General features: G+C 39.7%; 4 protein-coding genes and 1 long non-coding RNA gene across 7 annotated transcripts; 1 reads left to right on the forward strand and 4 right to left on the reverse strand.

The window, feature by feature from the left end:
- Positions 1-9350: 9350 nt before the first annotated feature.
- Positions 9351-9839, reverse strand: LOC131224225 (serine/arginine-rich splicing factor SC35-like). Its single transcript, XM_058219761.1, has one exon. The coding sequence runs from the start codon at positions 9837-9839 to the stop codon at positions 9351-9353; it is 489 nt and encodes a 162-aa protein (XP_058075744.1).
- Positions 9840-9961: 122 nt separating this feature from the next.
- Positions 9962-33566, forward strand: LOC131223549 (uncharacterized). Its single transcript, XM_058218990.1, has 2 exons — positions 9962-10177; positions 33007-33566. The coding sequence occupies exons 1-2, from the start codon at positions 10108-10110 to the stop codon at positions 33450-33452; spliced, it is 516 nt and encodes a 171-aa protein (XP_058074973.1). The 5' UTR covers positions 9962-10107; the 3' UTR covers positions 33453-33566.
- Positions 11796-34338, reverse strand: LOC131223550 (dihydrodipicolinate reductase-like protein CRR1, chloroplastic). 3 transcript variants are annotated; one of them, XM_058218991.1, is made up of 8 exons: positions 33946-34338; positions 23475-23602; positions 23315-23389; positions 23060-23125; positions 22670-22765; positions 20655-22537; positions 20306-20505; positions 18492-19489 (listed from the first exon to the last, which is right to left on the reverse strand). In XM_058218991.1, exons 2-6 carry the CDS (start codon positions 23526-23528, stop codon positions 22412-22414), a joined length of 417 nt encoding a protein of 138 aa, XP_058074974.1. In that variant the 5' UTR covers positions 23529-23602; positions 33946-34338; the 3' UTR covers positions 18492-19489; positions 20306-20505; positions 20655-22411. The 3 variants fall into 3 exon arrangements, with proteins under 3 accessions (XP_058074976.1, XP_058074974.1, XP_058074975.1); XM_058218993.1 differs by lacking the exons at positions 20306-20505; positions 20655-22537; positions 22670-22765; ... (2 more) ...; positions 23475-23602; positions 33946-34338 and adding exons at positions 11796-11854; positions 19642-20232 and having other exon boundaries at positions 19052-19212; positions 19391-19489; XM_058218992.1 differs by lacking the exons at positions 20306-20505; positions 20655-22537; positions 22670-22765; ... (2 more) ...; positions 23475-23602; positions 33946-34338 and adding an exon at positions 19642-20217 and having other exon boundaries at positions 18492-19212; positions 19391-19489.
- Positions 18038-37090, reverse strand: LOC131223552 (uncharacterized). The gene is made up of 4 exons (XR_009160527.1): positions 36824-37090; positions 36437-36537; positions 36109-36296; positions 18038-18334 (listed from the first exon to the last, which is right to left on the reverse strand). It is a non-coding gene; the product is annotated as an uncharacterized LOC131223552 (long non-coding RNA).
- A 5597-nt stretch (positions 37091-42687) lies between these two features.
- On the reverse strand, positions 42688-43747 carry LOC131223553 (uncharacterized). Its single transcript, XM_058218994.1, has 2 exons — positions 43334-43747; positions 42688-42975 (listed from the first exon to the last, which is right to left on the reverse strand). Exons 1-2 carry the CDS (start codon positions 43496-43498, stop codon positions 42865-42867), a joined length of 276 nt encoding a protein of 91 aa, XP_058074977.1. The 5' UTR covers positions 43499-43747; the 3' UTR covers positions 42688-42864.
- Positions 43748-72089: the final 28342 nt, after the last annotated feature.

The following is a 72089-nucleotide window of genomic DNA, read 5'->3' on the forward strand; positions in this document are numbered from 1 at the left end:
GGAGTCAGAGGGCATGTTGGTTTAAGCCAATTTCATTTTGGGATAGTGACTTGGTTACAGTGGATTCCACAATGCAGTTGGTTTAATTTGAGTTGATATATGCCATGCATGCAATTTTCATGTTTCTATATATCAGGATTCATACTTTTCCGAGTATCAAATGACTCTCCATTGCTATTAGTTTAACAAGGGCTCTTAACTGGCCTGAGTTGAGTATGTTGTGGTTGAATCTGCCAGTGTTATACTTCAATTTATTATTATTATTTTTTTAAATTTAACCCTTTACCTTTTTATCTTGTGGTGCAGGTCTGAGTGTCCAGGATTTATGAGAATGGGTTGGACCAGAACTTGAAAAGCGTGTTGGTGGGAACTTTTTGTTTTAGTATTGTAGTTGGTTTTCGTATGGATTTTATATTTTGATGCTTGGTGAAACAGCCCTTCTAAGCTCATTTCATTGGACTTTTGTTGGAAGACTCTTCTTGTCAATCGGGCTTCTCTTTTGCTGACCATCTATTTTTCAGTTGGTTTGCAGTGGATCATGTTCAGGCCCGTCTGATGAAATCTCTCCCATATTGTCATTGTGGGCAACATTCATAGGTCTTTACATGGCCAATTATGTGGTGGAGCGATCTACAGGGTATGTGGTAACATTTATGGGTCTTCACAATGCCATGTGTTGTGGCACACATGTAGCTTGAATTTTGTACTCATATGTTCATTATGATCTAATTGTTGGTGTTCTGCATTGGAATTGGGTTATGCAATGAAACAATTAGCATCCTTGGAGTTTGCTAAACCCAAGAGTGACCTTGTTATGATTGTCTCTAAGTTAAAGCCTGGATTGGGTCTCTAAATGGCTCAGTGGTAGATTCACAAGAGTTTCAACACTGAGGTCATGAGTTCGAGTACCCATTGTGGTGTGTGTGGGTGTGAGGGTAAAAAAAAAAAAAGAAGAAAAAGAGAAAAAGAAAAAAGAAGAAGTTAAAATCTGGAGTCTTTTTATTCTTTTTCTTTGGTAGGTTAGCTAGGCTCAACTGCAAGACCTTAATGTTGAAGCAAAGACTGCCTACCAAAATGTAGAGTTATTATCATCCTTATTTTCACCCTTCTTATTTGTTGATTGTTGACATGTCAGGTACTATCCCATCCACCATTGTAAAACACCAATTATTGTTGCGCCCTGTTTTCACCTCTGAATGGGCCAAGTAAGGGACCACTAAGAAACAAATTAAAACTAATGTTCATTTCTTTCTTTCTTACTCTTAATCCCTCTTGCATTAGCAGGTGGTTAGAAGAACAGAAGGGAATGGCTAATGTCTCACCCAAGGCTCCAGTGTAAGTGTGATGCTCTGACCTTTGTGGACACTTTTTTTTTTTTTTTTTTCCAAAAAGAATCTCAAATTTTCATTGACATGGAGAAAAGAGCTTACAAAAACACTGAGCAGAGGCTCATGCCAAAATAAAAGCAAAGACCCCCTGCTGAACAGGAAAACACATTCGGGAGGCCCAACCCAAAGGCCCTCCTATCATATAACAGAGAAAAAAATCAGGAAAAGATAAGAGATGTGCACTGTTTTCTCTTATTCCAGTTCTTGCCATGCATGTAGATGTTGCACTCTCTCTCTCTCTCTCTCTCTCTCTCTCTCTCTCTCTCTCTCTGTCTGTCTCTCTCTCTCTCTCTCTCTCTCTCTCTCTCTCTCTCTCTCTCTCTCTCTCTCTCTCTCTCTCTCTCTCTCTCTCTCTCTCTCTCTTTCTGTTTCTCTCTCTCTCACTTGGCAAATAAGTGGATGTGCACTGTGTTCTCTTATTCCAATTCATGCCATGCATGTGGCTACTGCTCTCTCTCTCTCTCTCTCTCTCTCTCTCTCTCTCTCTCTCTCTCTCAGATTGTTTGAAGAGTTTAATTAATTTTTATGTTAATTATATCTGCAAATGTGGAAGTGTGGAATGGATGTTTTAGTTTCATCTGTGGTTGATGTATGTATTACGTAACAGTATCAGCTAGCATAACAGTTTGTAATAGCAGTATCAACGCCATAGCGGTGCCAACACAAGCCGATACATCCCATTTTTTCATAGCGAACTGATATGCCCCCCTATTGTATAACGATGGTGACCATTTACTTTCTATAGCTGCTGATACAGCTATGAAGTAACCATTTTTCAATACCATTGTGGGATGCCTTTAAACTGGTATTTGATTTCATACATGCACTGTCCAGTTGATGAATGGATCTGCTTGGTTTTGGCCTGGGGCATCTAAGTAAGGTGCCCACCTGATGGATGGCCTGGATCTCATTCGCATCTAAGATACACTACTTATTTTGACTTGTCCCTCTAGATTGAGATGTTTCTTAGATACTCCATTATACATGGATTGGAGTTTCCTTTCTTACCATCCTTCATAACAATCATCTGTTCTGTTAGATCATCCACACAACCCGTCATAGGATCTGTCATACTATTCATAACACCTATCTATTCTGTTACCACTTGCATCTGCTGCATCTTCCTCCAAATCTTGTTTTGATCTTCCCCTTCCATCCTAGGACTAAAAGATGTCCAGCTATGTGTGTGCATTTAATTTTGGAACTAGATGGGGGCAAAGATTTGACTGGAATATGGACAAATTTTAGAATTTTGGTGGATTGTTATTGGGTTGCAATTGGACAGAGCCATTTTAAATTCAAAAGGTGATGGTAATTTCTCTGCAGGTTATGGGTTGGAAGTTGGCTAATTTAAGAATTGATTGAGGGTCTGTTTGGGACAGGTTTTGAGCTTGGATGTGTAATAGGGTCGAAGTTGGGGAAGGAATGGGGCTGTAGTTTGTTCTGTGGACAAAGATGGGTGTTTAAGGTTCTTTCGGAGTGTGCAGATTCTGAAGGCTGTTTTTGACAGGTATTGTGCATAGTTGGGTGGTTCTTAGGTTGAGAACTAGGACGAGCTCTAGGGCTGGGTCCTGTTTGGAAAGTATGATTGCAACTGTTCATGGGAGCCTATTTTCTCCTTTTCCTTTCGGAATGACATACCCATATGGATGCATTATCATACCTTAACATGGATGTGGATATGGAGACTGCACAATTTTAAAAATAGTAGCATGTGGCTATAGCCATACCCATGCCATATCTTGTATTCCTACCCATACTGTATAGTTTGGGTACAACTACTCTAGATCTGTACAAGTGTCTAGGTATCATAGCGGTTGCATGCTACATGCATTCTTGTGACATCATTCACCTACTTGATTTTTATTTTAATTTATTTTTTACAAAGGTCTTCTAATTTCTGATGCAGATGGAGATGCAGTTTTTTTCTTTTTTTCTTATTATTATTTAAAGAGAACCAGCAAAATCCATATATGGGGATCAAAAAGATCACAACTTTATAGAGATATTCAGGATGGCCAGAACAAAAAGCAACTGGGCCAACCTATCATGTGGAGAGGAAATTGCACAAGCAAAACCACCGATTTCTTAGTGACCCTAGCGCAACCTTGTCCAAGAAAATTAGACCTTTAGTGTGAGGAGTAAGGTCCGCCAGAGTGCAGGAGAAGAAGGACGTTTGGGTACTGCTACCCAGCCTGACCAAGGCGTCCGCGGGGCCGTTACCTTCCCTCAGGGAGTGGGAGAAGGTCACCGTAGCAGAGGCGGCCAGGTCTTTGATCCTGGCAATCCAGTAGAGCCATTTCCACCCTGGGGTAGCCGTACTCGAGAGGAATTTACAGATTAATTTCGAATCCGATTCAATAATGATCTGATGGTACCCCTTAAAGAGACCCATGCGCAATCCATCATGGATGGCTCTGAGTTCCGCATGGGTGTTGGATGCCGTCCCATAACCTTCCGCAAAGGCAAAGAGGAAACCACCCGAATTGTCCCTGCAAAGACCCCCTCCTCCTGATGGGCCGGGGTTCTGAAGAGATGACCCATTGACATTGATTTTGACCCACCCAATAGGGGGCCATTGCCATCTGACGATGTAGCTGGAGGTGTTGGGCTGCGCGTGGGAGGAGAGAGGATGATACCCTGGATAGGGCGACCAGCACAGGCAGGGGGTAGGATCATGGTTCAATCCAGACTTCTCCTTGAAGCAGTTAAGCTACCATTTGATACAGGCCCGCAGCACCTGAATGGAGGGCATGGAGTCCGAGAATCTGGCTACATTGCGCGCCTTCCAAACCTCCTAGAGCATGATGCAAGGGCCAACTTGTGGGACAACGAGGCATGGCGGCCCTCAGCGAGTGCAGCCCACCATTGGCTCAGTCTCTGCTTTACTGTAGAGGCACGCCGAGTGTCAATGTCGAAGAAGGATCCAATAAAATGCCATCCTGCGTTAGCCAGGCCACCTTCCAGGAAAAGGTGGGAGATGGATTCACAATTAGTGCCAGGTCTGTCAGAATTGCTCATCGAAACATTGGGAAAACAACAAACACATTTTGATGCCAATTAGAAGCCTTTTTCTTGCACTCTACCATCTACCGGGACTACCCTACTTAGAATTCCCCACACCAAAATTGAAATATTCAGGGGAAGGGAGGGGTGCTAGATCCATCTGGCCCACTGCTTACGTGTTTGTCGGGCTCTACACTGGTTCCATGCCGAAGCAATTGAGAACTCGCCCGAGGGGGTGAACGACCAAATTAAAAGGAATATCTGGGCCAGAAGAAGTGCAGAAACCTACTTGAAAGATGAAATCCAACAGCACTTGGGGTAGAAAAGTCAACACCGAACACGGGGGGAGAAGGCCAGCTTTTTCGAGAAATTGTTGAATCTTAAGATGTCGCTAGGAGTGGGGGATATGGATCCCATCGAGCTCCTGGAGAGGGCCGAGGCCGGTCCAATTCGAGCTCCAAAGGTTGCTATCTCCCTTGCCTATCTGAAGCTGCACAGCAGACTCCATAGCGGGGAGAAGACGTTGGACTTGTTTCCAAAGAGGGGAGGCAAAAGTAGGGGGTTGCCTTTGATCATTAGAGTTGAGGTTTGGCCCATATTTAACTAGCATGAAGCTCCTCCAAAGACTGTGATTAGGCTTGAATTGATAGGACCGGGCCATTTTCTGCTTGAGAGCCTGCATGATATCAATCAGCCTCCTAAATCCGAGGCCCCCTTCAACCTTTGGAAGGGTTAATAAGCTCCAACTGCACCAATGGAGCTTGCTTTTTCTGTCCAACCATCCCCAAGAAAATCTGCCATCCGCCTTTCCAAGGACTGCAGCACCTGCAAGGCAGTGAACTGGGATGCTACTGAGCACGTTCTGGATCAGAACTGATCTGCCTGCGAGAGAGAGTAATCTGGCCTGCCAACCCGATATCTTGGCCTTGATTTTCTGAATTAGTGGTTGAAAAAAAAAACCGCCTTGGACCTATTAGCGACCACAGGAACTCCAAGGTAATTGAAATGGGTGGGGGAGTTAGAGATACTGCGAGCACGTTCCACTGCTCTGATTCTTGCTAGGGAGATGGAGTTACCACAAACAAATACGCTTTTGTTGAAGTTTATAGTTTGACCGGAGACTGCCTAATAATCTTCAAAAAACTTCCTCGTAGCCCAGATGGAGGAGAGACTGCCATTGAGAAAAAGAAGTGTGTCGTCGGCGTAGAGAAGGTGGGAGATGGACTGACAGCCCCTTCTGAGCTTGAACGGAAGGATGGAGCGATGGGCATTTTGGGCCTTCAATCCATGACACAGCACTTCTGTAGAGAGAATGAACGAAGCCGGGGATAGGGAGTCTCCCTGCCGGAGACCTCTCGAAGATTTGAAGAAGCCCGATGCCTCACTGTTAAGAAGACCGAAAACCAAACACTACCCCAGTAATTCTCTACCAATCTAATCCACGTCTGGCTAAAGCCGAATCGGGCCAACACTTTTTTGAGGAAACCCCAGTCGATCTTATCGTATGCCTTTTCCATGTCCACTTTCATTACAATGTTTCCGCCCCAGTTCTTCTTGTTAATATCTTTAAAAATTTCCTACACAAGCACAATTTGCTCAGCAATGGGCCTACCCTGGATGAACGCACCTTACTCCGGGGAGATGAGGATGGGAAGAATGGAGCTCAACCTGATTGCAATGATTTTGGCGATGATCTTATATAGGCAATTGCACAAGCTAATCGGTCTGAAATTGGCGAAGGTAGTTGGGGAGTTGGACTTGGGAATGAGACAAATGAGAGAAGCGTTTATAGCATGAGGGATCGCCCCTCCCTGGAAAACATAGGCAATGGCTTGTGAATATCTGGGGCTATAATGTTCCAGCAGCCTAAGTAGAATGCTCCAGATAAGCCGTCCAGGCCGGAGGCACCATCAGAAGGGATGGAAGAGGCGGCCTGGTGGACCTCGAGCAGGGATGGGATGGCTAAAAGGTCATCATTGTGCTGTTGAGAAACCAGATGTGGGATGAAATCTAGCAGCTCTGTGTGATCATCGTAGGAAATCGCCGAGAACTGCTGTTGGAAATGGGCAATAACCAACCTATTGATTTCTGTTGGGTCGGAGATAGTATCACCTAATGGACCCCCGATTGCTCTGATTGCCGCTCTTCACTACTTTTTCGACGCAATAACGTGAATGAAACGGGTGTTACGGTCACCCACTTCTAGCCAGGAGACTCTAGATTTCTGTTTCCAATACACTTCATCCAAGATTTCAAGTCGGTTCAGCTGCGAATGCGATTCTCTGATTTTCGTGTGGATGTCTGCCTGCCGCAGGCTATCCACTGATTGACCCTGTAAACTACATTCTAGCTTAGAAAGCTCCTTCTCTGCCTTAACGATTTGCTTTGCGATGTCCCCGAACACTTCCTTATTCCATATTTTTAGAGCCTGCTTCACACTCTTGAGCTTAATGAGGACGTTGTGCACCGGATGCACATTGTCCTCCCGATTCCAAGCCGAATGCACGACCTGCTGGAAAGTTTCATGGCGCAGCCACCTGTTCTGGAAGCGGAACGACTTCGGGGTTGAATGGGGCCTAGGAGGGAATGTTAGAAGTAGAGGAGCATGGTCGGAGTTCACACATGGAAGATGGTTAACTTGAAAGGTTGGGAGAGTTGCGAACCATTCTACATTGACTAGAACCCTGTCAAGTCGGGCCCAGACATGCGCAAGACCCCCTTGGTTGTTTGTCCAACTGTAAGGATTTCCTGAAAAACCCACATCAATTAGGCCCGTAGTGTTAATTGCATCAGAGAAGTATCTCATGCTAACGGCATCCCCAGGTCTACGACTTCATCTTTCCTCCAGTGAGATCATAGCATTAAAATCGTCGCAAGTCGTCCAAGGACCATTGACAGAGTTTGAGATTGAGGCCAGGTCATTCCATAAAATTCTTCTCTGTATCCTGTCACAGCTTGCATAGACAATAGTGAAGAGAAGACTCTGCTGGTAATTTGGAATGGTTGCTGCAAAAGAGATAAATTGGTTAGAAAAACTAGAAATGGAGAGGGAGATCAGGCTCTTGTGGAAGACCCAGATTTTCCCTCCTGCTTTGGCATTGGAGAAGGAGTTGTGGAATTTGAGCATGAGGCCCGTTCCCACTCTTCGGTCGTTGTTGATCATGGGTTTGAGAATGGCAACGAAGTGAGGGTTGTGGATCTTGATGAATCTCTTCAATGACCGGATAGTGCGAGCATTGCCTATCCCACAAGCATTCCACACAAGAAGCTTATCCATCAGTCACACATCCAATGTTACGACCCTCCTTTTCAGTCATTTAATCTGGATTCCTAAGAACCTTTTGTGTATAGAATTCTGAGCCTATGTCTTCTCGATTGGAAGAAGTCCTTGGGGGATGCTGGTAGACCCTGGGATTGGGGTCGCTCTCCATCAGGGATGTCATTTTCCTGCTCTACTCTGGGAGAATTGCCATATGTGAGGGGAGATCTTGGTTGGTAGAACTGGTTGTTTGGGCATTGGGCGGTCTATCAGTCGCGGAGAAGTATGGGGATAGGTCCACTTCTAGGCATCACTCACCATGAGTGGAGCTTGGGGAGCCTAGGACCTTTGACTCCGGGGTTGCAGGTGGGCTTTTATCCTGCTGTGGATGGGGTGCTGGATGGGGAAATAACATTGTATCTTGAGAGGATAAGATAGAATGAATTTGGTATGAAATTAGATGGTCTGGAGATGGATCCTGGTGTAAGAGGTTTGAGTCCTGATGGATGGGAGAATTTCCAGCGGACTTGGAGGACGAGTGTGGCAAACACTATTTTTGATGGATTGTGGCCGCTTGAGGATGGCTTTGCATTGAGTAATTATTGCAATTCCCCTTGATTGTATCAATTGGGGGGGCCTTGGTCATACTTGAGAGCAGAGATCGGGAGGATCATCTGAGGGGATCGGGAGGGATGAGACCGTAATGACTCACTGCTCCGATGGTTTAGGATAGTAGATTGTTGCAAGGGGTTTGCTGGGTGAAGCTGCATTGGGACAGAATGTGGCATGGGATTAGGTAAGGTGGGGGTGGAAGTATGATGGGGTGTCGATGTGGGTTCCTGGTACATGTCTCTTGGAGGAAGCAGGGAGTCCTCTGAAGTGCGATGCTGGTGAGTGTTAGGGGAGGAAGGTTTTGAGAGTACTATTGGTGAATGTTGTTGCAGGGCTAGGCATTGACCACTGGCTAGACATGTCTGTTTTGAGCTGGGGTCACGGTCATGGCAAGGTTAGGCTGGATGATACTGAGTGGGAAGCTTGTGGTGCCGTTTTGCACGGAATTTTATCGAACATCTGGGGTGCTAAAGGGCTCACCTGAGATTTTAAAGGGAAAACTTCTGTTAACCCAATCACGGGTGCTTTCGCCTGGCTTCTTCGGGTTATTGAGTTTGGGGATAGAGATCTAGATCTGTTCGAGCACCATAGCAATAGGGTAGATTTCATTACCAACAACCAGTTTTAGGGTCTGAGGCAGGTTGGCCCCTGGTTTCAGACATATTTTGATCCTGGCAAACATCTAAAATAATCCGAATCTGGTGTTGGTATCGATCCCAGTGACGTGGCCGTAAAGGCTGGCGAGATCAAGCAACACTGATTTAATCCAGGCATGTGCAGGAATTCTGAAGAGGCGAATCCAGAAGCCATTTGAACCCAGCGTGGAAGAGGGCGACCATGGGGTGATGTCACATATCCCCAACTTATCATGGAGCAAGTGGTCAGACATGAAGTGCAGCAGGACCTCCTTGGATTTGAAGGTGATGAGAAAGTGGGAGGGGGAGGTTCGAACAATGTCCATTGTTGAGGCTTGCAGTTGGGTTTGACGCAGATGTTCTGTTAGTTGAGTAACGGAGGTGGAAGGATTTGTTGCTCGAGCCGTTACTGCTAGCTTGAGTTGGGATAGCCTAGTCGTAACGGCGTTCTTATCCACTGTAGAAATGAAATCCTCTGTTCCGGGGGTTTGGAAGTGGGGCAGAGGATCCAGAGGCTTTCTTTGGGGTTGGTTGCGAAGGATCCCCGTGAAGGAGTTGGGAGGGTAACAGTTTTGGGATGGGGAGTGGGGGTGGGTTTTTGGGGATAGGATTGGATTGCGGCGGTCGGTTCTTCCTCAGTTTTTCTATCTGCACTTGGACTTTGCGGCCGTCTATTCGGTGCCCATCAAGGACTCCCATGGCCGCCCGACCTTCATCTTCATATTGAAAGTGGACGAATGCAAATCCGCGAGGCCGCGAGGAGTTGGGGAAGTAGGGGATGTAGATGTCAATGACTTTTTCGAAGCGTTGGAAGATGCAGAAGGTATCTTCATGGGAGCAATCGTAAGGGAGGTTCATGACGAAAAGGGTAAAATAACCAGGGGGAAGATGATTTGCCCTGGTGTGCGGTGGGGGTCTCCCCTGTGGGGGAGCAGCCATGGGCAAGATCGCCGGAGCTTTCAGGTTGTCATGGGAGGGAAATTTGAAATTTCAATTTTTGTGAGACTTTTTTTACCTAGATTGCCGGAGCCATGGAGATATAGTTGTTTTACTCTAGCTTCATGATAAGTATACAAAGCTAAAGGTTTGCATGGCTTTTGACACTAGTCTAATTTTACAAGAATGATTGAGAAGTACCTTCTTTTTTTTTTCTTTTTTTTCCTTTTTTTCATTTCTTCTCCTAATGGTCTGGGCTCGGCATGTTTAGATGAGAAAGGAATCTAAGATTGAGCAATACAACTGTGAACAGAAATCAAAGCTTATGAATTACGTATCTGGTACTCTTTTTACTCGTCATATTTCTTATCCTTCATTTACTTCATTTAGTTTTATTGCATTTGTTTATCATGCTTCAAAATTGTCATCAGCACCTATTACGTCAGTCGATATCTTTATTGAACTGTATTATGCTTTTAATAATCTACTTTTTTTTCCTTTTATATTCTTTTCTTCAGATCCTACTACATGGACAGCCTCATTTCTTCAAAACCAATGTTCCTTGACTTTTTTGTGGTAGCATATGGCCTCTTTATGAAACAATTTCTTAATAGATTGCATGCTTTCTGAACCCACTGTCATGTTAATCTCTTCTTTCTGTATTATTTTCCCAGCTAATTACCCTTAATCGTTCTCCATCTTTGGAAAACAACATCACAACTCATGTTAGATTAGAGGAAATATACAATCTTCAATTGAGCATTTGCTTGTTCAACAAGCTGTAAATGTGGCGCTCAACTTTTGGCCATCCAGATGTTTCAGATGAGTGGGACTTGGTGGATTGAGATGTTCCAAATGTCTCTCCCATCAGAGAATGCTAACCATCTAATTGGGTCCTAGTTGAATGTGGACTGTTAGTTCCGGTTGTCTATTTTTACTGAATGTCTATCATCTAATAGGGAGAATGCTGGAGGATGTCCCATACCAGATGGGGGCACACCAGAACAACAACATAGGTTATTGTTAAGATTAGACTTACCTATACCATTGCTGAGAAATGAAAAGGGAAATAGGAAAAAAAAAACTATTTTTTCTCTTGAACACCCAGGCCCTGATTGTATGATATTATCGAGCATAATACAATATATATATATATATATATATATATATATCTCGTAAGATATTTAGCATTTTGCATACTATAATGCTTGAATGTTATGTGTATTACATATGCAATTGCAGAGGAAATGATAGAACCCTAAAAACTGCAAATGAGAGTCTATAAGCAAAGATAAATGAATTGATAGATAAAACAATTCCGGATAGGCACACACTTTTCAAGTACAATAATTGCTCCAAGTTTTAGTGCTGCTGAAAATCTTGGATTTCTAAAGCATAAGCTGTCTAGTTACAGGTTTGCTGAGGAGTACCAGTATGTCGAATACCAAAAGCTTTTTTGAAGAGAGGCAAAAGAGTGAGGAATTATCACTACAAAGTTGACCTTTCTCGGCAGTCAAAACTGCCGGTAAAAGTTCTACTGGCGGTTAAGCAATACCTGTAAAGGCTCGGTCGGTAAAGGTTTTACCGGCGGTTTTGCGGGATGCCCCTATATCATCAGTTTTTATTGTGTTGGCCAAAACGAAAAAAGGCTACGGATAAGGTCCGTAGCTATGGTACCAATGGTTACCAACAATTCATAGCTATGGTTACCAACAATCCGTAGCTATTGCAATTTTTGTTGTTTCAATTTTTCCTGCCCACTTTCATCATTGGAAAAAAAATGATTGCAGGTAAAACTAGCTTTGAGAAACAAGAGAAAAGGAACAAAGAAAAGGACGAGAATCAATTTCATCTTCCTAGCTTTTAAAAACAAATAAAACTAACCCCTCTGAAAAGTAAATAAATAAATATAATTTAAATATAGATTTCATATGTCCTGTCAGGCCAACTATAATAGTTTGTGCAATTGAACTGTCCAAGAGTTCGTACACAACTATGGAGCTTCGACAAGGTTCATTCTATATCACAAAAGAGGAATCATATGATCCCAAGCAAATGATATGTGTAACATCATCACAAAAGAGGAGTTAATAACTAGACTATTCTCAAAATTTTCTGAAATTGTTGTAGCAAAAGGGTTAATTTCCCTATGATTTAAAAAATGGTAGGTTCTGGTAATATTCTCCCATTGAATTAGGTGTGAAATATTCCTTTTCACTATCTGTTTGAAGGTTACCAATTAGATAAAGCAAGCATGATTTTAGAAATCTACAAAATCTGCATTTTAAAAAAGAGGAGCCAAGCTAGCATTGCAAGGCCCAACACATTTTCACATTTTTTTTTTACTGAAATTTCTATCCAAACTGTCCCTAAATCATCCGGTTGGAAAAACTTATAGGAAACAAGTCATCTACGGGCTTGGCAGATAAACTGTCTGAATCATGGGACTGATGTCTGAAGATATTGTCCTGCAGATTACAATACACATCCAACTCCAGTGGGAGTAAGAAACAGAACCAGCAGCTCTGCGTACTAGGGCTGGAATGCTATAGCTGTCTTACGCAGACAGCAGTTTGAGTTGAACTAGGATGCTACAACGTGGAGCATGGGAGAGAGAGTTGTGATGGGTTTCAAACTCCCTCTCCACAGACTCTATAAAAGAGAGCTGGGTCCCCAATCCTACACCACAGCAGAGATTCGAGTCCCATCTACTGATTTGCAGAAAGGGTGTGAAGGAGAGGAAGATCCTAAGTTCTACAGGTATTCTGGTATTCTTATCCGGCTTCCGTGGCGGCGTCACAGCTAGGTAAGCTATCCGACCCCTGATCGCCATGTCCCATGCACAAACAGATCCGTGGGCCTATTCCGCATATAGATAAGATTCCACATTTGGTATCAGAGCAGATCGAAGTTGTTTCTAAGATCCGTGCTCTAGTGCTTGTACTCACTGATGATCAACTGGTTCATTTGATCATGAACAACCTACCTCCCCAATTCGGCACATTCCTGGTAAACTATAACACTCTGAAGGACATGTGGACATTGGATGAACTCATCACTCAGTGCGTCTAAGAAGAAGACAGGATCAGACAGATGATAAAAGTTCAAAATGTTAATATGGTGACTTCAGGACAAGGGCATGGGCAAGGGAATAAAGGTAGAAAGAAGAAGAAACAAGGTTCTAATAATGGATTCTCTGGTCCTCCATCTAGAAACCATGAGAATCAATCTAGAAATGGATCTAAACGCAAACGGGTTAAAGGTAAACCGTGCTACTTTTGTAAAAAGACGGGTCATCTAAAGAAAGACTGTGAAGGTTTTAAGGAATGGCTCATAAAGAAAGGTAATCATTCTGTTCTTGTCTGTTTTGAATCTAATCTGACCAATGTGTCAGTGGATTCCTGGTGGATAGATTCAGGAACTACTATTCACATATGCACTTCTATGCAGGAATTACTACAGGTCAGGCCACCAACTGATGCGGAGCGCTCAGTATACGTAGGCAATGGTGTCAAAGTTGACATGGAGGCAATAAGAGTCTATAGGCTTAAGTTGAAGTCTGGTCATTTTTTGAATTTAGTTAATACATTCTGTGTGCCGTCTATAAGGCGCAATTTAGTTTCAATTTTCTGTTTGGATAAGTTGGGATATTCGTTCCACTTTGGAAATAAAAGTTTTAGTATTTACTTTAATTCGATTAAAGTTGGAACCGGGTCTTTAGTAAACAACTTATACCAGTTAGACTTGATTGCCTCTCACATCTATAATATTAATACCTTGCATGGAAATGTAGTGGGATCTAAGCGAAGACTAGACTATGAGAATTCCTCCATGTTGTGGCACAGGCGGCTATGCCATATATCTCGTGAGAGATTAGACAGGCTTGTGCGAGAAGGAATTTTGCATTCTCTAGACTTCTCTGATTATAAAGTATGCATTGATTGCATAAAAGGCAAACAGACTAGAACGAGAAAGAAAGGTGCAACCAGGAGTGTAGATCTATTAGAGGTTATACATACAGATATCTGTGGACCATTCCCTACAGCCTCATGGAGTGGCCACAAATATTTCATTACCTTTATAGATGACTACTCTCGCTTTGGGTACCTATACCTTATCAGTGAGAAATCAGATGCCCTGGATGCTTTTAAAATCTATAAAGCCGAGGTTGAAAATCAACTCGATAAGAGAATTAAAGTTGTCAGATCTGACCGTGGTGGTGAATACTATGGCAGATATGACGAATCAGGACGCAATCCAGGGCCATTCGCTAAATACCTACAGGATTGTGGCATTGTTGCTCAGTACACTATGCCTGGTACTCCAGAGCAGAATGGAGTTGCTGAGAGACGTAATCGCACCCTTATGGATATGGTGTGAAGTATGGTCAGCAATTCAACATTACCAGAATCTCTGTGGGGTGATGCGATCAAAACCGCAGTTCATAAACTAAACAGGGTTCACATCAAAGCAGTAAGCAAAACTCCTTTTGAGTTGTGGAATGGGAGAAAACCAAGTCTCCGATATCTACATGTTTGGGGTTGTCCTGCTGAGGCCAAAGTTTATAACCCGCATGAAAAGAAGCTTGATCCTAGAACCGTAAGTTGTTTCTTCATTGGATACCCAGAAAGATCAAAAGGCTATCGATTCTACTGTCATTCCCACTCTATCAGGATTGTTGAGACTGAGAATGCTAGATTCATTGAGGACATTGAAAACAGTAGGAGCAACATATGAAATTTTGTATATGAGAAACAAAGGACTGTGACTCTTGTCATAGTCAATCCAGATCACGTGGACATTAATGAAGTAGTTAATTCTGCAGTCACTATAGAGTACCACATAGAACCTAATATAAAAACCATTGATGAGGAAAATCAAGATCAGACCCAACAAACTAAACCATTAAGAAGATCTGAAAGAGAGAGAAGGCCTGTAAATCGAGACGATTACATCGTATACTTACAGGAGCACGACTTTGACATAGGGGTGGAAAAGGATCCTGAATCCTTTACACAAGTCAAACAAAGTGCTGATCCTTCTCGTTGGTTTAATGCCATGAAAGATGAGTTGAAATCCATGCAGGACAATAAAGTATGAGATCTTGTAGAGTTACCCATGGAAATAAGGCTGATTGGTTGTAAATGGATATTTAAAACCAAACGGGACTCCAAAGGTAATGTCAAACGATATAAAGCCAGACTTGTTGCCAAGGGTTTTAACCAATGTGAGGGCATTGACTTTAAGGAGACTTTCTCACCAGTATCCAAGAAAGACTCGTTCAGGATCATAATGGCTCTTGTAGCTCATATAGATTTAGAGTTACATCAGATGGATGTAAAGACCGCATTTCTCAATGGGGATCTGAATAAGAATGTGTACATGTTACAGCCCGAAGGTTTTGTAGCTACTGGCTTAGAACATTTGGTTTGCAAACTTAAGAAGTCTATCTATAGGTTGAAACAGGCATCGCGGCAGTGGTACCTTAAGTTTCATGAAGTAATTTCTTCATATGGCTTTGTAGAAAACACTGCAGATGAATGCATCTACATTAAAATCAGTGGGAGTAAGTTCGTTATGATGATTTTGTATGTTGATGACATTCTGTTAGCTAGCAGTGATATCAGGATATTGAGCGACACCAAGAAATTTTTATCTCAAAAGTTTGAAATGAAAGACCTTGGTGAAGCTTCTTACGTCATTGGCATTGAGATTCTCCGTGACAGAACACTTGGATTGCTCAGCTTGTCACAGAGGACCTATATTGCTAGGGTACTCAAAAGGTATAGCATGCAAAATTGTGCTTCAGAAAAGTCCCCCATTGTGAAGGGCGACAAATTTGGTTTATTTCAGTGTCCAAAGAATGATTTAGAAAAGAATCGAATGAAAGAATTTCCGTATGCATCGGTAGTAGGGAGCATCATGTATGCTCAAGTCTCAGACGCTGACCGCCATTGCCTTTGTCACTCGGAATGTTGGGAAGATATCCATCTAATCCAGAATGCAACATTGGATAGCCGCAAAGAAAGTATTACGGTATCTTGAGAACAAAAGACTTCGAACTCACATACAGAAGGTCTGATACGTTGGAGTTGATCGGATATTCAGATGCAGACTTCGCAGGCTGCGTCGATACTAAGAAGTCTACTTCAGGATACATCTTCATGATGGTGGGAGGAGCTGTGTCGTGGAAAAGCGTGAAACAATCTACCACAGCCTCATCTACTATGGAAGCTGAATTTATTGCCTGCCATGAGGCATCTAATCAGGCACTATGGTTACAGAGTTTCTTCTCAGGTTTGCGGGTACTGGAGCATATCCCGAAACCATTGAGAATATTTTGCGATAATTTGGCTGCTATTTCCTTCTCTAGTAACAACAAGCATTCGTCAAGGTCGAGGCATATCGACATCAAGTATCTTGTTGTAAAGGAAAGAGTTCAGAATCATCAAGTGTCCGTGGAATTCATCGGCACTAAGCAGATGATTGCAGATCCGCTCACTAAAGGGCTCCCTATCACGCCATTTCAGGAGCATGTAACATCCATGGGAGTCATTGATCCCACAGATGTTTTCAGTTAGTGGGAGTTGAGCGTACTTTGATTTTCACAGACACTTAGAGATCTCGTTTTATACAGTTTGTTTGGATGATTTTGATATAAAGATTTATTTCTACTTCTCTATATATATGCGCAAATTTTGAGTAAGTAGAACTACGACCGTGTCTCATTGGAGACATGTAAATGCTTCAGGACCTCTTAAGGATAGACACATATTATCACACTAAAGTGTATAATCCTTATACAACATTTCCTAGTTCCTAATATATGTCATTAAGATTGAAAGTACTTGTGATTGCGCTTAGCCTCACTTCGCCTAAATTAAATCTTGTGACTAATACCACGTTTCGATACTGACAGTCTTGATGGACCAGATTGAATAACATTACTCATATTGTCCAACTATTTCATTGGTTAACCATTTATATATTTTCTTAAAATCAAAACTTGTTTTCAAAATTATTTTATATGACAATCATTGACATTGCTCAATAAGGCCCAAGTGGGAGAATGTAAGAACTCTATGTAGTGGGCCTGACTGATCAACGGTCTGAATTGTCTTACAGTTGGAAAGTGTGGTTGTGAATGTTTAAAATTGAATCATGTCCTGAGATTCGGAGTCGGGTCTGGTCAACTCGGGTACCGAATTTTGGGGCGTGACAAGTTTGAGTTGAACTAGGATGCTACAACGTGGAGCATGGGAGAGAGAGTTGTGATGGGTTTCAAACTCCTCTCCACAGACTCTATAAAAGAGAGCTGGGTCCCCAATCCTACACCATATAGCAGAAATTCGAGTCCCATCTACTGATTTGCAGAAAGGGTTTTAAAAAGGAGGAACCAGGCTAGCATTGCAAGGCCCAGCACATTTTCACATTTTTTTAACTAAAATTTCTATCCAATCTGTCCATAAATCATCCGGTTGGAATAACTTTTAGGAAACAAGTCATCTATGGGCTTGACAAATAAATTGTCCGAATCGTGGGACTGATGTCTGAAGATATTGTCCTGCAGATTACAATACACATCCAACTCCAGTGGGAGTAAGAAACAGAACCAAAATCCTTTATATTCTTGCAGGGACCCATCTACGATATTTCTATTTCTTTTCACATAAAGAACAAAGTTATTATGAGGATTACACATCATCAGAAGAACAAAGCAGTGAAAAAACAAACAATATGATGTGCATTAGTCTTGTGAAGTTAACATAACTACTTAACATCATGATCAAGATTCAGACACAGCCTGATTAAGCAAGCAAGTCTTCTCAGTTCAAATAATTCGGCTATAAACTAACCACAGTTCAAGATCCATAAACAACAAATCAGCAAATAAACTTACAGAGATCAAGATAGGATCTCAAACATCTTTTATTAAAAGAAAGGTTTGACATAGAATGGCCATACTGAGGGTAAAGTTCCTATATAAATGAAAAGTTTACTACCATAGTTACCCAAAGTAAATACCATAGGTCTAACTGATGAAGAATGAGAAACAATCTAATCCTAAGTCCCCAAACAACTAACCAATAAGAAGAAATTGGTTTTGCAGTAGTACATGTCTAGACTTTGCCCATTGGATTGGTTTTATAACTTATTAACCTTGCTCTTCTTTCAGTAAAACTAAAACACTCCTGAAGAAAGAAAGAAAGAAAGAAAAAAGGAAGATATCAACCAGAGGTAATCCATGTCAAGAAAATGTTGCCATTGACAATCAACGAGAAAAATGATAAATGCATGAGGAACTTTTTGTGTTCAGCTAGTGAAGACACGATGGTTAACTATGAAGGGCAATAAGATCGCAGGGTTACTAAAATTGAAACCTCCTAGATAACTAACGATATTGAAATCTGTCACAACCGCTGGAATATCATGAAAGGATCCATAAAAGCATTGTTTTATACAAGGCAACCAATCAAGGAAGTTCTCTAGCTGTGCATCTCTATAGACTTCAATCATCTAAATATTGGAAATCAATGTATATAGCAATGTACATCACTCAAAATATTGGAAGTCACACACACACACACACACACACACACACACACACATATATATATAGCAACTGGTTTTAGACATTGCCATTGAAGAGATCTATGAGGACAAGAATTAGTATCTATCATCTCCAAAATCAGATAACAAGAGTTACAAAAGAATTAAATATGAAAAGACAAAATGCTTGCATGCAAGATGGTGGGCCCATACAAAAACAATGGATGAAAATAAGCAACACTGCCACACTTCTAAGCCACATTCCAAACATCATATTGTTTGAACAATCCTAACATATGAATTAGTAGGCATCTTTTTGTTAAAACAGGAACTTTGGATTTTTCACTTTTTAACTTTCCAATAAATATCCCATGTTGGAAATGTGGCTACATGGCCATTAAATCAGCCATATGTTGATGATGGTGATGCAATAGCCCAACCCATGACCTGATTCTTGCTTTCAATCATAAGAAAATCCTCTCTAATTAATGAGGAACGATCACATACAAACATTGCATGCTATGCTTACTATGCTACCCTGTTTTTTCCTACGAACATGGGGCGTGTGGAGAACATCTAAGCCATGCAAAAGGTGGGGCCCATCATGAAGTTCCCCTGGCAAGAAAATCAAATCGACCCATTCATCAGGTGTGCCTCAATTGTACCTTTGCTCTGATCATAAGCTGCCAATTGATTTAAGTGTGTGGCCCATCTGATTAAGTTCTGCACCAGATGCACCATTCATCTTCTCTGAGATCTTCTTCAGATCAATCCCACGCATCAACTTCATCTTCCTCGTGTGTATTTTCAAGATATTGAAGCGGGGCTGAAAAACAATCAAACAAATGAGATCAGTACCTCATATGTATTGAGCAGAATTCCACACAGTAGCTAGCGAAATTAAAGCTGGCATTGGTGGAATTATTAGGAGAGATCCAAACAAGGATAGAAGATTCAACTATTAAGTTTCATGTTCCGGGGAAGAACCAAAATGTAGCTTATACCTCTTCGTTTGGATTTGGGAATTCAATCTTCCTGTCAATCCGGTCAGGCCTGAGGAGGGCTTGATCCAGAATATTTATACGGTTGGTAGCCATCAAAACCTGGATAGAAGATAAATTTCTGTATGAGTATAGAGATAAGATAGAACTTTGATGGTTTCAAGAAATTCACAAGGAAAAAATAAATATAAATATTTTGATCTTGTTGGATGCTTTAAATCCATCAAGTTGATTGAGAAGCTCAAGCATAGTACGTTGAACTTCACTATCACCATTGCCAGTCCCCGATTCCATACGAGCAGATCCAATACTGTTGTTCTCATCCATGAAGATGATTGAAAGGGCATGTTCCTTATAAAAACAGTAAGAAGCCACAATTCACTATATATATCGTTGTGAAGAGCAACTCTAGTGGATGGTGTGATCTGTCACTACAACAAAAAAGGCCTTTGCTTCACCCCCAATTCATTGAAATACTATGTATTCCAAACAACAATTGTACGTCAACCATCAACTCATAATATGTATATGCAATGAACAATCAGTTTTATGTGAATTTTAAAGTTTTTAAAGTTTGACAAAAAGCGTGTCATTAGCCCTGCAGATATAAGCAAACCAGCCAACTGCCTAGATCCTACACGTTCAAGCTTTGCACCGTGCCTTTTGATGGCCTACATACTAGGACTACATCTTTTACTAATCCCAACAGAAGTGGCAAGTAACTTTAAGAGCCTGTTGAAGATCAGCCAATGTTGAACCTCCTGTAAACATTAGCTTCATCTAGTTCTATCAGTGCCATGCTTAATCCAACTGACCAAGATTCTTCTGGGTTCATCTAACCATGGCATGTCATTTACAGAACTATGCAAAACAGAGGAAGTAAAAGGCAACTGTAATTCTCTTGGATTTGCAACCCACCACATGAAACAGTAACTCTGCCCCAACCTATACATCAGTACTGACTATGCCCCAACCAAAAGTTTGACCTAAAGAAAACTAATGTGAGAGAGTTAAAATAACAGAAGGAAAAGAAGACGAAATGGAAATGCATGGAACAGCTCTAGAGATACCTGTTATCAGCAACCTTTTGTTCGAACATACAATACCCATTCCTTCATCTACACATGCAAACAAAAGAATATCAAGAAAATAGAAATTTTATTACCAACCATTTTCTTGAGTCATATGATTATCATATATCCAGATTTTCTTTCCAGAAAAGGTACTTATATTGCCTGCTTAGCAAACAACACTAAGAATTCATTACTTGAACATTGTATTCTTCAGCAGTGGGTCCTATTTAAACAACTCTTCTAAATTGTAAACAGTGCTATGTTTGGAGAGTGTGGAAATCCTGGTCCTCATTGAGGAGAACGGAGAATGGAATGTCAAACCAGCTAGAAATGGTGAGGCCGCCCGTTTCTTTGAAGGAAAGAAACAGCAGTATAGATATTCAGGCCAAAGGTCATTCTGCTCCATTCGAATTTATGAAATTCCAATACCACCCTATTTGACCATCATGAACAAACGAGTAAGCAAAGAAAATGGATAAATTGCGAATTTTTACTTACTGCGGCTTCAATGTTTGCAGGAGATTCATCATTAGGACCTGAAAGCAACTCACTCAAGCAATGAAAACTCAGTATACAATAGAGAAGCTAATGAAAACTCAGGCATTGATGGAATCCCAATGCCTACAGTTCCACTTGTATCTCATGTCAATATGAATGCTGCAACTTCCATAGAAAAAGTGAGCAAAGAAAATTTATGGTCTTTCATCAAGATAATATTCCAGTCAAGAAGATCTGGAAATAAACCAAATAGCATCAGTACATACACATTGTAATGTTTTATAAACAGGAATTACAACTACATCTTGTTTTGATAATTGATGGGAAATTACAGGTCATGTCAAAAAATTGCTCAGAATTTTGCAATTTCAGTAAGCAATTTCATAACAATTTCAGTAAGCAATTTTATCTCTTTAAGGCAATAGAAGATTGAAGAAATTCTTTAAAAAATTCTATTCTTAGGAACAATGGCATGAATGGAGATATCATATTCATTACCAATATCACCCTCTTCTAAATTTAGTCATCCTAGAGGAACTTGGAAGACAGAAAACAGAAGGTTTGATTGAGGTTTTTCTTTTATGCATTGAGCCTATGTAATCTTCAATGTTCTGAAGCAGGGTTGATGCTGGTTATACATCATTTCTTCAACCAAAATGAGACTAATGCAAGCAATATAAGACATAATCCGCATGGAACAAATCACAGTGATGAAGAAGGAATTAGCATTACCATCTCAGAAGAATGCCTAACTTCAATGTCACAACTGAGCGTGAATCTTTAACGAAAACAAGGGAAGATTCATACTTAAAACTGATAGAATGATGGTGTAATTCAACTCCATTTTCCGAAACAATATATTGCAGAAAGAGTGTTTTTTCTTTTTCCTCTTTTCATGAAAAACTGTAGAAAGAATGTTGCAGACTAAAACTGCCTCTCAAGATCAAAGCCATGTTAACTACTAACACATCACATTTTGGATATTAGTGAAGAGCTCCATTACTCCGACTAAACCGTCAAATGTATTATCATGCGAAGAGTGGTGGAGACTGATGTCAAAGCCCAAATTACTTACATTTCCATAAGGCATGATTTGCAAGTCTTTTATTCGTTTGGGAGCTCAATTAAATTGAATTACAATGAATTAATCCAGTAAAGAGGAAATGGCTAAAGGATTGGTGGAACCATTGTAATTCATAATGACAATCACACCCTAATTGCAATTCAATGAATCTCCTGTTGGACTCAAAATGGTAGTTATGGTAATTTGGTGGGTAGTAACACATTAACTAGCGTCCTGTTTCTGGTTCCCTATTTATTGAACTAACTATTCTAATTCATTTCAGTTGAGCACCCAAACACGCACCTGGTAACTAGCCAGGTAGAAAGATACAGCAAGTATTTGAATTGAAACCTTGAGGTTTATTGTTTTGTTACAAATTTTCTCCTCATCTCAAGTTACCGATGCATTAGGTCCTGATTCAACAATCTCTACATTTTTGTAGTGGAACGAGGCTGAAATAGTGGCTTGTTGAAGAAGTAGAGAACCAACAGAGAGCGTCAGCACAACAAGACAACCCTGTCAAAGGTATGAAACAACTGAATAAGAAATTTACTCAAACATAGAATAAAATCAGTAGCCAGGATCTCAAACATTATCATCATGCAATGAAGATAAAATGAAATAAAATAAGATCTCACCCAAGCTCACCATGCTGGCCTTCTCACAGAATGCAGATAATGCTGTCACTGTATCTATGCTAATCCTCGGCACATAAACAACACTCCTCATGCCAAAGGTCATCGCCTGACCACATCAATAATAGAGAAAAGAGGCAAGGAAATGTGGGCCAGAATCGTATTGATGATGAAATGACATCAATTGACATATTACAATATAATAAAATAAGAAAAATAGAGAAAAAATCAATGTAATTCAAGACACGGGAAATTCTCGCGATTGGAAGTCACCGAATCATACAACTACATAGCACAATGTATATTGAATGGTGGACTATTTAGGAAATTCCGATCTTTGTGAGTATATGTTAATAACATGCCACATGACAAGTTCAAGTTTAAAGTTCTAAACAAAACCAACCTGTTTCACATTGTCATAAACTGTTGATAGGTCGATGAAATCAATGACCACACTAACTGCTTTCGACTGCCAAAGGATAATGAATCTCATCAGAATAAAACACGCAGAGCGGAGTCCGAACTGGCATCCAAAAAGTAAAATTCTAAAATCCCATTACGAATAGGTGCCGGGATTCACACTACATCGTTACTCAAAGTCACCCTCCAATAAATAAACCATGCAAAGAACATAGAAGAGATGAAAGAGGCTGTATACCTGAGAGATGGAACCCAAAACCATGGTCAAATCACTAATGATAGGTATTTCCAAAGGCTCCTCCATATTACACCCCTACACAAAAGACACCAACACAAAAAGGATTCAGAACATTCAATTCAAGTACTGATACTTCAGTAGGGAGGAGGAGCAAAAGAACCTTCCCAACATCTTCTCCCACAAGAACAGAATCCACAGCACCAGTTACTTCCATTCCTCTGGATTTAGTTACTACAACTATGGCAGCCCTCCCAACTATACCATCTTCCAGCACTCCGAGCTATCTCCCTGTTTAAAAAAATATCAATGAAGAGAGTGTTAAGATGTGGAGCCACATCTGGGACCGTCCTCGACCGGTCGTGAGCCATGCTCGACCGGTCGTAGGGTCCGGCTCGACCGGTCGTGGACCGGCTCGACTCAAAGTCCAGTGAGCACTGTTTTTTGATCCCGAGGTGTTCAACCGGTCGTGGCCCATTCACGACCGGTCGTGGCGTCCTCTCGACTGGTTATGCAGGCTGCACGACCAGTCGAGGTTACATAGATTCATTACGCGATTTTACGCGAATTTCGTGTCGCAGGTCCTTTCGCAATTGAGATGCGGAAAGGGGAGTTTCCTAAATTATAAACAGGGGTTCCTAGGATTTTTTTATATATAAAGAAAAAGTAAAGAAAAATTATTCTAAGGTGTGGGTAAAGGGTTTTCTATGTGCTTCCAAGGGAGAGGTTAGTATATTGCTTTGTAATCTTCGTTCTTCATAGTGGAAGTTTACATCCGTGGTTTTTTTACCCTAGTTTGAGGTTTTTCCACATATATCTTGTCTTGTGGTTTGTATTGAATGCTTTGATCTATTTCTAGTTTATATTTCTTCATGTTTATCGTTTGTTGGTGAGGCATGAGATTGGATTTAGGCTCACTCCGTTGTTGGCATGCTGTGCAACAACTGGTATTAAAGCTATTGGTTTAGTTCTATTGGGAGCGATGACGGAAGAAGGGAAAACTAGAATTAAGAAGTTTGATGGTTTAAACTTTGCCTTCTGGAAGATGCAGATGGAAGATTATCTGTATCAGAAGGACCTCTATATTCCTCTAGGAGGAAAAGAGAAGAAACCAGAAAAGATGACAGATGATGAATGGTTTTTACTAGATAGGAAAGCTTTAGGAACGATCTGACTCTCTTTGTCTAAGCGCATCGCCTTCAATATATCCAAGGTAAAAATGACAAAAGAATTAATGAAAGCCCTAGCTAACATGTATGAAAAACCCTCAGCATCCAACAAGGTTTATCTTATGAAACAGTTATTCAACATGAAGATGTCAGATGGTGGGAGCGTGGCTAAACATCTAAACGAGTTCAATATAGTCATGAGCCAGTTGGAATCCGTTGACATTGTTTTTGAGGATTAGGTAAGGGCGTTATTGATCTTATCCAGTTTACCAGACAGATGAGATGGTTTGGTGATTGTTGTGAGCAATTCTTCAGGGTTGACAAAGTTGAAATTTAATGATGTGGCCAGTCTAATTCTCAGCGAAGAATCTAGAAGAAAGGCATCAGGAGTTTCAGGGGATTCAGGGAATGCTCTAAATATTGAAGGAAAAGGAAGATCGCTGAACAAAGGAGGCAATAAATACAGGCGTTCTAAGTCGAGGAAGAAGTCTAAGAGACCGAAAGACAAAGACGGGTGTTGACATTTTGGTAAGAAGGGACACATGAAACGTGATTGCATGACGCTCAAGAAATAAGAAGGAAGCTCTCAAAGCGGGAAGGATTCAGTGAATCTATTTGAGGAGAGTGACACAGAGTCCTTAATCTTGTGTCTTGATGCAAGGAATGAGTCTTAGATTATAAACTCGAGTGCTTCGTTTCATGCCACTTCATGTAAGGAAGTTCTACGTGATTATGTGTCAGGTGACTTTGAGAGTCTACCTGGGTGATGATGAGCTGTGCAATATTGTTGGAAAAGGAGATGTTCATGTCAATCAGAAAGACGGAACGATTTTCAAATTGAAGGATGTCAGACATGTACCAAATTTGAAACATAACTTGATCTCAGTGGTGCAATTGGCCGATACCGATTATGTGACGACATTCACTAGTGATTCCTGGAAGATCACAAAAGGTGCCTTAGTGACATCTCGAGGAAAAAAGGAAGATACTTTATATGTGACTTTAGGATCATTTTGTCTACTCTTAGTCACATCAACTGGAGTGAATGGGCAGTTATGACATCAGAGGTTGGGACATATGAGTGAGAAAGGGATGAAAGTGCTATTATCAAAAGGGAAGCTACTAGGGCTAAAGTCTATTGATTTAGAATCCTGCGAGGACTGCGTATATGGCAAGTAGAAGAGGGTAAGTTTCAAGAAGACAGGACGCACTCCAAAGACGCATCTGTTGGAGCTTGTACACACTGATGTGTGAGGACCGGCACAGGTATCATCTCTTGGTGGCTTACGTTATTTTGTTTCCTTTATTGATGATGCTGTAGAAAACTGTAGGTCTATTTCTTAAAGCAAAAATCCGATGTATTTGACATATTTAAGAAGTGGAAAGTTATGGTAGAAAATGAGACAGGTAGAACAATAAAATGTCTTAGATCTGATAATGAGGGAGAGTACCATGATAAGAGATTTGAGGAGTATTGTACAACAAATGGAATCAAACATCAGAAAATGATTCTAGGGACACCACAACAGAATGGTGTGGTTGAGCACATTAATAGGACCATCCTTAAGCGCGCCAGGAGCATGAGCTACATGCAGGGTTGCCCAAGACCTTTTGGGTAGATGCCATGAATACTGCCGCATATCTCATCAATAGAAGTCCCTCAGCACCATTGGATGGTGGGCTACCAGAAAAAACGTGGACTGGAAAAGAAGTGAACCTTGCACATCTTAAAGAGTTCAGTTGCACTTTATATGTTCACATTGATGCAGAGCACAGAAACAAGCTGGATGCGAAGTCCAGGAGGTGCACGTTTATAGGCTACAGGTAGCATGATTTTGGCTACAGATTTTGAGATGCAGAAAATAAGAAAATCATCAGAAGCAAGGATATAGTCTTCAATGAAAAAGTGATGCATAAGGACAGTGTGCAGGAAAATAAGGCTGAGGAGAAAGAATTTGTAGAGATGGAAGAGTTACAGGACATGGGTGTTACAGCGCCACAGGATGATCATGCACAGAAGCATTATGAGGCAGAGCCGCATACACCAGTTGTGAGGAGGTTTACTCGGGAGAGGAGACCCATGGTCCGATACTCATCCTCCTTATATTATCTACTGCTGACAGATAATGGTGAACCAGAATTTTTTGAAGAGGCATTAAAGACAGATACATGGGTTAAGTGGGAGTAGACCATGGATGAGGAGATGAACTCTGTTGAGTCCAATTGTACATGGGAGCTAGTCACCCTACCTATGGGTAAGAAAGCTCTTCATAATAAGTGGGTTTACAGATTGAAGGAGGAGTACGATGGTTCGAAACGGTCCAAGGCTAGACTGGTTGTGAAAGGATTTCAACAAAAGGCAGGTATCGATTTCACTGAAATATTTTCACCTGTGGTGAAAATGTCTATGATTCGTATGATCTTAAGTATAGTGGCTACAGAGGACTTACATCTAGAGCAGCTAGATGTTAAGACAACCTTTCTTCATGGGGACCTTGAAGAAGAGATATATATGCATCAGCCGACAGGATACGCGTCACCAGGAAAGGAGAACAAAGTGTGCAGACTGAAGAAGAGTCTATATGGCCTGAAGCAAGCCCCGAGGCAGTGGTACAAGAAATTCGACAGTTTCATGTCAGGAAACGGTTACAAGAGATGTCATGCAGATTATTGTTACTATTTGAAGAAGTTTGATATGTCATACATCATCCTTCTTCTGTATGTTGATGATATGCTTGTAGCCGGTTCAAGCATAAAAAACATCTCAGATCTCAAAAGACAATTGTCTAGAGAATTTGTCATGAAGGATTTAGGAGCTGCAAAATAAATCCTAGGCATGAGGATAAAGCGTGACAGGAAAAACAAGAAACTGGTTTTGTCACGAGCAGAGTACATAGCCAAGGTACTTGATCGATTCAATGTGGGAGGTGCTATGCCAGTTAGCACTCCATTAGCCAACCACTTCAAGTTATCTAAGGAGCAAGGTGCAAAGATGCAGGACGAACGAGACTACATGGCTAAAGTCCCATACGCGTCAGCTATTGGGAGTCTCATGTATGCTATGGTGAGCACGAGGCCAGACATTACTCAAGCAGTGGGAGTTGTTAGCAGGTTCATGAACAACCCCGGGCAGGAACTTTAGGAAGCTGTGAAGTAGATTCTTAGATACCTGGTAGGTACTAAGGATGTAGGGCTGTGCTATGGTGGATCAGAAATTAAGCTACATGGCTATGTGGATTCAGATTTGGCAGGAGACATCAACAGTAGAAGAAGCACTACAGGTTATGTCTTTACTCTAGGTAGTGCTACAGTCAGTTGGGTCTCTCAGTTACAGAAAATAGTATCTATCAGTATGACAGAAGCAGAATATGTTGCGGCTACAGAAGCGTGTAAAGAGATGGTGTGGATGCAAGGTTTCATGGAAGAGTTGGGTAAGAAGCAAGCAAATTGCAAGATGTACAGTGACAGTCAGAGTGCAATACATTTAGCTAAGAATTCAGCCTTTCATTCAAGGACTAAGCATATTGCCATCAGATATTACTTCATTCGCTCGTTACTGGAAGATGAATCGATTGCTCTGGAGAAGATTCATACAAGTGAGAATCCTGCGGATATATTGACCAATGCGGTCATAGGGAGAAGCTGAAGCTCTGTTCAGCTTTGATTGGTCTTCAGGCTTGAAGACAGGGAGGTAATGCACTCCGGATGAAAAAGACGAAAGTTTAAGGTGATGTGCCTCCAAGTGGGAGATTGTTAAGATGTGGAGCCACATCTGGGACCGTCCTCGACCGGTTGTGAGCCATGCTCGACCAGTCGTAGGGTCCGGCTCAACTGGTCGTGGACCGTCTCGACTCAAAGTTCAGCGAGCACTGTTTTTTAATCCCGAGGTGTTCGACCGGTCGTGACCCATTCACGACCGGTCGTGGGGTCCTCTCGACTGGTCGTGCAGGTTGCACCTGTCACGCCCCGAAATTCGAGTACAGAGTGTGCACCCTCAGACCCGCGTTCGGCCCATGACACGTACACTGAGTATACTAATTTCATTCAATTTTACAATTATTCATTTACCTACTAGCTCTACCATAGATTTATATTCCATTCATACTCAACAACATCTTAAAAATAAGAAACGATCATTTATTCCAATAATTAATCATAAACATAACTAAGGACCCTCTCAATTGGGATCTTATGAAATGAAATAAACATGTCCAACAACTTGAAAGAATTAATTTACAATCTAAGAAAATTAAATATAATTAAAGTAAAAATATCATGACTAGTTTAAGGCTGCAACTTCTTCTTTTGTCAAGTAGGGTCATGTGTCCCTTAAGTCCTTTCTGGCTTGACCACATATTCCTATTTTTGAGCCACCGGCCCACCCTCATTCACATCTGTATGGTTTTTCCATCAATAAAAAAATATAAGCTGGCCAGGCTTAGTGATATAACCCAGCATGGTTCATAATCATATTAATTAAAATAATACAAAAATACATATACAACTATGTAAAATGGGGTATGAATGCATCAGATGGGGTGATCGTTCATCTACTTGGGTTGGAAGTCGTCAACCCGCATCCACCCGTTGGGTAGGCTTCCACCTTTCGGTAGGCTTGGGCATAGCCCGCATCTGGTAACGCTCTACCAGGATCGGCATTTCTTCTAGGGAGGGCCCCTAGGATCGACCATGCTTTATGCAATGCAATGAATGAGGGATGATATGTAAATGCATATTTTTCATATTTGGCATAGTTGTCTCGATTAAAATATTCACATATAAATTTACCGTACAATTATCATATCAAAATATTCAAACCAGTAAATCAATCAAACAATCACAATGATTTATTTTAATTTTAATGAATTATGAGACAAGTTGGGTTACTCACCTGAGTCTGGTTGTGTAGAATCCACAGAGTAATTATGTTAGTTTGAATTCAAAAATCCTATCAGTTATATCAACAACATTATTTTTCATATGTTTTTATTACATGGTGGGGCCCACCTCTGATTAACATCCTAGGTGGCCAGATCTAAAATAATCAAATAATTAAAATTTCTATTCTATTTTTTCTTCTTTTTAAGATTATAAAATTGAATGATAATTACTTGATCGGGGTGGTCCATCGGATGGTCAGATCATTCAGATTCTTGAGGTATTATCATGTTTTGTCTCTACACATTAGATGGATGGTGTGGATCTAACCACACATACACCGATGGCCCATCTCGAACTTCTACGCCAAGTGATACCAACACTTGCGCAAAAATCTAAAATTCCTTTATTAAACACTTTTAAATCTGACTAATGTGGCCTATCTGATTGTTAGATTGATCTAAAAATTATGGCCCTTGTATATTTTGGCCTTAAGGATCATATGATCCGTACAGATCTATCTTAGCACAATCAGATTCCATCCATTTAATTTATTCCTAAAATATTACTAATTAGACCAAAATCATAAAATCATCACTTTATTAAAATTGACTCTACACACCTATACAATGATGGTGTGAATGATCCACGCCATCCATTGTATAGATCAAGAAGAAATTAACAACATAATAAAAAGTTAAAAAGATTTAAACGCTTCCTATCTCTTTCTCTCTTTTTTAATGCAGAAACCTTTCGTATCCCTTTAAAGAAAATTCTTATAAGATAGGATGACCACATCCTTCCTTATCCTGAATTTGAATTTTTTTATGATATTTAATAAAAAATTTATTATTACCAATTCAAGAATCGATCCCTAAACCTCTCTCTCAACTAAGAATTTCGCTACCAACTCAACTACTGACTTATTTTTATTTTTTATTTAAAAATAAAATCTTTAAATATTTAATTTAGTTTTTTTTAATAATGTACCAAAATTTAGGATTGTTACAGCACGACCAGTCGAGGTTATGCAGATTCGTTTCGTGATTTGGCGCGGATTTCGTGTCGCAGGTCCTTTTGCAACTGAGATGCGAAAAGGGGAGTTTCCTAAACTATAAACAGGGGTTCCTAGGGTTTTTTATATACAGAGAAAAGGTAAGGGAAAATTATTCTAAGGTGTGGGCAAAGGCTTTTCTATGTGCTTCCAAGGGAGAGATTAATATATTGCTTTGTAATCTTAGTTCTTCATAGTGGAAGTTTGCATCCGTGGTTTTTTTTACCCTAGTTTGGGGTTGTTTCACGTATATCTTGTCGTATGGTTTGTTTTGAATGGTTTGATCTATTTCTAGTTTATATTTCTTCATGTTTATTGTTTGTGGGCGAGGTCTGAGATTGGATCTAGGCTCACTGCGTTGTTGGCGTGCTGCACAACAGAGAGAGCATAAAAAAATACAAATAAAATAAAAATAAAAATAAAAACTCTCCCTGTTAAAAAAAATCAATGGTGAGAAAGCATATAAATAAATAAATAAATAAAAGTGAGATTTTTTTTTTCAATCCATAAAAAGCCCAATCTGTGCTTTTTCTATACATTCACCACCTTCTAAATCACAATAAGTTGAAGATTTCTTCTACTAAAGGGGGAAAAAAAAAAGGGCTAGATTTTTTCAATCCCCCTCAATCTGAATACGACTTCAAAATCATCTCAAGATGCTCCAAATCTCTAAAATAAAAATTAAAAATTAAAAAAATAAATAAAAAAATTTCTTCTAATAAAGGAAAATAATTTTTTTTTTTTTTCCAATCCTCCTCAATCTGAATATGGCTTCAAATCATCTTGAGAAACTCCAAAACTCTGAAATAAACTTCCTAAACTGCAATGGAAATTAAAAAAAAATGTAAATATCAATTTCTTAACAAAAACTAGAAGGAGATAGAATTTCACAAATGTTAACAAGTACCAAAGACATTATCTTTTCTTTTCTTTTTTTTGATTTCTCTGTTTTTCCTCCTAATCCAAGAACTACACCAAAAAAGATCTCTGTAATTAAAGAAAATTAAATAAATAAATAAATAAATAAATATTCAAAAGATCTAAATCATCAAACCACCAATAGAAAAAGGCAGATAAAAAAAAAACCCATGAAACAATCTCGACATCAAAATGCAGCTCCAAAGACCCTCAAATAGCACATGCAACTCAAGAAACGCTACAAACATAATGGAGTTCGATGAAACCCTAAGCTTACAATGCATGAGGATGAGATTGAAAGGTCTACCCTAAATTGATAAAATGGAGAAGGAGGAATTAGAAGAAACCTTAGATCCGATGCGAGCGTGAGAACCGAATAGGTATGCCATTGTAAACATGAGCTCGTTGAGATTTGTGAATCTAAAGGGGAGCTCTCTCCTCCAGCATTTAAATTGAGAGAGAGAGGTTGTCAGTTTTTGGAGAGAGAGAGAGAGAGAGAGAGAGAGAGAGAGAGAGAGAGAGAGAGAGAGAGAGAGAGATGGAATGGGGATAGCACGGTAGTAGGGGGGCATGAAGAGAATGGATAGGGAGAGAGAGAAAGCGGGAGGGGGGTAGGTTTTTATTTTATTTATTTTAGTTTTTTTTACCAGGACCTTCACGGTTGGCAGACGTTACTTCAATCCGACGGAAACGATTTTCAGATGCTTGTTTCTTTCCACTGCAAGTGGCCACACAAACCGTCGGCTGTGCATGTTGGCCACGTCAAAAATGTGCTGGCAATGCTTTCGTTTCTTGTAGTGTATTGTTCCATTTGAATATTTCCATGCAACTAATCACCATGCAGTATTTCCAATATTCTAACATGCTAATCCTGGGAACCATTCTTAGTTTATCTGCCTTATTTATTCCTTTTTTGGGACTTGTATAGAATGAATTTCTATAAAATATGTGTACATTGGTCATGTTTCATCTGTGGTTGATGTATGTTGTAGTTTCAATTGCCATGGGTTTTAGCTGAATTGATATTGTATTTGTAGTGTTACTTTGATTTATTTTTTTGCCCTAAAAAATCACCATCTTAGCTATCTCCATTTCATTTGGAGTTGGCTCTATGAATCCTGTTTCGCCAATCGGTCCCATTGAAGGTTTTTTTTTTTTTGGCCTAAAAAATCACCATCTTAGCTATCTTCATTTGGAGTTGGCTCTATGAATCCTGTTTCGCCAATCAGTCCCATTGAAGGCCCTGTCCTTAGTGTACGAACCCCCTCTTTCTCACCACCTCAAGTCAAGTCTCTTTACTGGCCCCTCAGCCCTAATCAAAGTTCCCCAGCTCGTCAAGGCCATTTACAGCAGCTTTCATAGCACATGGGCTAACCATCTCAATTGGCTGTCCATTTTATTTCCTATTGGATCCACTCTTAGACTGCTCCTCACTCTTGGTTCTATCTTCTTCAGCCTTTCCACCCATCCATCTTAACATCTTCATCCTTGCAAAGCTCGTCTTTTTGTAGTCGCATTGTAGTTTACGGACATTCTATCCCATCTGGAATAGATGGTTGAATAGCTATGCTATAGAACTTTTTCTTAAGTCTCATTTGCATATGTGCTTTTTCTTAAGTCTCATTTGCATGTCTTAATCATACAACACTCTCATTTGTCTGTTTTATGTTTGGCAGCCAAAGAACTTTCTGAAGAAGTTGAGAGGCTTCGCAACCTGCTACAGGAGAAATCTGAATCTGTTGATAAGAATAACGACAGCATTGATGGGCAGCTGAAATCCCCTTATGGAGGTTCTCAACTAAGATCAAGAGATATATCTGAAGGCTCAGCTGGATTGAAGACACTAAGTCCATGTTCTGGGGTTCAAACTGAAGAAGTTATGGTTATTCCAAATGCCGGTAGTCAAGAGGAGCATGTCACGGTAAAAGAACCAGAAAGAGGTCTGGGTAAAGGCATGCCCTACAGCGATGCTCTTGGAAACAGTAAGCAGGTATTATTTTTCAAGGGTCTAAACTCCTATGTTTGTTCACCAGCAAAAATGGTGGTGACTCATCTGCCGCACATATGGCATACGGGTAATTGTCCAAATAGAGGGACTCATTGTGGATGGAACATAGCCTGAAAATTACTTAGTGGATGATCATAACCATCCAGTATTTATTGGATGGGATGGACAAAAATAAAATGGTACGCGAATCCGTGTGTTCAGATTGTCAAGATGTCCAGTCAGTGTGTCAGTTGGCCTCACTACAAGAAAAGTGGCATTTACCTGCGGTTAGCTAACAGCCGGTAAAGCCTCAGTCGGTAAAGGCTTTACCGGCGACCAGGACCTTTACTGACAGTTGTGCTAGACGCCGCTAAATCGTCAGTTTTTGTTGCAAAAACGGTCAAAAGCTGCGAATAAAATCCGTAGCTAAATATGACTAGCCCACAGCACGACCGTAGCCATTGGTACCTAGCTCTTTAAAACTTTGCTACGGATTAAATTCGTAGCTATAGAACCCATGACCATTGATAATCCGTAGCCATTGAGAAAATCTTTCTTTGAAAAAAAAAAGGTGACCCACATATATTAGTGGTTTTTTTTTTTACACAAGTCTAAGCAGCTAACATACCTTGGTTAATGTCAATGATCTCCTTGTTGCCAATGATTGCCATTGTTTCCAAGGGACCGGTTTCTTCTGTCGATATTTGGTGAGCTGTGTAGCAGTAAAAGGCATCAGCACCAGTATTTCGGAGTCCTTCAGCAGGTTCAGGCCCAAAATGATATGGAGGTTCACCACCTGTGAGCGGAGGTTCTCTGTTTTGTCTACCAGAAGCTCAATCTTCTCACCACAGTCCAGAACGTGCACAAAGAGATATTACAATGGGTTTATGTTGTTATGCACATCACACAATTTAAATAATTTGGGGGCTTCAAAAGACAGGGTTGCATGGAGGACACTAATCTTGGCATTTGGGTGGCCCAAGGAAAAAGATTTTCCTAACTGCACATTGAAATATTAGAGGCAACCATCTACACATTGAATGCTATACATACACTAATAGCATATGGATTATTCCCCTACAGTAACACATCTTTCAAGTCAACAATATGGGAGAAAAACCACATTAAAGCAACCGCTTAATAAGCAAATATGATACATCAGCGTGAGATCCATGTCATTTATCTGGAGGGCCTCACCATGTACATGTTATGGCCCAAAATCAAGCTGATTTTGATCATCGGGTGGGCTACACTTTTGAATAGTCATGGCCTAACAACCCAAACAGGCCATCCTCTAAAAGCTGGGTTGGGCAAATTAAAATTTTGAATAGTCATGGCCTAACAAGGCAGCCCCAAACAGTTCAAAATCCAGTCCCAAATCCTACATGTGGTGCTTGTGAGGATAAACAAATGAAGTGATCAATAAAGCATTAGATTGAAGCCTGAAGCAATAAGTTTGCGGAGAAACATTAACATAGATACCTTTGGTTGACTAGAAAAAATGCATGTGCTAAAACCATGGACAAACTAGAAAAAATTGCCAAGCTTGTTTAAACCATCCACCGTTTTCATCTATGTGGCCTAACTGATTATTTAACCATCCTCATAGTTATGTACATGGTAGAGCACACCTGATACATGGCTCAGATGTCCTGCACATTTTCCAGGTTAGCACGTATCTGCTTGCGGAAGTGCATGTGGAGCCAGCAAACATCCCTGACACAAGGCTCAGATGTCCTACACGTGTAAGGTTAGCACATATCTGCTTGTAGAAGTGCAAGCGGATCTAGCAAACCTCTTTAAAATCCAAGCACTCTGCATTCCTTTGGCTTCTTTAGCAAGTACCCAGAATAAGCTTAAAAATTAAACTATAGAAAATCTGAGCTTCTTATGATAAAATCAACTAACTAAACCAACCACTATCATAAAAATTCATCTATCAGCCATCATACAGTGCCATCAACAATTTCTGCTTAGGCAACTGTCTTCAAGGAATGAATCTGGACTGTCCATAGTTACAAACTTACAACCTATGGGACACCCTGAAAGAATCACACCAGTCAGATGATCCTATCCACTTGAAAAATAGCTGTCTGTTTTTTTATGACCATCTCTTATCCAAGTTGTATGCCATGGATGGATGGTTAGGATCATCTGTTGAAAGTGATTCGTTAGAATCATAAGCAATCCATTGTAAGGGCGCTTTTGATTTTTTGGACATGCTATTTCCAGGCATGCCCTTGAATCATTTCTACCAAAGAGAGAAGTGGACTCTCCAGAACTGAACTGTACCTATACATTACACATTAATACATTGCTAAGAAAGCACCAAACTTATTCCATGACAAATCTCTTTTCTCATTAATACATATGATTAGTACATGATTTATTACTAGCCTTGACTAATATGTTTATTAGAATAGAAAGGCCTAATCACAATACCCTTTCATCTCAAAATCAATACACTACTGAAACTTAAGAGCAGTTAAAATCAAAACTTTGTACTTAGGCTTAAAAAGTGTTGAAGAATAGACAATCCATACAAAGTAAGACACTTAGTTCAAGACATACAGGTATGATAGAGGGAGACCAGCCAAGAAGTTAACTGATCCAGTAAATTGGTTGCTCTGCAGGTCACTGACAGAATTAACCATGGATCGTTAATGGTATCAACTCACATTGCAATAAAAAAAAATGGATAGATTGAAGAAACTTAGCCCATTAGCATGCTTACATTTGTTTTAGATTTGTTTTAGATTCTTCAGACCAGTAAATAGGTCCCCAATGGAACCGGAGAGGGAATTGTGACTCAGATTTCTGCACTTGGAAAAAAGATCGGTTGGCAAATATGAACTGGCTACTCATAAACCAGAGACTTTAACATGCTCACAGATTACAAGAACTTACAAATAACAGAGAGATTTCAAGGAAGCTAAGGAGAATGGAATATTCTGACTCAGCCGATTGAATGCCAGGTTTCTGCATTGCAGGAAGAAAACAAAAATATATCTTGGAACTGAGATTCAGATTTTAAAAAAGAAAAAAAAAAGAAAAAAAAAAGAAAAAGAAAAAAAGAAAAAAAGAAGAAGATTAAATCCTATATAGGAGATGGATTTCACAGTAAAGCTTCTATAGATCTTCAGGGCTCTGTAAGAAGTCATACAGCTTCACCTGGTTCCATGCCACCTCAATCCCTTCATATTCATCAAAGGCTATGTACCTGCATCAAAACCCACCAACATCAGAGAAAATTGAAAAGGACCCATATGAGAAAAAGAAAGAAAACTGAAAAAGGTAGGCCCACTGACTTTCACTGATGATCAGACAGATCAATTTCAAGTATGTTTAAATCATTCATTCCTTTTGTATAACCATGACCCACTTGATGATTGGAGCATGCCAATGGGTCCTTGAGCCAAGTTTAGGAGCCCAAGCCGTGACTAATGTATTGCCATCCCTAGCTTATGTCACTAGCTATTATGCACTACTAAATAAATACATTATACCTTCCCAAGTCTAAAATCTTCAATTTCTTCAATATCATCATCAGGAAAGCGGCCCACAATTGCAAATCCAAATAACTACTAGGAAACTAGCAACCACAGTAATCAGAAAGAAATCTGAAATGATTGATTATTTCGTAAAATTTTTGTTTACTTTTGTCTAAAGCTAAACCTGTCACGCCACATTAAATGGCAGTGACTCATTGCATGCTTGTATGTTGATACAGACCAGTTAGATCATTGGGCTTATTGCATATGGAGCCACCTTGAAATCAGAATGATCTAAAGATTCTGAGCGTCCACATTAGATACATGGATTATAAGTAATACCAACTTAATAATAATATCTTTGGATAATATTGTAGTACTAAATAGTGGATTGTAGCCTTTTAAAAAAATATTTATTTAAATAGTGGATTGTAATTTACAGAATTATGTGTATGTGTGTAAAAGAAAACAACAAGGAGAATATATAATCCAAGAAAAAGCTATAGGATAAGTGGCAAGTGGTTTCACCTACTGATTTTTTTTAAGTAACGCATTCATGATTGCTTATTAGACTATGTTTAATAGCTTTGATATCAGATCTGTTCGGGACCAGCTAGGAATATTGTTTGATTCATGTGATTATATGCTTCGTCCACAATTGGGACCTACAATTGGGATCGTCTAGATAGCTATACATCACTGTCAGATCTTGTGGGTTTGGTGGTATCTTAAGACACCAATATGAAGCTAAAGGACAATGTCATGAGGCAAAAAAAGAACAATACCATTGTTCCACCCAGCTGCAATCAGGATCGACGCACTCAGCTCCAGCAGAAGTTGGTGAAGAGAACTATATAACCTGATGCAGACATGTGCTTAGACATTTTTGATACATTCAACTCAAAGCTATTTTTTTCAAATAGATGTTTCCTCTACTCACAGCATGTTCAGTGCACTTATCAGATACCCCAACACTAATAAGGTTTATTTAGAGCTTTTAAATTGGGATAAGATTGCATGGACTTGAATTTGCATATCTGAAAGTATAAGAAAGTTGTTAGAATATGAGCACGAAAAACAGGATGATGGTTGTAAATGATTCCAAGATGGAGAAATGGAAACATGAAAGCAAACAGGATGCAAAGAGACTCACCAAATCCATAGCCAAATACCAACCAAAGAAAGTAACCATTTAATATACCCTTCTTATTTGATCTGTCAAATCTGCAGTAATAGCATAAGCCCATCATAAATTCAAACGGTTATTTGATTTTATCATGGTGATCACCTGGCACAAAAATCATGGTGATCCACTCGCCAAATGGACCACACCATTTCATGATTTCTGCACCAGGTGATCATCATGATTGTTCCCGCCTTCTGCATAACAATGACAGAGTTACAATAGTACCTGTATGAAAATGAAACCAACAAACCTAGAACCCCAGTTAGGTAAAATTTCAAAATTTCCTGAACCCTCGACACCTAATAATCTTGATTTCTACAATTTTCCCAAAACCCTAAAAACCAAAATTTGCAAAGTTCCCGAATTTTCCACCTACCCTAACACCTAATTTCTCAAAATCCCCAAACTCCCCTTTCAAGGACAGCCAACAGTTCAGAGAACCCACTGAATTCATACTATGAATGCAACCGCTTTTCATGTGCCAAAAATACAGTGGAGCCATAGAAATCCCAAGGAACCCCAACAGTATTCTCATTCAAAGAAAAGGGAGATTTACATAGTAGAGCTGGTCAAACCTGAATATAGCAGAGCCAACTCACCAAAGTAAACATGGCAGGGTGATTGGATGACTTCAAACTACACTTAGATTGGATACCCATCTGCATTCATAGATGAAGATGAAGCAGCAGAAAGCGGAATTTCTTAAATAGTAATATGTAGAATTCTAGCATATGTTTATTACTATAAAATGAAAAATAAAAATAAAAAAATAAAAATTGCCAATAGAATAAGACTAGCAATTTTGTTTATTGAGTTACCTTGAAGGAGGATGAAAAAGAGAAGCAAAAAACCATCCTTGTGTACATCCAAGCATAGCATAGGTACTCTGATTCAAGAAAATAGTTATTGTTCATTTCATTGTGGATTGCTAAAACGTGGGCCATGTAGCAAGAAACAGTCGTGTACTGCTATGCAGGATATAATTCCTCTATTCTGCATTGGGGGCATGAGCAAGGATCGAACGCACAAGGGGATATAACAGAGCAGAGGCTTACCTGGTTGATCTTTTCATTCGTAGGACCATGAATCCAATGTTCCCTCCAAACAATCGAAGACGATAGAAGATGTTCCGTCTTCCATCCTGATTACTGCAGCTGCAAAGAAGCAAAACCACTCAAACACATCTGGATTAGAAACAACATAAGCAACCTCAACAGTCTATACATAAATGACATTTCTATTGGGCATCTAGACACATTCAAATGGAGAAACAATGCATTCTTGCATCCACCATCAACAGTCACCACAACCTAGATGCTGCCCATGTTCCAACATAGCACATTGTAAGAGATCCGGGCTGTCCATCAGACATTTTCTTTGTTCTTTGGGATTTCAGACGTTTCATCATCTTCCCTAAAGGCAATTCAGCCCCCTCTGAGATTTCAATTAGATCATAGGATCTGAACAGAAAACTGTAGGATTTAAACAACATTGAGCAAAATATTCGGCTCATAAGTTAATTTACATTTCCAAATAGTGCTAAATTAATCTACTAGGAAATCTCACACATCTGTAGGTTATGGTATCAACATTTGAGCTGGCAGATGGTTTCTATAGACACAGCTAATGAAAGAGCCAAAGACCAACTAAAACGGAAATCATATCAGATTACCATTAAAAAGAGTAGACTAACAGATGCACACAACATAAAGCCAACAGAACCCAGGGCATTGGACCTGAAGATATTGATGATAAACGGCAAATGGTGCTGAATTCGAAAGAAGTGGTAGAAGCTCTTGAACTATGCTCCAAGTAATATTAACAACTTGCTAACATTCAGCCAATTAGTACATCCTTTTGTATATTTACCTAGTAAAACCATTTTCTTTTCACATCTTTATGGCTTCTAGTGATGCCCTTCTTCCAGGTTTTGTTGATTTGCAAATCTTGTGTAAGTGTTGTCATCATGTATGCCATCTAAGTGGTTAGTAGAACAAGGAGACATATCCATAGGATCCAAAGCTCCATTGCCAGAAGAAAGAGTTGTATCAGTGGTGCTAACTGATGGCTGAGATGAGTTAAAGAGCAGAATTGAGACACAAGTACCAGAACATTAGATGAGACACATTCAGTTGACAAAGAGATGGATACCGAACCTGAATTTGCTCTGGGAACCTCAGTTGGAGATCCAGGCCATTCACCAGCACTCTTCCCTTTATGTTGTCTCATCCACCATACACATAGCACACATTCATGTGAAAACAGACCAATCAAATTATATAGCCCATTATATAGTCCTCAGTTTGACTTTTGACCATAGTTCAAAGTCAAACTGACATAATCGTCCTGGCCATTTGATCGAACAGATGACTGGTCAACAGGAGAAAATTCCCCAGTCATTGTGAATTTATGTGTTGGTCCACCAAAGAAGGATCAACTAGATGAATGATACAATGGGTTCATCCAACCATACAGTGATTTGTGCCCCATTTACAGAGAGTTGAAACGCAGGACCTCTAGCATGATTAACACAAGAACATTCTTGGTTGAGGCATTTCCTCAAACAATTAGCATGTAGATTTTCATATAAAAATAATGAAATGCTTTAGTGAAATAAAAATAGAAATTCATATTATTTTTTTTACTTTCTTGATCAGTTACAAAACTTTCATATGATTACATTAACTTCATGTAACTATCAACAGTGAAATGAAAATGATAAGGGGAAAGAAGTCTCACCAAATTAGTTCACAAGAAGAGGAAATGCAAGTTACGAATTCAACGTCATCACATCTTAATAATCGCCTCCATCACTGAAGAATATATGTCGAATCTCATCCAAAAGCCCTAAACCTAGGAGGGAGAAAGAGAGGGAAGGGAAGGGAATAGAATGCAAAAGCCCTAAACAGCAGAGGGGTTTAGATCTGTACCGGTTTGCAGTGAGTAAAAGGACCAGATCTGGCCAGAGGATGAAAGAGAGAGAGAGAGAGAGAGAGAGAGAGAGAGAGAGAGAGAGAGATGAAGGTTCTCGAGGCGGGAGGGCGGGGACGGGGGCCGAGAGAGAGAGAGAGATCGAGCAGAGACGGAGAGGTGCAGAGAGAGAGAAAGGAAAGGCGCAGAGAGAGAGTCGGCGATGGGGAGAGGAAAAGTGCCGAAAATGAGATCAGGGCATTCGCATTTTGATTTAATAGAGACCCTTTTTCGGCAGCTGGATTTGGTTCCAGCCGGCAAAGGGTTCCTCCAACTGTCGGTTTTGCCCTATTTTCTTGTAGTGCCTATATACTCTACCAACAATGAGGCCAGCAGTTTTGGACAGTACAGGTCTCCATACATGCATGCCACATGTGAGGCGGATTTTTACTACATTTTTAATTAAGGTATTACACAGGGCAAGTGCCAACAGGTCAGAACTGTAAGGTTTTCAGTTTGTAAAAGTGGGGCATATAGTTCAAAGATCCCAATAATTGATATGATGGGTCTTATGGTGGATGGCCCATGTACAAAATGTTCCCCAGATTACATGATGGCAGCATGTTTCACCTTTTTTCTTGGTTGGATGTCAATGGTTGTTGTTCTCTCTCTCTCTCTCGTCTCAACCAAATATTTGTAGGCCACCTATGGGAGGATTAGGACTACTTTGAAAGACTTTTGGCACATATAGAAAGTGAATCCCATAGCATAAATTAACTATTTGGATTACTGAACATGGGCCCACTTACCCCCACTTGGACATACTATGGACCGAAAAACCTGAATGGCCCTGTACAACCTTTTGACATGAGCATTGTTTAATACCTCTTTTAAAATGGTGGTTAACTATCACCATGGTTTAAGCCTTTCAAAAAAAAAAAAAAAAAAGATGAAAAAAAAAAAAAAACTATCACCATGGTTTACCCTTTTAAAATTTATACACAGGGAATGTGGCTGATTTATTTGTGAAAAATGCTTAGGAGTAGGGCCATGTTTGGGCCGGGTCAGGCTAGGCCTGAGCTCAGCCTCATACTTAAGGCCCAAGCCCCGAGGCTGGAATGGACCTAGCACTGTAGTCCTGGAGCCTGAATATGAAATAATTGGTTAGGCCTGGGATTGACTCAGCCCAGCCCAAAAATTGATAAAATTCATCTTCACCACTTGAATGTTCCTAATCTGTCCATTGATCAAGTGGGTCATACATGCAGAAAGAAATAGATGCATGAATCACTACAAGAAAAACAACCTTTACTGGCGGCTAAAACCATCCCTAAAGGGCAGAAAAACCCCTAGTATAAGAATTACCGGCGGTTGGACGCGTGGCGTCGCTTTATCTTTTAGCGGCGGTCACAGCTTTTTATCGGCGTTTTTGATGGCTGCCGCTAAAAGTAAAACTTTAGCGGCGCTTATTATCCTTTACCGGCGATTCTGTTAACTACCGGTGAAAACTACAAAAGCGCCGGTTAAAACTACTAAAACGCCGGAAAATATTTAGAATGACGGTGAAATGCACTTTAACGCAAACTTTCAAACGCAAACGCCGTGAAAATTCCAACAAACGCCGCTAAAAATGTAAAAAACGTCGGTAAATTATTTACAATGTAAAACAAACAAAAAGAAACAATTAAAAATTCTACTAGGCTGAATCTTCTATATCAAAAGATCTTTACGGGCTTAAATTATCATTCAAACAACCTATAAATCATTTACAACCAGCCCTTATTTTTCATATATGAGCAAGAAAACAACACAGAAAAGGTCTGAAACTATAAACCCAAAAGCCTTCAATGTAGCCAACAATCCATGAATTCCCATGTTTTCCATGTTATTATCATCATGTCGATATAACTAAAGTATAAATAAAAATGGCAGTTACGACCATGATAAGAACCTCTTAAAATCAGAATACAAATAGAAAAACTACATGAGACGGATTTTTCGGGTTGGTTACAATTGCCATGTAACCATTCAAACCGGTTGCTAGAATGTGATAGCAGATATGCCCCATAACCTGTATGAATGTGTTTCTTTATTACACATAGGTCATCAATATAACTGAAAACCACAAGAAGCTATTTTTCTGCAAGCAACTCGATGCACTGTGTTCTCAATGATTTGACTAAAGAAGAAAACCCACCCTATCATAGAATATTGATACAAAGCCTGCTCATCAGACTCTCTGCTGAGAATTACATAAGCAAAAGATCAAAAGCACAACAGAAATGGTTGACAGGGAGAAGATATCGGTTAGTTGGCTAGTAAAAAGAGTCCCAAAAACAAATTTCATGAGTGAGAACAAAGTACGAAGCTCAACTTCTTCCAACCAAAATATAGCACACCAAAACTGGGTTATGAGATCAAGCAGATACCTGGATCCCTGCCAATGCAGCATCTGCAGCAGCAACAAATTTAGCTGGAATGAGTTTTTCAACATTTTCAGCTTGAGAAAGATCTAAGCGTCCATTGAGAAAAGCACGAAGAGTGAACTCACCTGATAGAACATATGAGAAGAAAGGTGCTGTCAGAACATCCATTTTTTGTTACACTTATAAAGTGATTACATTAGTCAGGGCACAAATTTATGAAACAGGGAAACAAAATAGCTTGTGGTTCACATTCATCTTACATGTCGTGATTCATTTATCTCTGGAATTCCTGTTTTTTTTTTTCCCTGTATTTTCAGGCCTATGGGCATTTTATTTTTTTTTATATTGAGTTCTCTCTTTTATTCCTCAAAACAAGAATAATAAACAATCCAAAAGAAAGAAAACAATAGCCACAATAAGAAAAGCTCACCATCTCTCCTGATCTAGGTAGAAGACCATGCCACTTAGGAATTGCATGTGCACGCTCTACATATGCAGCATTTGTTCCAGTACCCAAGATTACAGCAGCAACAACATCATTATTGTAGTATCTACTTCCAGCTAGTGTTCCAACTGTATCATTGACCTATATTGAAGGCAACCAGTAAGTACCATTAGACTGAGTTGCAGGGGTACCACTAACACATGAAACATTAAAAGTTACAAGTGAAATTGATACATGGATATGGCAAATACTAGCACAGGACATTTATTTGGCACATAAATTAATGTAAGATCCCTGGCAAGGCTCAAGACAGGATTCATCAAGAACAAACTTACAAGTTTGGTAGAGAACGAGATGAACAAGAGATTGATAAACTTCAACATTGCAAGTTCATTATCTTTATCCTTAATATTCTGGTAGACTGACATATTAGTGGATCTATTCAGAAAGAAGGTACTTACAAAGAGGAGAGTGTGCAGTCCAAATGGCTCCTTGGATTAAAAAAGAAAGTAATAGTTACAATACATGGATTGAACTGAAGTTCCAGAGCATGATATTCCCTTCTAATCCTCCCCACAAGGGTCACCACCGACAGATTTCCCCATACAGTTTAGCTGTGTTGGAAAGTTCAGGTTACATCCTAGGTTGGAACACAACTACTTGTTTTAGTCATTGTCTTCCTCTCTTGTTGGCAGCAAGTGTCACTATAGGGGGGGGGGGGGGCAAAAGAACACCTAACCATCAGCATGAGAACAACCCTGCCATTGGTAAATATAATCAGAGACTAGCAACCAGAGCTGTAGTATGAAAACTATATACTTGATTTAGTGATTTAGTATGAAAACTTCAGCATTACGCCAAACTTCTTCATTCTGTCCAAATTCAAAAACCCACCTTACCATTTTCCAACCCAAAATAGCCAAATAAATTTGGAAGAAATAAATAAAAAAAATAAAAAATCAAAACTTATCTGAAATTATTACTTTGCAATGCAGTAGTATGTCCAAACGACATGGCATGGCCACAAGCTTATAATCACTGCCGAGTTCCCGAATGCAATCACGAGGAAAACAACAGGGCCGATTGGAGTCGCTGCAAATGAACTATTCGAATTGCATTAAGAAAATTCCTTTTTAAAAAATTAAAAAAATGACTGCTAAAATATGCTTGATCAGTTGTAGTATGAAAACTATATGCATTCAGGAGGTTTGCTAATTCCACACATGTGGAGACTGCTGTCCTTGTCCATCCACACTTAGCCACACATGTGCTTGATCAGATTTTTCCACCAAGTAGGGTCATTGTCTGTAGGACTGTAGGACTTATGATCCTACTCCTGCAAGAAACCTTAGAAGGCTTTCTTAATGTATTATGATATTTTCTGTGCGTGACATTAAACAATCATTATGTGACCATTTTTTAATACCATGCTGGTAAAAAATTAGTTTTACCTGCAGATGATCTCCAATTTTGGCAGCAGTCTGTCCCACGTTAGAGACACATGAATCAAATCTAGCAAAACTATCAAATAGCCCATCTACACCTTTTTCTAGCGGAAAACATGAATTTAAAATTGTAATTAAGCCAAATGTACATCACAAAATTATCTACTTTCAAAGTTACAATATCAAAATTAGTTTCTAAAAAAAGAAGTCCAAACATTGTATATTTTTCATTTCTCAACAAGATGAGAAGTGTCATTAACCATGAAGTGAGAAAGATAATTACAAATCCATATGCATAGGGAACGTGTAAAGTTGCAAGTCCATCCTTCAGCACATGTCACCAATGCAATTGCTCAATCATTCACATCTACACTGGTCCTCAATGCACCCAAAATCCAGAACAGTTGAGCAAATTAAACACAAAATATTTCATCTGTCATGACAAACAACAAAAGCAAATTAATGGGGAGAATGTTTATGCAAGAATGAGTTCAATCACATCAGGTTATCTATTGTGCTGAACTTCAAGAAATATAGAGAAAATCCAGAAATTTTCACATAATGTAGCTTTTAAATAGATACAAAGATGCAATTACACAGCACACAACTTCTATTAGATGAGATGTTCATTTATTTAGTTTCTTTCTTAGTTGTGAGCACTGATGACAATAGATTTCAAACACATTAACCATTTATATTGGGTCTAATTAAGAAAAAAATGTATGCAAGGTTTAAAAATCAGTTTCAATGTACCATATTGTCACCACTAAAATTGGGTCATATCTCTCTCTATCAGGCCAATACAATGGATGAAACTAGTTCCATCAGGCAATACATACTGGTTTCAGATGATACTTAAAATCAGTTCTATAGTGCTTTGGGTTACATGGGCATCATGTAACAGGGGATACACACAACTTGGGTGCCATCATCATCGCCTTCTCCTTGCTTTTTTTGGGCTGGCAAAAGTTCAAAGTTCAATGATGGGATGCTTAATATCAACCCTCCATCCAAGTTTGGGTCCCACCCAGCCAGCACATCATGACCAGGTGGAACCTAGAATACTTGTTTTATTTGATTTACAATGCATTTATTTATCATGCCTATTCAAATTACTTGAAAGATCCAAAAGGAAAAAAAAACTATTTAGCAAAAACAAATGCAGCTTAAACTACAACAAAAAACCAGGAAGATTACAACTATCTAGCTTGAAAGATCCAACCTTATATGTACATATATGTACATATATAAATACTTAAACATCCATCCGACATTATAAAAAAAAAAAAAAGGATTGATGGCGGTAAGTATGCAAACCTGCTGAAATGTAGCTGATCATATGTATTTTTCAGCTTCATCTCAAACCTGTGAAATATTCAAGCACAATTTGAGAAAAGGAAGAAATAACTGAGAAATGGATAAGCTGCAATTTGAGAGAGGGAGGGAGATGGGCATACATGTCAATTCTCAAGGACACTACAAACTGACAAACTATCATCAATTATAAGATGCTAACCCTTCTCCAGAAAGTAGAGATATTTAAGCAAATTATCTTTCAATAATTAAAAGATATGTTGCTAAAGTGTTTGATTTCACAGATATTCAAAGCATGTATTTTTACTATTTGTCAAAAGATAGGGATATATCAGCCTTTTTGCTTCACAATCCCACAACCATTTAATGGGCTATAGACTTGGTATTTCACCTCATGAAATCAAAATAACTATTAAATAAGGGTAGCTAATGACCTGCTTCTTCTTTTTCAGCGACTCCTCTGCAACAGCTATCTTATCTGCACATGTTTTTCAAGATCAGATAGCATGCTCTTTTCTCTCTTCCCTGAAAACCAATGCAATCTCGCATATCAATTAACAGTACTTTTTATGTGTAAAGTAAATTTCTAAAATTGTGATGTTTCCTAGCATTCACAGTTGGAAAGTAGCCATCAGTCACATGGCAGCAATGTTGCTTTCCAGTTGAACTTGAAAGGAATATTGCTGTCATTTGGAGCTCAGGTCATGAATGATGAGGGAATTAAGATTTGGTTATTTCCAAATTATTAGACTAGCAATTGCAGAGCTTTGCTAAGCAAACACACATGTGCAATAAAGCTCATGTACATGCCACAAATGTGCCAACATGGCACATGGATGCAAAATCCAATCCATCCATTAGGTTGGTCCAACCCTGTACATGTTTTCCCAAAAAACAAATCTGGTCCACTCGATACATAGGCCGCAAGATATATTGGGGCCTATGCCAAGATTGGAAATAGGTGGATGTGTTAGAGAACTTCAGCTAAGATTTTCAGAGCTGTACATTTGTTTGGATCTCGGATCTATCATGCCATGCCGACACATGAGCTTTATTACAACAGAGACCAAGAACCATGCATGTTAGGATGGGTGAGTTGGTACAAGTTGAAGGCTCAAAAGGAGGTGGATGGAGGTAGCAAGAAAAGTCTTGATGATCTACAGTTTAACTGAAGGACTAGCCCTTGAATGGAACGGTGGAACAAGATTCATGTAGCTGATCCCAATTACTTGGGGTAAGGCTTAGATGATGATAATGATAATTGCAGGAGTTACTGGAAAGGAACTCATGAGATATTTTCTATTTCAAAATTACAGGTATGGCATTTCCATAAGTGGATTTGCATAAGGGCTACATCATATTGAAAGATTAAGATCTCCATGGCCAGACTGTTCCTTGTCAAGGGACACATAGTTCCATTTCCAAGGAGGGGCTCAAAGGCTTGATATAAGAAACAAACAATGAAAACAAGGAAAATGAGAAAGAAGGAATATGTGTTAAGGATTTGGAATAGAAGAGCAACGATCCCCACTTTCATAAATAAGGCAGATTTCTCTTGTTTTGAGCTTGTTTTCTGAAGCCAAACTACAATGTTTGATCTATTAATACTTTGTAAGTACTAGCTTCTTGAGTTTATTACTTTGATTATCAAGCACTGCAATCTCGTTCCAGCAGTGGCGGTGGTGCTGAATATGTAACAGTTAAATATCTCCATCAGCATTCTCTTGTAAGAAAAAACAAATAAATTTGTCTAAAGTTGGTTAACACAGATGGAAGAATACAATGTGTGGCTGATGGAAAAAAAAAATCCATCTAAACTTGTTGAAGAAAGAAGTTAAACATAATGATCAAGATGGAACTCTTAGATCAGCTTATAAAAATTTAAGCTCCCATTGCTGTGAGTGATGGTTTCCTAGTCTGGTTCAGTGTCGGCTTATAAAAATTTAAAAGCCTGCAAGTGTGCTTGCAACATTCAACCTTCAAGCATCGCACATGCAACTATGAAAAAGTGTACACACACCATAGCATACATTTGTTACCATACATTTGGCCTGTCATTAAAATTTCTACAAATACAAAACAAAACAAAACAAAACAAAACAAAAAAGCAGCGGTATATTTGTTGATTTTTGAATATGTTGCACCTGATAGCCATTTTATTCAGTTTTCAGCTGACCGACCTATCTCAATTTGAATAGTATTATGTAGATCAGATTCAGCAGAGACAGAACTTAGCCTGAATTTATTCAGGATGAAATCCTTTAACTATTTTTACATTTTTACAAAAGAAGTGAGAAATGTTTTGAAGTAACAATAAGGTTAAGGTAACCATGAAAATCTGGGAGGAAAAATATTTGAATAGAACTGTTGAATAAAGTGCTTATTTTCCACTTACCAAGAAAAGCATTTACTAGACCACTAGAACTGGTCTCTAGTGACCAAGAATCGTCACCATTCCTAACAGCAAAGAATGGAAGCCTGTTAATCACCATCAATATTCGTTGTTTTAAACGCCTTGTGTCTTTGTTTTTCCATCCCATAAAGATGCTGGAAATTAGTGCCTTGAACAACATCAACAAACACAAAGCAATATGACAACATTCAACAATCAAATTTCAGTGGCTTAATAAACATTAAATGACACAACAATCAGATATTCACTAGTTCAAACAGAAACTATATTACACAGAGGATTTGTGTTTCTTTTTTGCATAGCACATTAACAACTCATTATTTGCACACGCATGTAAGGTGTAGTTCATCTGAATTGATAATCAGGTGAGCCCTGATTGGACATTTCCAGCCCTTGGACTCGAGCACCTCCTTTAGGGGAAAAAAAGATAGTGAGAGGAGCATAGGTTGATCTGTTGTAATTTTCCCTAAAAGTCCTCAAATTCAAAGGCTGAAAATCCTCAAAGGCCGGTGGTCCCATGGTCAGAAAAATCTATAAATGAAGTTTACCGCATGGTTGGAATGGTTGCCTTATTTTCTATGTCCTGCGAAACTGGTGAAGAGGTGGATGTAAGGCCTCTGTTGGTGCTTTGATTGACCCCATTATCCTTTCCAGTATTAGCATTCCTCCCACTACCAACATCTGATCATATGTAATTAAGTCAAGGACTTAAAACTTGGAAATATGACAATGGTAAAAATAATCAAAAAGAGATCATTCCAGTAGCTGATCAGCATAGTGCAAGTTCTGAATGAACAAACCTGATGGTGCAAATGCAATATGATGCAATCGTCGATTACAAAAAAAAAAAAAAGGAAAAAAAAAGAAGTAAGGTCTTCAACTCTAACCAAGTAGCATGAATTTTACAGTAGTAAAAGAAGGTTTGTTGAGAAAAGGTTGGAAGCCCCACGAGTCTCCTTAGAGATTAAGGCTTGCTACTCTCCAACAATCTCCACCATAAACATGGAACATATACACTTATATACGTAAGAAAAGGATTCAAATGAACATATCCAATAAATGAGAACTGAGAAAATAAAAATCACCAAGAAAATAAAATTTTTTTTTTTTATAGGAAAACTAAATTCATACATTTTAGTGCAGTTCCCATAGAGACAAGTCCTATACGAACCTGGCCCCCATGTTCCCAACTTGATCTAATTTTAGGCCTGCAAGTCAAACACAGGCCTATTTTTAAGTCCACCAAATGAACAGGACAGGCCCAGTCCAATTTTGATAGGCCCACCAATTATACATGTCTTAGTCCTCCCACCCACTGAATCATGTAACAAACGTGTGAATTTGCACATAGGAAATGCCTTTTCAGCCTTGAATGTATCCAAAGCCACATCTACTCCACCAATCTCACCTTGCCAAATCACTTCTTGCAGGTTCATAAAACAGTCAATCAAAAATTATTGAGTAGGAGTATTTTTCACAACATGGGCATGGATTATGTGGATATGACCATGCCAAAAGAAGAACATGGTAAAGGGAACTGCAGAAATAATCAACCATGCTTTTGGAATGAGAGGGACCTTGGATTCATCCTTCATGTCAAATGTAGACATCAAAATCCCTGCTTATGATGGAAAAATAGATTATTATTATTATTCAATAAAGATCGACATAAATCCGGTACTACAGGCAGATTACGATACACAACAGATAACCCATTTCTTTTTTACAGTCCAACCTTTTTTTTTCTTTTTAAAGTACACTAGGGCAACAAAGTCAACTGATTTTCTGCTCCCACTTAAAAGCTAGACAGTTCTTTAAAACTTGTAAAATCTGATAAGGATACAGAAAAACATATATGAAGTTATTAGTGCAAAAGTCTAAAGAGAAAACCAATTCACTGAATGCAATAGCCAAGCTATTGCAGTTGCATTCACCAATCTTGGGTTTGAGTCACTTGACCAGTGCTAATGCCCATTTCAGAGTTATCTTAGTTTTCAATGTCTTTCTAAGAACTGAAATAGCACACTACAGAAAATGTGAATGTCACAATTTGGTGAATCCTGGAGGGAGAACCATCACTATTGAATGCAGTTACAGACTGGGTATTGATGATTTGAGTATTTTTATGAGTTTACCAGGATCTAAAGAACCAACCTGCAAAAATATTATAAAGCTTTGGCAAATTTAGCAAATGCATGGCTAATGTAAATGGTGATGCCAAAGTCGAAACAAGAATGGAACCTGCAAGGGAGACATTATTAAGTGATTGCAACATGTTCATTTCTGTTTTGATAAATGAGCTCACTTGTCATTTGAAGCCCGTTTGATGGACTTTCTGCTTTCCACCTAATATAGAGTGGGGCTTCCATAGTTTCTGAATTGGGTGCATTTTTGCCGTTGAAACAGGGCACAATTACCTAATATAGAGTGGGGCTTCCACAGTTTTTGAAATCTTGACTCTCTAGGAACCAAATATCTATTACAATGAGTTCATAAAATGGACCAAAAGGTGAAGGGACTGAACTTGCCTTCTCTAGATGATGGCGAAGATAAATAACATCATGCATTGCCTTAATAGTAGCAACCCAAGATGATAACAACACGAAATAAATGAGTTATCATAGGGCCGGATTTGAACAAAATCTACATGAGCTAGAAGTAAAATTGCATGGTGTTAACAACAAAAACAATAACAATTATGACACGATGAAATGGTTAAAAGCAAAATAATATTTTTTTTAGAGGAAAGATGTTGGCTGATTTCAGGAAATAACTGAGCCCATGGGTGCAACATCAGTTGCAAGCTCGCTGTTTTGTAGGAGTCAGCAAAATCATTTATAAGGAGAATGAGATTAAATTATGATCAATTTACATTCCACCTTCTTTTGGTCCAACCATGCCACGAATGTATCTATGCCATGTTCTACTTCAGTTTGCTAGTTTCTGTTATAGTAGTGTAAGCATGCAAAGTACAAACAAACAACTAACCAAAAAGTAAACAGCTTATACTATGGAAAAAGTAAAATGTTTACACTATGGCTGTCTTCTTACAAGGAAGATGGAGTATAAGAAAAATAACATTTGCCTTTTAGGGCTTGTTTTACATATTTATGATAGAAAAGAAGAAGAGAGGGAAAAAATAAATAAATTATACTTACTAATTCCTACAAAATCCCTAATCATAATGAAGCTTGATGATCCTATTCATCCATTCTACAGATCCATAATAGGCATATAGAGATTATTGTATGTTAAATAATATCCAAAGTGTTGGTTTCGGAAGATGGAATGTCTAATGTTCCCAGGCCTTGCCAGCTCCTTTAATCATTCATCTTTCTTTTACATGAGACCCACTAGAGACCTCATAAACCTGATTTTTGGCAACATGGACGGGTCCACTTGATGAATGCCCCAAACCCATACATGTTGCCACACTTGCATGTATTGGGAGTAAGAACCAAATTCCTACAATGATTAACCCTGCCAGGGCTCTAAGATAATATACAGATAGATAACAAACACATCATTATTTAGTTAAAGAAAGCATACATAGTTTTTCTATGGAATACCTGTGTATAATTATGTTAAGTGTGATTTTGTCTTCTTTTTTTTTTTTTTTTTAAACCAGCTGTATATTGATATGGACAAGTATACAATATGATGATTCGGGAGGGCCCACCTAACAGCATGCCACTCCTATCATATGAAAAAAGACAAAATCAGACAAAAAAAAAATAGGGGAGCAGGAAATCAGAAGATAATGGCACTGTGCTCGGCTGTTGGAGAAAGGCTGAAAGCAAAGCCACAATATGTTTGCACATGCCATCGATCACCCACATGATGAGCGGCCAATGGACCTCTTTGAATATAAGACAATAAATCCGCAGAGGGACAAACTGATGATTGAAAATGGGTGATTTGTAGACGTCCACGGACAAAGGCTTCTGCAAGATAAACTTTGTATGATGTACATCCCTACTGTAAATCAATGTTACGAAACCTAAAGGGAAGGTGATATGATTGATTGATAGGACTAAATAGTTAATCGAAAGAGGGTGCCCCAGGTCTAGCCAAAATATTTCCTTTGGGTGTGAGGGACTATTTATTTACCAGTCATGGTTGAAGCATTTCTTCAAACACATAGGGAGCCATGGACAGCGGCGGACATGGCTGCCGTAGCCATGGATGCTGCCCAATTTCTGGCCATCAAAAGAGGAAAATAGAGAGAAAGAGAGAGTACCTTCAAGTGCCTTCTCAGATTTCTTCTTTTCTCTTCACCATTGATGACCACGTCCGTAGGTTACCAGGCCTACTCGATCTGTAGCTGTAGATCTGATCTAAGAACCCTGTGAATGAGAAGAAAGGAAGAGAAATAAGAGAGAGAATGAGATTTGGAGATGGGAGATGGAAAGTTCCAAATCAAAGATGGGAGAAGCGCAAGAGATGAGAGGGAGATATGAGAAAGGGAGTGCTACAGACGAGGAATAGAAAGAGGGGAGAAGGGTTTTGGAGAGGAGGCACGCGGGAGAAGAAGCGCGATTTGGAGTTTGGGCGCGCGGGAGAAGAAGCGCGATTTCGGAGTTCGAGCGCGCGATTTGGGGTAAAATAGATTTTAGGTTTTTTTAAATTTGGAAGGTGCGGCGGTGGATTCATCTTACACGGGCGACCACATAAAAACGCCCCTGATTTCCATCTATAGTGGCGTTTGTTGTGGCCGCCTGTGATAAAAACACCCCTGATACTAGTATTTCTTGTAGTAAATGAAACCAACAGTCTACATTCAAGACTCATGGGTTGCTTAATCGAGGATGGGAATGTCATCTTTGTAGGATACAAGTATGTCACGTCAGAAATGCAGATCGCCACCCTTAGTAGATGTTATGTGAAGCCGGATTTAAGAGAAGAATCGCGTCAAAAATCCATAGGAAAGGTGGTAAGGCATCCAAATTCATGTTTTTCAGTTGGCTTCTTAAAACTGGTTTAAAGATTAGTTTATCTCATTTTATTCAATCATGATCATGTATTAGAGATCTTCTTCAATTGTAATTATGTATTAGAGATCAATTCTTTTGGTAGGGATTAAAAATAAAACCAACTACTTATAACTATGACCTCTAATACACAAAAAAATAAAATCACAATCTTGTAAATGTCTTTGACTTGCTTCAATGGCTAATGTTGTAGCTTCTTTTAGTTGTTTCCAATCTGTGTTCTCCTATGAAAAATTGGTAATTCTATGCCCTATAGCCTATGGACCTTCAAATCCAATGGTTATGGAATTCCACTCCCACCATGGAATATTACATGAACTTTGTTGATAATTTTTACATTGAAGTTCTCATTATGCAATATAGTCTTTTAATCTGAAATAACAAATTAATGAATGTAGGGGGTGTGAAGAATTTTGTTGACTGATATATCAGGTGTAAGATTCAAAATAAAAAAAATTGTCAATATATTTTTTTTAATTCATAGATATTTTAGCGACGGAGCAAATCCGTCGCTAATTTCTAAACAAGTAGAAAATCACCAACGAATTTGAGGTCCGTCACTCTACTCTTAATATTTTTAATGATGACTAATTCGTGGGTTTTTTTGAATTTTAGCGACGGATTCTTTTATTTTTTTGCGAGAGATCTTATGTTGTAAAAAAAGAAAAAAAGAACCAGTAAACAGCGACGGACGAAATCCGTCATTTTTTTTTATATAGTTTACGATGGATTTGGTCCATTACAAATTCGGGATTTTGGCGTAGTGATTAAAGAAGTCATTGAAGCTAAGAGTTTGTCTATTTCTATTTAATTCGCATTCCACTCCACACATTCTATATTCATATTTCCTTATATCACATTCTATAGTATTCTTCCTCTTCCATTTTCTCTTACTTTATTTGTCTACCTAGGATTTAAATCATGCAAAGAAAGGCTAGTTGATATTTTATTTTACTCACTCCATTTTTACTTTATTTACCTACCTGGGGCCACTTAGCTATGTGATGTAAGGCTAGATAGTTTTTTTTTCCTTATTTTCACTTATACGGCACTTGTGGGTTAAGCAAAGCACATCCAAATATAGAAATGTCAAAACTCTTTTGAATTTTTAAAATTTACAAAATCTTGTGAAGTAGAGATCACACATTGTGTGGGTAAAAGGGTGCTTAATCCATTCCTTTTCCATCACCAAGTCCACTACTTAGAATTTACGGTCACAGACCAACTGCAGGAGTCAGTTGAGTTAGGGAATCATAAGATTCCCCAATACATTTTTACACCTGAGTTAATAACATACTTTAGTTATAGTAACAAATCAATACCAAATCCAAGGAAATGAGGGCACCACCACGCTCGTGCAGAGGGAGGCATTCGCAGGCAGTAACAAAAATATCACCTTGAAGGTGATGGTGAATAAGTTACGGCTACCTACAACAAGACATCCTTCCCCTTACTTAATTGGCTAGAAAAAAAATGGTGAATGAGACTAAGGTTATCGAACAATGCATTGTATCATTTTCGATTGGTAGGAATTATAAAGATCAGGTACTTTGTAACGTGGTCGACATGGAAGTATGTTATATGTTACTTAGTCGACCATGGCAATCGAACAGGGATGCGACCCAACGAGGACAAGATAATGTTTATGTCTTCATCAAGGATGGTCAAAAGTTTATCCTTGCCTCTATCACACTAGAGAACCACCCCAAAGCTTCTAAAGTGGAGGGGAGCTCCCTTCTAGCCATTCAGGATTTCATGGAATCCAAGGAAATTAGCTAGGTGTATGTCATGGTGGTAAAGGGCCAGGAATTGGAGCCCTTAAATATAATTCCAAGTTTAAGGTCGTTGATAAATGAATTTAAAAAAATATGACCCAAAGAGTTACCTGATGGATTGCTCCCATGCAAGACATCTAACATCACATAGACCTCATCCCTGTGGCTAACTTGCCCAACTGCCCTCACTGTCGGATGAGTTCGAAAGAGTGTGAGATACTTCTAAGAGAGAGCATGAGCCCATGTGTTGTGCCAGCGTTGTTACTAAGAAAGATGGGAGCTGGCTCATGTGAGTTAATAGCTTGGCAATTAACAAGATTACCATTAAATACCGGTTTCTAATACCATGGTTGGATGACATACTTGATATGCTAAAAGGTGTCACGGTGTTCTCTAAACTAGATCTAAGGAGCGGGTATCAGCAGATTCATATCTGGCTCGGTGATAAGTGGAAACTGGCATTCACGACCAATGAAGGGTTGTATGAGTGGTTGACCATACCCTTCAGTCTATTAAACACACTAATCACTTTTATGCGTATGATGAATCAAGTGTTGAAGCCATTCATTGGCCGATTTGTAATAGTATATTTTGATGACATCTTAATATATAGTCAGGGTGAGATGGAATACATAGAACATCTCACTCAGGTGTTATACAGGTGCTGGCAGTTCATAAGTTATATCTCAACTTGAAGAAGTGCAAATTTTTTAACGAACAACCTGTTCTTCTAAACATTTGTTATGATTTCCACGTGCATCCATGTAGATAATGAAGTGGTGCGAGCCATCGAGGAATGGCTGATCCCAATAAACATTTATGAAGTGAGGAGTTTCCATGGGTTGTGTTGAGAGTGAAATATTATATATTTCCTCCTTGTTATACATTGGTTTTATAAACATGGATATGCTTAATTAATCTAATTATGTATGTTTTCTCTTACGAGGTGATTTTAAGGGCTAAGGAGAAAAGGACACTTAAAGCGAGGATTTAATGCTCAAAGAATTACTAAGTGAATGATTGGATCTATGAAGGTCAAGATTGAAGAATTCAATAGTCCAAGATCTAAGGAAACCAAGTAAGGAAGGAAGAAAATTGAGAATTCAAAATGTAAAAAATCAGAAGTGCAAAAATCGACACTTTGATGCCATTAATGAGACCTTCGTTTCCATCAAAACCATCTTTGATCTCATCGCAAAAATCACAAATTTCTGATTTTTTCACTAGACAAATTTAGACACTCTTCGATGTCATTGAAGCTAAGTTCGATCCCATCGAAGGTGGTTCGATGACATCGAGCAAATATGAGATTTTGAAAGTTTGTTACCGGACAGTTTCCTGATTTCACCGGGACTCTTCGATGGGAGCTCGATGCCATCAAATGTGCCATTGAATATGCAAAAGCTATATAAATTCAAGGTCAGTTTGAAGTCAGTGCGAATTAAAGTTATATAAAGGGATGTTTTATGCTTTCCTAGACACAAATTAGGATATAAGGAATAGAGCAAGGAGTTGTGGAGCTTCAAGGAGTCCTCCATCCTCTTCAATCTTTGTTCTAGTTAGTTTTTATGTTTTTATATTTGAGATTTACTTCAATCATGTCTATGATTAGCTAATCTATGAGCTAGAGCTAAGAGTTGAAGCTTATAATTCTTTTTAATCTTCATTTTACTTTGATTCAAGTTATTTGGTTTTCATGTTGAATAATTCATAGATAGTTGAATGAAGAAATATTTCTAGTTTATTTTGATCTATTGTCGACTCTGAGCACATTGGATGCTTAGGAAGACTGAATATTTTGTCACGTCCCGAAATTCGAATACAAAGTGTGCACCTTCAGACCTGAGTTATGGCACATGACTTGTACATCATGTGTACTAAAACCATTCATTCATATTGTTTTCCAAAGGATTAGTTAAAATGCACACTAGGTTTCCAAACTCAAAACCTCAAACAAAATATCTCACATTCATATATTTCAATCACATATACATATATCCACTATCACGATCATTTATGGGCATTTAATCCACATATTGATAACATTAACAAAAGTTAAGCATAGTATCACAGCCCACTCATTTGGGGGGCTTTATTAAACCATTCACTAAAAGAGCTTTAATTATTCATAACTTTTAGTTACTCGACTTAAAATTTATTCAAAGATATAATTAAAGGAATAACATGAGTTCAATTAGATATATAATGGTTTAACATATTCAACTCGTCTTCATCAAGATAGGTCCATAACCCTTATGAATTGTCCACTGGTTTGATCGTCCACTAAATTTACATGGTTTTTCCATCAATAAAATGTCAGTTGGCCAGGCCTAGTAAGTGAACCCATTATGGTTCATACACATCATAATTAAAATAGAATGCATTAATGACATGAGATGCATGGATGCGTGAATGCATCAAGTGGGTTGATTAATCCACTCGATTGAGTTGGATTCCATCAACCTGCATCTCCCCCCTTTTGGGGTAGGCTTCCACCATCTTGGTAAGCTTTCACATAATGTGAGCACCCAGGGATGGTCCCCTAGGTCACCCGGTACTGTAAGTACCTACAGGTCATTCAAGGAGTTCCCCCAAGTACTCAACGCAGTTATGTGATGCATGACATGGATAAATGATGAGAATGACTAGTGCATGGTATTAATAGTTGCCATATATATACACATAACAACATATGGCATTTCAATTCTCAACAAATTCAACAAACATTCAATACAAAAGATCATAATCATCAAAACAATGAGATGTCTATTTTAATAACAATGGATAGAAAATATGTTGGGAACACTCACCTAATGGTTTAGCGATGATGAATTGTTTTTTGAATAATTGAAATATGATAGTTTAGAATTTCCTAAAACACAACATGTATATAGAATCATAATCATAATTTATATGGATTCATATGATAGGGCTCACCTTTGATTGATCGATAACATGATCATGGTCCACAATATTCTTAAATTTGGATCTCTTCAGATCCAACCCTTGATACAGGGTCTATAATCAAAACCATTTTATGCAGCTCACTTAATTAATTAAAGTGGTCTCTACCATTTTCAATTACTTTTCAAATAAACCAAAAATTATAGTTAATCATAAATCAAATGACTCAATTCATCAGAGTCCTTAAATTTAGAGTATAAGTAGTATGTTTTTACCCTTTGTCGGTCAGATCGAGTCGAATAGACATAGTGCACGCTCTGTCAAATTTGGTTAGGATCTCTTTATTGATTTGGATCGATAATCCTACATGTCAAATTGATAAAATTTGAAATTCTACCCCATGTTTAGATATGAATAAAAACTTTGAGATTTTTCTTATTTAAGATCTAGAATACACTTAAAAAAAAAAACACAAAGTATATTCAACAGAAAAATGAGGCACGAGCGGCTTACAGATCTAGATTTCGGGGCGGACCAAAGACAAAACGGATGGGCCCCCCTATCGTATGACTATACAACTCGAAAGAAACATGGGAAGACAAGGCAAAGGCTAAGAGAATCTAAGATTTCCTAGGCCCATATTGTTGAGAAAAAGGAAGGCCCTGGATTGAGGGAGGGAGGGCTACCTTGGAGTGAAAATCCTGGTCTTGTTGGCATGCACTTCCTAATCTGGCCAAACCATCCGCCACCGAATTAGCCTCTTTGGGCATGTGGACCAATGAGTTGTAACGCCCCGAAAATCAGGGGTCGAGCAAAGCTCAACTCCCAAATTCCAACGCATCACTTATGCAACATAGATAATGATGATTAAATATTATTCGTATTAGTGCATTAAACATGAGTGGGATTACACCAAATCAGCATATCATACTTCGGAGTTACTTAAATCAAGCAAGCAGAAGACTAAGATGAACATATTAAGTATGTAAGTGTTTATCAATCCCTGAGTATAAGTATGTTTCCAGGCTAAATAAATACAAGCATTTGATTTAAAATTTACAAAATATCAAAATGTAACTGTCCAACTAATCTATGTTACCCTGTAATCCTGTCAAATCAGAACAAGGCCTACAAAGACCCACCTGATAGATGAATATAGGAGAATTTCTCCTCCTCATCAAAGAAGTCTAGCTCCATCGCGTAAGCTGCATCGAAACCCACATCTAAATTAAAGTCTGGTTGGTATTTTAAAACACCATCCCAGAGTAGGAGTGAGTGATCAACTCAGTGGTATTATAAGGTAAAGGTAAACATATTATCAATTCAGTCAAGCAGTAATGATAAAACAATACAACAATCATATCCTAAGTACTCTTGTTAATGCAGGAATGATATGCGTAATGATGCATGCCCTCGCCTACACCCCTCACTGACTCCATCTCACGATCACGCATGGAAAACTCCCTAAATGTGCGCTTCCTCACCAAAGCACATGCAATGCGGTGCATGATCGTGTTAGCCAAGTAATTTATTAGGCTTATTCATACAGCAAATTGGGGAAGCTAAGGTACCTCCTTTTATATCACTTACCCAAACAATGATCCATCTAGGGTCGTTAATCCTAGTCAATCACATACGATAGGCAAGTTGTAGGGCATCACCCCTGATGAAAGCAATGGATAGGTAAGTTCACGAGTTTACACTCGAGGTCACTACGGAGAGGCTCGTCACCGTCAACGTAGGCCTATTTTATACTTGAGGTCACTATGGGAGGCTCGTCACCTGAACATAAATCGACAGCTCGAATACGATGTCCTATACGCCACCATATTCAGCTCACGAGTTTGGGTTGCTCATTAGTCACTACGGAGAGGCTCGTCACCCCAACATAGGCCTGTAGCTCAACCACAGTGTCGCATACACCACCATGTCTGGCTCATGAGTCTTAGCGGATTTTGGTACCATGGTTAAACAGGCTTTACATTTATAAGCGGTACCTTAGATTCAAACAGTAGTGTCCATACATGCTAAACACACAATAAGCTAATTGGGTTAATTGACAAGTGCGATTGGTACGAGCGCATGTTAAATTGGTCGGTATGGACTGCGTAAGCACTCCGCATGGCCTAACCACTGTCGACAATCACCGTATGACTTGGATTCATCAAACGTATCTAACGTGGAGAAACTAGATCAGCCACCCTCTCAGGAACCATTACCGATTACCTAGACTGCACAGTAGTCCCAATCATACTCAGATGTAATAGGCAGACACACATGTTAATCATAACATCATTTAATGAACAATTTAAGCTTAATTCTCAATGAGCATTTTATCGAACATATTGAACATATAGTTATACATGTGCATTTCAACCATAAATCACATAGTAGCATTTTACATTTCATGAAAGAAATTATAACTGTGGACAAGATAGTTAAGAATCTCATCTCAACACCCTTGTTCGAAGCGATTTATCAAACACTTTCCCATTCAGACATTTTATCAAACACTTAGACTACATACTACTATATACACAACTACATTAGTTATAGTATATATTATAGCAAATCCTTTCCAAAAGAATTTCACTTTCATTCAAACATTTCAACAAAAACATGGAGTGCATTTTATTTTCACATAATTCACACACATGTACAATTTATTAAATACACCGTAACTAAGATCATATGGTAGCAATCAAGTCAGACATAAACCATTGCTGACATTGAAAGCCTTGAAAACCATAGTCTAAACATTTATAGTCTGTACCTTTCGTCGGTTTGTTCGTTACGAACTCAGTTCGCACACTATGTTTCCATCTATAACACAACAGCTACCTAAATCATGAAATAGGTTAGCTATTTCGTCGTTTCCTATATTTGAATATCTAAAACAGGATTAGGGTTAGGATTTCTTACCCAAATCGTATCGGGAATCAACGGTGTAGTGAAACGGGAGAGATGATTCGGCTCGTGGTGCAGTGAGAGTGAATCCTATCAATGATCCACAGGTCACACTCTCTTCTCCTTACTCTTTTCTTCTCTTTTCTCTCTTCTCTCTCCTAGGGTTAGAGAATTCGTATGGAATGAGAGAGGGGTGGTTCAAGGATATTATATAGGCCCAGAACTGATGTCAATGGCCTTCGGTCCATTGTATACTTAAGTTATAGCTAAAGGGCATCTGTTTCGGGCAAACAAGACTTATCTGGAGACCTCTTTCCTACCTAAGTCAGGAAGTAAATTCCCTGACAATAGATCTATGACAGGACTGTGTTTATGGTGCGATCTAATAGACAGATCAGTTGTGAAGGACCCGAATCAGATCAACGATCGTCGTTCCTCGATCAGGGCTACAAGTATACAGATATGAGCAGTGAAATTTCCCTGACCCATGGGTGTATTTGGGTTAGAATCTGACGATCCGAAGTCTTTAATTTCGCCCTTAAGCGAATGGTCCAATTCATTTAAGTTTGAGTTCATTTTCTAATGACATTCGCGTTTCTCACACACTTTGCTTAGGGCTCAAGTTGTGTGCTTCTAGATACCATTTGGGCTCGATTCCCGCGATAGTTGTCAAGCCCAGTATGGCAGTCATAACCTTATATTTTCATGGTAATCGGACTTTTAATACACGGTCCAGGTCCGATATGGAGTTTCAATGTACTCCCGAGAGCTATTGGGTTTTGAAATTTCTCCTAGGTTCTTGTGTAATGTTGAGCTAGCGATTCTAATGGTTTTGGGTCTTGCGGTTCGTACAGATAGTAATTCAAGATAATTCACTGATTAATTTAGTTTATTACTAAATAAATTTTCGTCTAATTTCTAAAGGATTCGATCATTAAGAATTTCTACCTGAGGTAGTACTCAGGTCTTTGTACAGATTTTTCCAAGACGTTATAATCTACCCCCCTTAAAGAAAAATTTCATCCTCGAAATTAGTACCTTTTCGTACTCATCGAGAATTTGAGAGTAGTTCTTACGGACTTCGGCTTCTATTTCCCAAGTATCCTCTTCCTCAGTGTGGTGAGTCCACAATACCTTCACAAGAGGAATCACTTTGATGCGTATCACTTGTTCCTTCCTATTAAGGATACGTGTTGGTCACAGTACATAAGTGACATCTTCACTCAACTGTACCTACTCCCATTTGATAATATGGGAAGGGTCAGGAACGTATTCTTTAGCATCGATACATGAAATACGTTATGCACGCCTGCGAGTGGTGTGGGCAAAGTGAGACAGTATGCCATCACAACCACTCGGTCTAGTATTTGGAATAGGCCAATGAATCTCGGCGTAAGCTTCCCCTTCTTGCCAAAACAAATGACTCCCTTCATTGGAAAAACTTTAAGAAATACATGGTCCCCCATTTCAAATTCTAACTACCGCCGTCGTGTATTGGCGTAACTCTTCTGTCTGCTCTGTGCTGCAAGAAGTCGACGCTTGATAATGTCAATCTTCTCAGAGGTTACCTGCACTAAATCTAGGTCAATCAGGCTTCCCCCACCAACTTTTGCCCAACAATGGGGTGTCGACATGGGCGCCCATACAATGCCTCGTAGGGAGCCATGCTAATGCTCGCTTGAAAGCTGTTGTTATAGGCGAACTCTACATAGGGAAGACAATCATCCCAACTGTCTTTGAAATCTAGCACACATGCCCACAACATATCTTCTAACACCTGATTTACTTGTTATGTCTGCCCGTCAGTCTATGAGTGGAACGCGGTACTGAACTCCAGTTTAACTTCCATTGCTTCTTGGATCGAGTCCAAAAGATAGACATGAATCGCGTGTCTCAATCTGACACAATCTCCATAGGCACTATAAGCAGACGTATTATCTTCTTAATATATAGCTTGGCCAAATCGTCTACTAAGTTTGAAACTCTAATCGGGAGGAACTGAGCCGATTTTGTCAATCGGTCCACAATCACCCAAATGGAGTCATGTCCCTTCCTTGTCTTTGGTAACCCAAAAATGAAATCCATATTATAAAGTCTCACTTCCATTCGGCTATGGGCATGGGCTGAAGTAAACCGGGAGGTCGGCGATGCTCGACCTTGACCTGCTGGTATGTGAGGCAATAGGATACAAAATCTGTTATGTGGGCCTTCATGTTGTCCCACCAATACGAACGCTTAATATCTTGATACATGTTTATAATACCAAGATGCATCACCATCTTCGAATTGTGAGCAGCTTTGAGAGCTTCCTTTCTCAAGCCATGAAGATTCGGGACACAAAGGAGGCCATGATAACGTAAAACCCCATCCGAACTAACTCTCCATTCAAAGCCTTCATCGTCACTAACTCGTTTCCTCGTCTTCACCAACCATTCATCTTCTCTCTGAGCCACAATGATTCGGTCATCAATAAGTGGCTGTACACGAACATGTGTGATGCTCACGAATGGTTTCTCTACTGTAAGCTTTTGTTTGAAGTTTTGCACAAATTCTACCATGTTCCATTCTTCAATCATTAGCAAAGCTGCAAATTCTATTATCTTCTTACGGCTCAATGCATCTACCACAAGGTTGGCCTTGCCAGGATGGTAGGAGACCTCAAACTTGAAGTCTTTCAAGGTTTCCATCCATCGTCGTTGCCTCATATTTAGGTCTCTCTGCATGAATATGTACTTGAGGCTCTTGTGGTCATAAAAGAGCTCGAACTCCTCTCTGTAGAGGCAATGTCTCTAGAGCTTTAATGCGAAGATGACGACCGCCAATTCCAGGTCGTGCGTAGGGTAGTTTTCTTCGTGCTTCCTCAACTATCGCGATGCATAGGCAATCACTCTGTCCTTCTGCATAAGAACACAACCCAAACCAACACAAGTTGCGTCGGTGTATATCGTATATCTGACCCCTTACTCTGGCAATACTAGCATGGGTGTAACATCAACTTGTCTTTTAATTCTTGAAAGGCTACTTTTGCCTTCTCATTCCAGGAAAACTTAAGATCCTTTCGAGTAAACTAAGACAACGGTCTGGCTATCTTAGAAAAGTCTTTAATGAATCGGAGATAGTAGCCAGCAAGTCTCAAAAAACTCCTCACTTCTGTAACCGAACCGGGCTGCTCCCAGTCCTGAACTGCGGTCACCTTAGGAAGGTCTACAGCGATACCTTCCTTGGACACCACATGTCCCAGGAACTTGACTTCTTCCTTTCAGAAGTCACGTTTCTTGTACTGAGCAAATAACTGGTTCTTCCCGTGAGTATCGAAAACTACTCACAAGTGCTCTTCATGATCCTTTCGGCTCTTGGAGTATATCAAAATGTTGTCTATAAATACAATGACGAACCTGCACAGGTATGGCTAAACACCCGGTTCATGAGATCCGTGAACACTACCGATGCATTTCTGAGTCCAAACGACATCACAAGGAAGTCATAGTGCCCAAAATTGGTTCTGAATGCCGTTTTGTGCACGTCTTCATCCCTGATGTGCAACTGATGCTATCCAGACTGTAAGTCAATCTTTGAGAAATATTGTGCCCCTTTCAACTAGTCAAACAGATCATCTATCCTGGGTAAGGGATACTTGTTCTTCATTGTCACTTAATTCAACCTGCGATAATCAATACACAATCACAGTGATCCATCCTTCTTCACAAACAACATAGGTGCTCCCCACGGAGATACACTCGGTCATATGAAACCGGAATCCAACAAATCATCAATCTCTCTCCTCAATTCCTCCATTTCACATGGAGGCATGCAATACGTGGGTAAGGAAATAGGTGTCGCGTGAGGCATAAGGTTGATAGTAAAGTCGATCTCGCGCCGAGGAGATAGTTCATGTATAGTCCTGAATATGTCTGTGAAATCTTAGACTACAGGGGTGTCCCCAAGTGTCAGGCCATCAACATTCTCCAACAAGGAAGCGTAACAACTAATGCGATAGTACCAACTGACCTAAAATGGAAAAGTAAAGGTCCTGGCCTCAGGTCCATGAGCTGTCACCACTGTAGTATCTCAATCGATCTCTGCTTTCATCTCAGTGAGCCAGTCTATACCGAGAATGACATCATAATGACATAGTGGGGCAACAATCAGGTCAACGAGCACTGTTCTACTTCCTAAGTCTATCGAGCAACCCTTCTAAATCTTAATAAAGTCTAAAAAAGTTCCTGTGGGGGTAAGGAGTCTCACCCCAATCATAGGAGTAGTTTCCAACACTAGTCGCTTGACTGCTGCGCATGATACTATTGAAATAGTGGACCCGGTGTCCACCAATAGGAAGGTTGGTGTATCTTGGATATGTGTTGTGACTTCAAAAGCCAATGGTATTGCAGTTGCTACCTTAGATGCCTCAGCTGCAAGTGAGTGCACACGAGCCTGCTGAGGAGGATTTGGCTATTTTGCCATACGTCGTTGAGGCGGCCTACTTCGAGGTACATTCGGTCTGTAAAAAGGCTATGCTGGCGGTGCTGATCGTAGAGGTGGAGTTGAAATGGCTTGTGGTAACTGACGGCTGATCTTCTGAGGAGGCGTAAAGCCATTATCCCTCATCTTGGTAAAATAATAAGTATCCGTATGTCCCATTCTCTTACAGTAGGTGCACCATAGATCAAATCTCCTCTACTAGGTCAGTGAAGCCATAAGCCTGGGAGGCGAATCTGCACGTGGCCTCTTATCGAGGAATGGTCGATTCGACAAGTCCGGTCGAGGCCTCGGGTCCATGGGCATACATGTCCGGGACAGTCTGTCCCCATCCTACTCAGCTCGCAGGGACATGTTCACTAGCTTAACATAATTGGGAATGCTAGTGCAACACATCTTTATATGAATTTCAGGCTGCACACCCTCTGAAAATCGCCACATCTTCATTGGCTCGTCTGCTAGTATTAAAGGAGCGTATCTGGCTAGCTCCGTGTATCTGTTCTCATACTCTAACACAGACATCACTCCCTGTCAGAGGCAAAGAAACTCAACCCCCTTTTCATTACGGTATGTGAGGGGGAAGTACTTCCCATGGAAGCGGGTCTCAAACGCGTCCCACGTCCACACGTATTCAAGAGCAACTGTTCATAGGACGCTGTCCCACCAGAGACTGGCCTCCTTCTCAAACATGTATGTAACCAACTCTACCTGCTCTATCTCAGGATAGTGCAGCAGCTTCAGCATCTTAGAGATGCGATGTAGTCAATCTCAGCTTCCTTAGGCCTGTGAGTGCCCGCGAAGGTGGGAGCTGGAAGCCTTCAAATAGATTGCTTGTATTCATATGTCCAGCAGGCTGTACGGGTGGTGCAGGTGGGACCATATTCATATTTTGGGCAAGGGCCCCTGCGATTGTGGTCCAAATCTGTTGTTGCTGCTCCATCAAGAGCATCATCTGCTCTAGCCTATTAGGAGAAGGAGCTACTTGAGGCATGTGTGGCATCGACGGGGATGCACGGTTCTGTTCTGAAACCAGTGGTGCACTAGGTGTTGGCCCATTCGTGGGGCCAGTGGCCGGCTGAGAATCCGGCATAGTGTCACTATCAGGGCCCAAAGTAGGGTCTGTGTGGCTATCGTTTAGGGGAGGTGCCCCATCAAACGATCCGCCAAGTACGAGACGTGCAGTGCTCTGAGTACTCTTAGGTGGCATTCCCTATATATAACATAGGGTGCAACGTATGTAAGATTTAGCATAATAACACACACTTATCCAAACATCATTCACATTCCAAATCAAAAGAAGCTTCACGCATTTCATTTAACCAAAATTGTCACAATACATGAGATGTAGTCTTACATGGATCATGACAAAAGATGCATGTGAGCTATTCTAACATAAGTTTTAAACACCAAACACACTAACAACTAACCAAGCCTACCAAAGCTATTACAAAAGAAAACTAGAAACAAAGAAAACTAAAAGACGACTGCATCGTATGACTAGCCGTCCGAATCTAGCGATGGTGGAGGAGCACCCTTGTCCTGCATACAGCACAGGAGGGCCTTCAGAGTACGAGACATCTTCTTGAATCTCTGCTTCATATAAGCTTGACTCTCTTCAAGCTTTTGCTTCAATTCAGAATGGGTCTCCTTGACCTCTTATCTCAGGACGGCCTGGTTCTCTTCAATCTAAGCTAAGCGGGCTTCCAGGGCGGCCTGATCACGGCGATGCCCATGTGTAGCAGTAGGAGGTCCCCCATTAGAGTCTTGGGCTTCCTCCTCTTCTTTCTCACTCTCTTCTTTCTCACTTCCTTCTTCTATTTCATGTTCTTCTTCTTCTTCACTACTCTCTTTTATCTCATCCCCACTCTCATCGAGTCGGGCTTGGCGTTGTCGTGGCCCAATACCCATGTTGTTAAGTGTAGTATCATTAATGAAGTGGATCGGTGCGAGCTCATCCATGTTAAGTTTGTAGCCGAACTCTCGAGCAATCTTACATATAAGTCGGCCAAATGAGAGTGAAACATCTCTCCTAACAGCACGTGTGCTCTGTACTATCTGTAGCAAGGCGAATGTAGGCAGACACAACTTGTCTCCCTACCCAGCTCTATATAGGAAGTCCACCATCAAACGACTACATTCGGTATGGTTGCCTCATCTAGGATACACGTTATAGGTGAATATGTGGTAGTGCAGGTAGAAATTATTTGTCAATTTAGTCGATGGGAGGCAGTTGTCTCTCTTCTAGTGGACCAGACGACCACAAAGAAACCACGTATGACAATCTCTTTCTCGCATACTCTTGAGATAAGATTCATTAGCATGCACTTAACCACGTGAAATTCCCATAATTCGAGCCATCACATCCACATTGACTATTGCTTTTCGCCTTCCTACGGGAATAGTGAATAGTAGAGGCTCTAGTAGTGGATCCCGAATGTGGGCATAGAAGGCTCACACAGTGCTCTCACACGCATGAGACTTGCCTACAAATATGAGACCCCACCCAGAGTCTAATAAGAGGTCCATTACTGGATATAGCCTAAATAGTCTTTCATCCACATGTGCTTCAAACACAACCTTACGGCCACGAAACTTACCATATCCGATGCCCGCCGGTAGAGCTCTCTCGAGTGGAATCCAGGGATCAAGATCCCGCTTAGTCCGTTGCTCTCGTACGGCGCTTGTACTTGCTTCTGCACTTGCTTTCTTCCTCGGACGGGTTAGGAGGCTAAGCCCGGCTTCATTCATGGACGCCCTTCTCTTTCCCTTGAGTGAAAGGAGCATTGAAATGGAAAAGATGGCGGTGACAAGCTCAAAAAGAGCCATGGAGTTAGAAAAAACTTGAGGATAGGGTGGATGTGGGAAGTTTAAGAGTTTTGAGACACAAAGATGTTAACTTGTGCTCAAATGAGAGGAAATAGGGGAATAAAAGGTGGTAGGAGATAGGTTTGGATGGAAATGGTGGTGGGTGTATGTGTATTGAAGAAGAAGAAGAAGAAGATAGAGTATGAAATGAAGATTTGAGAGGGAAAATGAGGGTTTTGAGGGGTTTTGAGAGCTAGGGGGTGAAATGGAGTGGAAATGAGGCAAAGGGGGGTAAAATAGAGGGCCCCACATAGATTTGCAGGCCCCAATGAGTGGGAGAGGGTGGCGGGCTGTGGACTTGCGGGCCCACCGCGGCCTGTTGGACACAAGCGCGGTGCGCTGCGGTCCGCTGGAGAGGGACGCTGTGCGCCGCTCTGGGGCGGTGGCCACCCCCCTCCTAGGGTGCTAAAAATGTGTGGGGGACCCCCTGGGTCCCACCGTTTCTTGTGGTTTGGGCCCCTATGGCTGTGAGGTGCGTTTTCTCATCCCATTTTGTACATATTCACGCCTTTTGGAATGTTTCGAGTTGGGAATTTACCGAGAAGTAGTCTCAACTCGTTGTTTGACGGCCTAAGGAGGGATTAAGATCATTTTACATGGTCTCGGTCATGCACGGGCTACATCCAACGGTCGGTTTCGCCCGTCAGTGAAACTTGGGATCATATGATCATTTCTACGTTCTATTGCCCCCTACTAAGTTAAAGTACGTCAGTGTGCATCGTATTACCATAACCCAGGTCTAGTTTAATCCAAATCATGCTCTGATATTAACTTGTAATATCTTGAAAATCAGGGCTCGAGCAAATCTCAACTCCCAAGTTCCAATGCATCACTTATGCAACATAGATAATGATGATTAAATGTTGTCCGTATTAGCGCATTAAACATGAGTGGGATTACACAAAATTAGCATATCATACTCCGTAGTTACTTAAATTAAACAAGCGGAAGACTGAGATGAACATATAAAGTATGTAAGTGTTTATCAATCCCCAGAGTATAAGTATGTTTCTAGGCTAAATAAATACAAGTATTTGTTCCAAATTTTACAAAATATCAAAATGTAACTGTCCAACTAATCCATGTAACCTTGTAATCCTGTCAAATCAGAACAAGGCCTACAGAGACCCGCCTGATAGCTGAACATAGGAGAATTCCTCCTCATCTAAGAAATCTAGCTCCATCACGTAAGCTGCATCGGAACTTACATCTAAATCAAAGTTTGGTTAGTATTTTAAAATACTGTCCCAGAGTGGGAGTGAGTAATCAACTTAGTGGTACTATAAGGTAAAGGTTAACATGTTATCAATTTAGTCAAATAGCAATGATAAAGCAATACAACAATCATATCATAAGTACTCTTGTTAATGTAGGAATGATATGTGTAATGATGCATGCCCTCGCCTGCACTCCCTTAGCGACTTCATCTCACAATTGCGCATGACAAACTCCCTAACTGTGTGCTTCCTCGCCAAAGCACATGCAATGTGGTGCATGATCGTGTTAACTAAGTAATTTATTAAGCTTATTCATACAGCAAATTAGGGAAGCTAAGGTACCTCCCTTTATATCACTTACCCAAACAATTATCCATCTAGGGTCGTCAATCCTAGTCAATCACATACGATAGGCAAGTTGTAAGGCATCACCCCTGATGAAAGCAGTGGATAGGTAAGTTCATGAGTTTACACTTGAGGTCACTACGCAGAGGCTCGTCACTGCCAATGTAGGCCTATTTTATACTCGAGGTCACTACGGGAAGCTCATCACCTGAACATAGGCCGACAACTCGAATACAGTGTCCCACACACCATCATATTTGGCTCATGAGTTTGGATTACTCACGGGTCACTACAGAGAGGCTCGTCACCTTAGCGTAGGCTGACAGCTCAACCACGGTATCCCATACACCACCATGTCCGGCTCATGAGTCTTAGCAGATCTTGGTACCATGGTTAAACGGGATTTACATTGGTAAGTGGTACCTTAGATTCAAACAGTAGTATCCATACATGGTAAACACACAATAGGCCAATCGGATTAATTGACAAGTGCGATTGGTACAAGTGCACATTGAATTGGTCGGCATGGAGCACGTAAGCACTACGCGTGGCTTAACCACTGTCGACAATCACCGTACAGCTCGGATTCATCAAACATATCTAACGTGGCGAAATTAGATCGGCCACCCTCTCAGGAACCATTACCAATTGCCTGGACTGCGCAGTAGTCCCAATCATACTCAGATGCAATAGGCAATCTCACATGTTAATCATAACAACATTTGACGAACAATTCAAGCATAATTCCCATTGATCATTTTATCGAACATATTGAACATATAGTTATACATGTGCATTTTAACCATAAATCATGTAGTAGCAATTTACATTGCTTGAAAGAAACTATAATTGTGGACAAGGTAGTTGAGAATCCTATCTCAACACCCTTGTTGGAAGCGATTTATCAAACACTTTCTCATTCAGGCATTTTTTTTATCAAACACTTAGACCACATACTACTATATACACAACTAAGTTAGTTATAGTATATATTCTTGCAAATCCTTTCCTAAAGGAGTTGTCATACACACAACACACATGTATTCTAGATTAATAGTCATAGCAAGCATAAATCATAATTTCACTTTCATTCAAACATTTCAACAAACACATGGAGTGTATTTTATTTTCACATCACACGCGTACAATTTACTGAATACACCATAACTATAATCATATGACAGCAATCAAGTCAGACATAAACCATTTCTTACATTGAAAGCCTTAAAAACCATAACCTAAACATTTATAGTCCGCACCTTTCGTCGGTTTGCTCGTTATGAACTTGGTTCGTATACTACGCTTCCGTCTACACCACAACGGCTACCTAAATCACAAAATAGGTTAGCTATTTCGTTGTTTCCTCTATTTGAATACCTAAAACAGGATTAGGGTTAGGATTTCTTACCTAAATCGTATTTGGAATCAACGGTGTAGCGAAACTAGAGAGATGATTTGGTTCGTGGTGCACTGGGAGTGAATCCTAGCAATGATCCACAAGTCACACTCTCTTCTCCTCACTCTTTTCTTCTCTTTTTTCTCTTCTCTCTCCTAGGATTAGAGAATTCGTATGGAATGAGAAAGGGGTGGTTTAAGGGCATTATATAGGCCCAGAACTGATGTCAATGGCCCCACGGCCATGGTATACTTAGGTTATAGCCA

Source organism: Magnolia sinica, chromosome 13 (genome assembly GCF_029962835.1).
Source record: "Magnolia sinica isolate HGM2019 chromosome 13, MsV1, whole genome shotgun sequence".
NCBI classification, from domain to species: Eukaryota; Viridiplantae; Streptophyta; class Magnoliopsida; order Magnoliales; family Magnoliaceae; genus Magnolia; species Magnolia sinica.

Coding starts and splice junctions, on each gene's coding strand:
- LOC131224225 (XM_058219761.1), bottom strand. CDS start 9,839: ATGGCTGCTCCCCCACAGGGGAGACCCCCACCGCACACCAGGGCAAAT.
- LOC131223549 (XM_058218990.1), top strand. CDS start 10,108: ATGAGAAAGGAATCTAAGATTGAGCAATACAACTGTGAACAGAAATCA. Junction 10,178..33,006: donor GCTTATGAATTACGTATCTG/GTACTCTTTTTA, acceptor TATGTTTGGCAG/CCAAAGAACTTTCTGAAGAA.
- LOC131223550 (XM_058218991.1), bottom strand. CDS start 23,528: ATGGAAGTAACTGGTGCTGTGGATTCTGTTCTTGTGGGAGAAGATGTT. Junction 23,126..23,314: donor TTTTGGGTTCCATCTCTCAG/GTATACAGCCTC, acceptor ATCCTTTGGCAG/TCGAAAGCAGTTAGTGTGGT. Junction 22,538..22,669: donor TCTGTGAGAAGGCCAGCATG/GTGAGCTTGGGT, acceptor TACCTTTGACAG/GGTTGTCTTGTTGTGCTGAC.
- LOC131223553 (XM_058218994.1), bottom strand. CDS start 43,498: ATGGATGTTCTGACAGCACCTTTCTTCTCATATGTTCTATCAGGTGAG. Junction 42,976..43,333: donor CTGCATTGGCAGGGATCCAG/GTATCTGCTTGA, acceptor ACATTCATACAG/GTTATGGGGCATATCTGCTA.